The sequence below is a fragment of the Ursus maritimus genome, unplaced genomic scaffold, assembly GCF_017311325.1.
Source record: "Ursus maritimus isolate PB19 unplaced genomic scaffold, ASM1731132v1 scaffold_5, whole genome shotgun sequence".
Classification (NCBI taxonomy): domain Eukaryota; kingdom Metazoa; phylum Chordata; class Mammalia; order Carnivora; family Ursidae; genus Ursus; species Ursus maritimus.
The window spans coordinates 27,564,485-27,636,573 of record NW_024426663.1 but is presented as its reverse complement, the minus strand read 5'-3'; the positions used below and the strand labels follow the sequence as shown (position 1 = coordinate 27,636,573).

The window sequence follows — 72,089 nt, the reverse complement described above, 5'->3', positions numbered from 1 at the left end:
CACAAGGAGATTTTTCTCTAATATTTACTGTGAGAATCTGGTCAAGCACCCAGAGGTGAATCTCACAAAATTGTGGAGTTCCCCCATGACTGGGTCCCCCTGAAGTTTTTAACTCTTAGAGTTGTCCATACTGAGCTTCCAGAAACTTGTCAATAGTAGTTTAAGTTTTCCTATCCTGGCACCAGTTTCCTCAGTGGTTTCTATTTATGAGATTCTGCCGGAGTAAGATTTAACTCCCTCTTTTTGCTATCTCTACAATCTTGGGGGCAGCAGTTTGCCGTGTGCCCTCTCTTCCCTTACAGATCCTAGAAGTTATTGATTTTTCAGTCTCTTCAGCTTTTTACTGTTGTTAGGACAGAGTGGTGACTTCTGAGCTCCTAACATGCAGAAATGGAAATCGGAAGTCCTTGAATTTTTTTTAACCGTGAACACAGACTTATTTCATAATCAGAAACAATAGCTATTTTCATTTTGGAGTTTTTAAAAATGAAAAATTTTAGAGATTTCAGAGAGATAAGAGACAGTTTCCATAATTATTGTTAAAGATTCTGATATTTTAAAAAGCCACCATTTCAATCCCATTTAACATGGCGCACACACACACACACACACACACAAACCAGAAAGACAACAAAAAGGATCAGTGAATGTTACAGAATAGCAAAAGCCTAAATGAAATTAGTTCATGTTTCCTTAACCACATAGCTAAGAATTGTACCACATCTTCATAAAAACAGGTTATTGAACTTAATCTCAAAATCACACTGTACTTATAAATATTTTATTTTTTTATTTATCAGAGAGACAGCTCACAAGGAGGGGGGAGCAGCGGGCAGAGGGAGAAGCAGACTCCCTGCTAAGCAAGAAGGCTGGCACAGGACTCACTCCCAGGATCCTGGGTTCATAACCTGAGCCAAAGGCAGATTCTTAACCGACTAAGCCACCCAGGTATCCCCACACTGTACTTTTAAAACCAAATAATAAAAACACAAATAATCCAATTTAAAAATGAAATATGATTTGAATAGACATTTCTCCAAGAATATATACATACGGCCAAAAGCTCATGAGAAGATGCTCAACATCATTTGTTTTTAGGAAATTGCACATCTGAAGCCAATTAAATACTACTCGTTCACTAGGATACCTATAATTAAAAAGACAGACAATAGCAAGTGTTGACAAGAATGTGGAGAAAATGGAAGCCTCAGACATTGCTGGTGGGAATGTGAAATAGGGCAGGTACTTTGGGAAACAGTTTGGCAGTTCCTTTAGAAGTGTGACATAGAGGGGTGTTTGGGTGGCTCAGTTAAGCGTCTGCCTTCAGCTCAAGTCATGATCTCCAGGTCCTGGGATCAAGCACCCCACGTTGTGCTCCCAGCTCAGCGGGGAGTCTGCTTCTCTCTCTCTCTCTGCCCCTCCCCCCACTTGTGCATGCATGCTCTCTCTTTCAAAGAAATAAAATCTTTTTTTTTTTTTAAAGTGCAACATAGAGGTCCATATGGCCTAGCAAATTTGCTAGGTATTTACCCAAGAGAACTGAAATACGTATTTCCATATAAAAACTTGGACACAAATGTTTCTAGCAGCATTATTCATCATAGCCAAATGTAGACACAACTCAAATATCCATCAGCTGATGAATTGATAAACAAAATTTGGCATATCCATGCAATGGGATATTATTCGCTAATAAAGGGAAGTGCCAGTGCTTGCTGGTTGGATGAAAATGGATGAAATCTTGAAAATATTATGGTAAGTGAAAGAAAACAGACACAAGAAAGCATACATTCTACCATTTCATTGATAGGAAATATCCAGAATAGAAAAATATATGGAGACAAAAAGAGGATTAATAGTTTCAGGGGAGGAGTCAGGAGTGACTACAAAGGGTAAGGATTTCTTTCTGGAGATGTGTAAATGTTCTGGAATTAGACAGTGATGATACTTGTCCAACCTCATAGATATACTAAAACCTGCCAAATTTTACACCAAAAGTTTTTTTTTAAGTTTTGTAGAGTAAAAAAATACTCTCTGTCTTTTTTATTGCATAAACACCTTATATTCCCTCTCTGAAATCCAGAAGAAATATAGAAGCAAAGAAGTGAGTTACCAATGATCTTGCCACTCAGAGATAGGCACTGTTAATATTGTTATTTTATTTTATAACCTTCCACATTTTTTCTAAAAAAATTTTTTATGAAAATAAAACCGTTTAAATGTCAACTATTTCTCTTGAGGTCCTGCTCAGCTATCATCTTGAAATTCTCTCTGGGAATCCTGGGAATTCCTTTTGCTCTCATGATTCTATTCCCTGCTTCCTCAGTCTCCTGTCTTCCTGCTTACTGTGGTCCCTTGTTCGGAGAATGTGGTGGGATGGGTTGGACACAGAGTCCCACTGCTGCACTCTGGGCTCATGGTACTCGGCGTGTGACACAGAATTGTCCTCCTGGAATCTCGCTTCACCATCGTCCTGGAGATTCACTGTTTCTTTCCTGTGTTGGCTCTCTAATTTCCTTTATCTTTTTTATCTTCTTTTAGTCTTCCCCTTTCTGAGTTTAATCCCTTCTTTTTGGTATAGCATGTCCTGCAGTAGATTCTGGAAAAAAAAGATGCATGGAAGGTAAAAATACCATTATTCTGTGCCCACATTTGATGATAGCATGGCTAGATTGAAAATTCCAGGTTCAGAGTTTTAACGGTGTTGCTTATTACCTTCTGGCTTCTAGTGCTGGCACATTGGCAGGCCCTTCCCGTCTGGAAAATCTTGTGCTTTGGTCTGGGAAGTTTTCTTGAATTATTTCATTGGCAATTTCCTCCTTCTGTTTTCTCTGTTTTCTCTTTCTGGAATTTCTGTTTTTGGCGTTTGGACCTGTTATTTGAATTTTTGTTACTTGTCTTTTAGACAAATCCTCTTAATTTTCTATTTTCTTTGTACTCTTGCTTTACTGTCTAAGGCCAGAGTTCAACTGCATCTTTCCTCCCTCCTTCACTTTGCTATCACAATCTTAATTCCAGGAGGCCTTTTGTTCACTGAATATTTCTTTGTGTATAAGACAGGAAGAAGCACATAATGTTCCATTCTTTTTCATGGGCACATTTAGCTCTCCAACATAATACTTGTGAGAGGTTTCTTTTTTCATAAGTAGTCTTCTTCCTCTTTCCTCCAAGTTGCTTTTTCTCTGTTTGCGTCTCTCTCTTCCAAAGCAGAGACTTTTCTCAAATCTCTGGTATTCTTTGACTATTTATGATTAAGAGTTGGAGGCTAAAAGGCTGTTTGAACGCTCCGAATATGTAGGTTGGGCTTGACAGCACAAAGCTCTACTGTAGGGTGAAGTGAGTTGGCCATTTATTGGGAATGACCCCACCCCCCCACCGCCCTGCTTCGGACAGGGCAGATAAAGCAGGGTTTTCTTCCAATCTTCTTCCAAGAGTCCAAAGGACTGAGTGTCATCATTGTGGGACTGAGGGAGGGAAGAGCTGGAAATGTCTACATTCAGCATTCAGAAACTGTACAGTCACTCAATCCCTCTGTTTTAGGTGTTCACTGTTCCTATCAACCCATTAATAGCCCCAGTTCCAGAAGAAGCTAGTACTGCTTGTTCCTGGGACTTTAGGTTTCGTTCTTAGCTCTCTTCAGCACCAGTCTAGATTATTCTTTCCTAGGTCTAGGAAGGAAGGGTTATTATGGCAGAAGAGCTGAAAATAAGAATCAGATCTTAATTTTGACATCTTTAAAGTCTAAACCTCAAGGGACATAGTTTATGTCATCATTCAGGAAAAACTAAAACTTGGAAATAAGATTAAAAGATGCCTGTGTGACCTTTCTAAAAAGTCTGGTTATCTGACTCACTCAGAGAATATCCCTTTGGTTGTGGCCCAGACATTGTACACCCTGGTAAGTTAAAGATTAACTTGTAGGAAAATGATAAAGTGTGATGATATCCTTAAATGGGGAATCGGGTGGGTAGCTGGAAGATAGGATAAACCCAGCAGTTACCAGAGCATTAGCTTTTTAAATATCTATTTAATAATCCTATTTCAGTATTCCTTTCTCACTATGTAATCTCTGTTTCTCATATTTTCTTCAGGCCAGCTTTTGTCTTGCTGGTTGTTCCTTCATTAATGAGTTAACAAAACTTTGGCATGAATTTGCCCTCTATATGTATGGGAACTATGGTTTTTTTTGGTTTGTTGTTTATTTATTTGTTTTACACTGAGAACTGTGTTTTTACACCATGAATGAAGTATCTGGAAGACTAATGCTCAGTAATAATAAGTTGTTTTTCCTGACCTCCCCTGCCTCCCAGATTAAATGAAGGTTTGCCAGGCTGGGAGAGAGAAGAGTCAGGGGAGCCAAAGAGCTTAGGAACTGGAAGGTGTTAAGAAGAGGTCTGAGCTACAGAATGTAAGTAATTTACTTTTTATACAGTGGATCATTCTTTGCTGCTGTTGTATATTGTACTCAATAAAGTAGCATAAACATTTATAGGTCAACAAATAACTCTTCTAAAATATGATTCTTCATTACTACATAGCCTTCCACCACATGAGCTATTTTAATGGTTTAGGAAGACTCTGAACGAGACTATGGACTATGAGAAACAAACTGAGGGCTACAGAGGGGAGGGAGGTGGGGGAATGGGATAGACCGGTGATGGGTAGTAAGGAGGGCACATATTGCATGGTGCACTGGGTGTTATACACAACTAATGAATCATCGAGCCTTGCATCGAAAACCGGGGATGTACTGTATGGTGACTAACATAATATAATAAAAAATCATTATTAAAAAAAAATAAAAAAATAAAAAAAAAAAAAAAGGAAGACTCTGAACATTTCTCCTTCCAACTGGTAGGCAAACTCAGTCTCAATTATTTTAGTTATTAAGTCCTGAGTTAAAAGAACATCTCCTTATTGGAAGAAAACCTAGACTGGGTAGACTCCAAAAACTGTTGTAGTCAAGGATCTAGTGACCATAGTTGGCAAAACCACGTTAGCTTCTCCTTTAGAAACTCCTTAATGGAGCTGGTCATGTTTAATTCTGGCTGGCCATACTAGGGCAACACTCATTTGACTCCTTACAGGGAGAACGTTTGGAATGGAAGGCAGTGCATTCAGGGAGCCTTCTAATGTGTGTCTTAAGTAATGGCAAAACCTAGTCATCTGTGACCCCCTAGCTGTGTGTCCACGCACAGCCCATGACCAGGAGGCAGGGGTGTGTCTGCTGACTCCAGACTGGTGCTAGGCTTCTCTTAGCCTACAAACAGAAAGGAATAAGTAGGCCTGCTTGAAAAGGCACGGGGAAGACTGTTGTGGGTGTCCACAGTTGAAGGAAGGATTCCTAATGCAGACAGAGGTACCAGTGTCTCCAGGGCCCCTCCCAGGTGGAACCTGCAGTGTCCTCCGCAGCCCCTGAGCCGCACTTGGGAACAGAGGTCTCGGAGTTGCTGAGTTACCTTTCCCTGAGACGCTGGTTTGAATCATTGCTGATTTTGTGGGGGGAGCTTACTATTACCATAAATCAAAATTCTTCCAATTGAGATCTGTGTGGGGTTTGGGGATCTTGTTATTACCGTGTTTGTGTGTGTGCCTATAGCTTTGAAAAGCACAGTGTGTTTGGATCAGACAGCAGCATTTGGATAAATATGATTTGGTCAAAACAGATTTCTGTTTGCTCTTGGTATTTTGCACATTTTATTCTGAGAATCAGAGACACTTATAATCTATTCAACAAGGTCACAAGAAAGTTTTTTAAAGGCTGTTCCAGTGATAGAAACAAAATATAAATTCCTAGTTTAAGAGAAAAAAAAAGTGTCACTTTCCCCCCAAGTATTAAAAGAAAAAAAAAAGTATTTACAGTATAAATCCTGATACTAAATTACAGGCAGAAATGTGACCCATGGCTGTTACTTTATTGTTTTAGAGTGTTGTGTTATATTCGGGGTATATTATCTTCATTAGTTGGAAGAACAAAATTAGAATCATATGCAGACTTTCTTGGTAATTCATTTAATTTCCTGTTTTCTGGTTTTTTGGTGACTTCTGTAGAAAGACTATTTAAAAAGTTTCCCTTTGAGAATGGCCCAAGGAGCAAAGGAAACTTCTATTTTAACGCTTTGTGAGTTGGAGAGAGGAATGCATTTCATCAAGCCTAACTACCATTCCAAACAGTGACAGGACAAAGTTGAGCTGAGTGAGAGAACAAAGTGAGGGCAAGTCATGGGTTGGGCAATGGAGGCTAGTGCTCATTTGCTTCATAAAAGATAGTGATGATGTGTTTTCCACGTGTTATATGTTAGAATGAGTGATGTGAGGCTAATTGTCTTAACTGGGTCAGAAAAATAATATCGACTTCAGGACCTCATACATAATAATATATGTAACTTGTACACGTCAAAAAATAAAAATGATCGTACCATTAACGGTTCTCAAAATCAAGATCGTTCTGTCCCCTGCTTTAAAAAGAAAACCAGGGCCGGCCAAAGGAACAGACTTCAACCCTCTGACCCATGCCTTCCAGGCCTCTAACCGGACTGGGACAGTTGGCATTGGTCACAGAGGCAGTTAAAATGAATAAAACAGCTTTATTCTGGATTCCTGGATACCTGTGCAGTGCTTTCCCAGGAGACTCTGCGCTTTCCTGGCTGTAGGAACCACCCCTTTTCCTTTACTTTTCTCCAGGAGGACAGAGGAACCGGGGGGCTGCTGGGAATATCAGGTCTCCACTCGAAAAGCAGAAACCCCTGGAGAGGTGAACTTCCAAGATCATATTATTAAATGTGCTATTCTTGTGAGGGACAATAGTCTTAAGTGTGTTTGAAGTACAAAAGCTGTTCATTCCAAGCGGACCATCATCTTTGGTAAGAATAGAACAAAAAGGTATATCCACCCTCACCCTTAACCTCCCCCTGCCTTAAAAAAGAACTGGAATCCAGTGAAAGGGCACATGTCAGAAAATCTGATTTGGAGAATACGTGATGAAGTTTTATCCTTCATGAAAAGAAAGTGTTCTGTTTTTCCCATTATAAATACCTTGGTTCCTGCCAAACCTCTTTTTATCCCAAATGTCAGAATATCTTGGTATAACACAGCAGAGATAGGGTAGCACAAACACTGAGTTATAATTTAATGTATACTCATTGAGAATCATTATGGTAAGAATACCTTCCTGAAATCCCTTCCTCTGTTTCCAATAAAATAGTCTTTGATATTAAGAATCTCCTTTTTAAAAAAAATCTTCCAGTAAATAAGACAATAATGTTTCCACTTGGACCTCGCCACAGGTGCACTGGACTGTAAGTGGAAAGTGTTGTCAGTCTTTCTCACAGTGAGGAAGATTCTCAGGGCCCAGTCCTGGGAGCACCCCTTTGGGCACCTGGCTCGTATTAGGGACTGCACAGAGGGGCCAGCCTGGCCATGTGACATCCCAAGGCCAGGTGGTCATGAAAGACCTGGGGGGCAGGGACTCTCCGTGTCTACCATGAAGTGGCTGGTCAATAAATGTGGAGATCTGAAATCTCAAGATTAGAACGATCAATATGTGCTTTATTGGCTATAAAAATAGACTCCTCTCTTCTTGTACCGGCTCAGAGAAGTGTGAGTGTGTACGTAGTAGAGCAGGTTGTTTAAGGCAAGCAACGCTCTGTTCTTTTTCAAACATGCCTCTTGCAAACATACTGTTCTTTTTTTTTTTTTTTAATGTCTTCTATTTCTCCTTGCATTGCCTTAATCATTTAAACAGAAGGGCTCCTCTTTGAGGCTCTTTAAGATAGAACAGAAGGCTCCATCCAGCACGCTTGCTTTGCACAGACCCCCAGCCTTGTCACCTACCTCTAAATCTATGTCTGTGTCCCGCACTCGCTTGAGCTACCTCCACACCTCTATTTCTGGCACCCAAGAAGGGAATGACACTTGCACCTGTTGTGGGAGGGGTCATGGCTACATCAGCTCAGGTCCTTATTGCAAGAAGTTCCTTGGATCTCCTTTACATCCTGGAAAAGTATCTATTAAGTTCAGAGACCTTGTCAGAGTCATGTCTGATCTTTAAGGAATGAATGCAACAAAGTTAATGTAGCTTCAAGTATAACAGAATGAGTTTATGTGGATTCTTATGGCTCAAGTAAACCCTGTTTCTTCCTTCTCAAATTCAAAAGCTGTTGCTCTCCTCTCCCACCATCACCCATTGGGTACCATTATTTATGGGAGGGATTCTGTTTCTTAGAGTCATTAAATTTTTGTCACCAGAAGGGGAACTCGGCTGCCTTCAAGGCCAGGAAGGTAACACAGATATGTGACTCTGACCAGGTGTAAGCCACCGGGGTGGGGGAAGGGGGGGTGCAGGCTGGAGTAAAAGGAAGACCTTGAGCCCCATCTTGATGTATTCAGATTCCATTTTAAAAACTACTGAGATCCAAAAAAATAAATAAAATAAATAAAAACGACTGAGGTCCAAAACAAAGCATGTATGGACTGAATTGCCCCCAAAGTGCAGCAGCGCACCAGAGCTAATGAGTTCAGTGCTTTTCACTGTGTAAGGGGAAGTGAAATTTGGACAGAATGAGTAATTTGCTCAAGGCCATGTAACTACTTAGTCAAGGCTGACCTGGCCTTGGATTTTTCTTTTAAGTAGGCTCCAAGCCCAACTTGGGGCTTGAATTCAGGACCCTGAGACCAAGAGTCACATGCTCTACTGACTGGGCTGCCAGGCACCCCTGGCCTCAGATTTCTTTTTTGTTGTTGTTTTTTGTTTTTGTTTTTTGTTTAAAGATTTTATTTATTTATTTGACACAGAGACAGCCAGCGAGAGAGGGAACACAAGCAGGGGGAGTGGGAGAGGAAGAAGCAGGCTCCCAGCAGAGAGCAGGGAGCCCGATGTGGGGCTCGATCCCAGGACTCTGGGATCACGCCCTGAGCCGAAGGCAGATGCTTAACGACTGAGCCACCCAGGTGCCCCTGGCCTCACATTTCTAATTCCAATATCGGCGGCTCTTTCCCTGCCCCATGCTGGCTCCGGCTCTTAAAACACCCCTTTAAAAATGAAGAAGGACCCACTTACATGTTGTTCTCATTAAATTAAATGTGGCCAAATTTCGTGTCCCCGGCTGTCCTTTAACAACAAATTCTGAATAGCATCAGAGTATATAGATGCCTTGATAAGTTGGTCAAAGGCTGAGCAGACATGCAGGCCTGGGCCTGGGTTTTTTGTTGTTGTTGTTCTGTTTTGTTTTGCTTTGGTTTTTAAGATTTTATTTATTTATTTGACAGAGAGGGAGAGCACTAGTAGGGGGAGTAGCAGGCAGAGGGAAGGGAAGAAGCAGGGTCCCCACTGAGCAGGAGCCCGATGCAGGGCTCCATCCCAGGACCCTGGGATCCTGACCTGAGCTGAAGATAGTCGCTTAACCGACTGAGCCACCCAGGTGCCCTCCAGGCCTGTTTTATGAGAAGGCCATGGTACAAGTGGGCAGCTCAGGGTTTCTCCACCTCAGCAATGAACCTAAACAACCACAGAAAACTTTGTAAGTCACCGAGCAAGTCAGAATCTCTCACCTGCCTCCCTCAGAGATGGGCCCCAGAAGCCCTGACACCATCACTTCCCTGTCACAAGGTAGCTGGAGGCCAGAGTTTTGCCTACAAAGCGCCCTGACAAATTCTTTGGCCCAGCGAACAAAGACTGGCAGAAATCACTTCTGATGTATAGACCCTGGCTGGCCACTCTGTGTGGCCTCGTGCAGGGTCAAGAGTTGCTTTTGGTCTCCCCGTGGCATTACGTCTGTCTTAAATGAGTTGGATCACGCAGGAAAGGTGCAGTGTGGTGTGGCAGCGGGAATGTGCTTTTGGAACAAGATAGACCTACCTCTGAATGCCCTCTCCAGTGTTTCAGTGTTCAGTCCACAAGTGCTTTCTGAGTGCCCACTATGTGGCAGGCACTCTTCTAGGCCCCAGGGAGACAATGGTGAACAAAACAGAAAAGTCCCTGCTTTCCGGAAGTTTACATTTCAGGGTGGGGGGGGGTGGAGACTGGCAATAAATAATTAAATGACATAGTATGTAGAAGGTGATGGGTGCTGAGGATAAGATTAAGTAGGGACGGAGAGTGGACGGTGCAATTTAGTGTGTTCAGGGAAGCTTCACTGAGCAGGTGACATCTGGGCAAAGACTTGAAGGGGGTGAGGGACAGAGCTATCAAAGTGTGCAGGGAGTGGGGTTCCATGGGAAGGCCCTAAGGTCGGAGCCCGCCTGGAGTGTTCAAGGAACAGCAGGGAGGCCAGCCTGTCTGGATGGCACGGGGTGGGAGTGGAGGCAATCGTTACTGAGGCCTAAGGGGTGATCAGGCCATTGTGAGCGCTTACCTTGCATGAAGTGGGGAGGCGCTGTGGGCTAGATTTGGAAGAGTGGAGGTGCCATCAGCTGAGACAGGAAGGATGTGGGAGGAACTGACTGCAGCGAGGGGCAGAATCCGTTCCCTCCAGAAATATTCCGTGAAGATGAGGGGTACACAGTGGCATAGGAGTCCGAAGCACACAAGACAGACCTAAACTGAGGATATGAATTGGGGGCCATATAAATGGTATTTAAAATTGTGGGAATCAGTGATATCACCAAAGAGTGATGGCGGACAGGAAGGAGAAGAGGCTCTAGGATGGAGCCCTGGGACACAGTGACGTGAAAAGTGCAAGCCTGGGGCGCCTGGGTGGCAAGTCGGTTGAGCATCCGACTCTTGATTTCGGCTCAGGTCAAGATCTCAGGGCTGTGAGATGGGGCCCTGTGTCAGGCCCCCTGCTCAGTGGGAAATCTGCCCCTGCTCGTGCGTGCTCTCTCTCAAATAATAAATCTTAAGAAAATAAAAATAAATAAGAGTGCAAGCTACCATGGAGGAGCTGGGTGGCTGCAGGGGTGCCAGGGTTAGGACCAAGGCACTCATTCTCCCAGCTGCTGGCAGTTAACAGCCCCCCCCCCCACACACACATACACCTCTTCAGGAATTGCCCTCAGACGAAGGAGGCTACCATGCCCAAGGTTATGCCCTCATCCCAGGGACAGCCTGAGTTCATTGGCCAATTTAAGGGTTAAATGCCACCCCCTTATCTCAGTTCAGAAGAACTCTGAGGGGCCCATGCCAGCTCCAGAGCGTGGGTGGGATCGATCAAGGCCGTTGTGCACCTGCTTCGCTGTTCCACTTCTCCCCCTGCCTAACCCTGTTGCCTTCACGCCCTTGCAGGTGGTGTTTCCCAGAGCACCCCTGTGTGCAAATCTCCATGTCAGTCAGTTTCCCAGGGACTCTGTCCTAAAACAGCAGCCATGGGCATAGTGCTTGGTTTTACGGTTTCTACATTTGTAATATGGCAATAATTATACCTACCTGGCAAGACTGTAGTAGGGAGAAGAGACATTATACGTGAGGTGCCTAGAACAATGCTTGGTTAATAGTAGACACGCAAAATGTAAGTCTTGTCAGAATCAGATTTTCACTATTGCACCTTCTCAAACAGTCAAGAAGATTAGAAAAGGTGGTAACACAGTGCTCTGGAGGCCTGTCTGTTCTTTCCCTGAACTCCCTAGACTACATTCAGATGCTTCTTTTATGTGCTCTGACAGCACCCTGACTTCTCATATCATAATTAGAGATTCCACTACTCCATATTACAGTGGCATATTTAATTTTTTTTCCTACCCCTCTTTCCCATAAGTTCTATGTCTATCTTGTTCATGTCTCCAGGGACTAGCGCACTATAGGCATTTCATAAATATTCATTGAATTGAATTTAACTGAATTGAATTGACCTGTGCCTGAGTTTACAGACTAAGGCAAGGCTCAGTTTGCCTGAGCTCTGGGAATTAGACCCAAGTGACCTTTATGAAGTCGCCAAAAAGACTATTCGTCTGCCAGTCCATCCATCCATCCATTGACTCAACATTTAGAGAGCACCAGTCTGTGCTAGGCACTAGACACAGAATATCAGACAAAATCTTAGAGTCAAGCAGGGAGACAGGCAATGGACAAAAACAACCATAAACTCTCCTGTGAATAAATAAAGAGGGAGAGAGAAGGGCAGCGGGGCCTCGGTTAGATGGAATGATTAGAGACTTCTCTGATAAGAGGAAATTTAACATGACCTGAAAAAATGAGTGGAAGCTACATGTGAGAAAGGTAGGAATATTTCAGGCCAAGAAAGATTCTGAATGGGGGAGAGGTTGATGTGTTGAGGGAGGAGAGAAAAACAGTGAAGGGAGCGGAGGGAGGGAGGGAGGGAGAGGCTGAGATGGAGGGCGGCCGGGCAGTCCCTGCAGAGCCTTCGATGTTTCTCGCTGAGCAGGACACACTTGGAGAGAATCATTCTTGGTACCAGTGAAAGGAATGACTCGTAGGAGAGCAAGTGTGTGGGTAGGAGGGACTAGGTCGAGGTTGTTGCAAGAAATGGCAGCAGTGGAAGACGGAGAAAAGTAAATCTCTTCCTGATACACTTTGAAGGGAGCCGTGATAGGACGGACTGACCCACGTGGAGGTGAGGGAAGGGAAGAGTCAAGGATGGCCCTTAGGTTTAGGACTTGATCTACTGAGTGGACGGTTAGAGGAATGAGGGAGAACGGGGGCAGTGAGCAGGATTTTAGGAGAGGACCGAGTTCCTGTTAGGAAAGGCGCCGTTCCCTTTGGGAAACTCCAGAGCCTGCCTCGGGATGGCCAGCTGCAATCCTTGCCCAGACTCTGCTGGGATTGCCTGAAGTTCTTGGGGCCCCCAGGGAGCCTAGGGAAGAAAAGGCCCGCCATGCCGGGGGCGGGGGTGGGGGTGGGGGGTGGGGGGGGTTGAGTAACCACAGAGAGAACAAAGCATCACACAGCGCTTGTCTCCAGCAAAGATCAACACTCTGTGTTCTTGGAAACCAAAGTGCATGAGTTTGAATGTCTGTGGCCCTTGACCAGAAGGAGAGGTGTTCCCCCATCAGGAAAACAGCTCAGTGGAGCGCTTGGCGTGCTGCCCACGAATCCCTGAAGAAGGGTCCCCTCGTCCCACACGCCGCAGGAATGGAAACCAGATCTGAGAGCGAGCACAGGCCTGCCAGCTGGGTGCCGTTCAGACATCTGCAGGCAATCGGAGGCCTCTTCTCCAGTCTGGTCCTGCTCACGACTGGCTCTGTGCTAAGAAAAGCACATTTCTTCTGTGACCATCGGTCTGTCTAATCCACAGAGTGTTCTCTGGGACTCATGGGGCTTCTAGGGGTCTAGGATGGGCGAGGAGAGTGACCGGGAGACTTGTCTCCTAGCTCGAGCCCCAGGGGATGTGAAAGCCTGGAGCCCACCACCAGTTTTTTTCAAGCCAGTCCCAGGAGGAACTCAAGCCCAAATGCAATTTGGCTGTGAGCACCACAGAAATTCTGTCTCTGGTCAGCCTGGGTCACAGAGCTCCTGTTCCTCAGCCGTGAGGCCTCTCTTTTAGCTGCTGTGATTGGGCCAGTTCTTGGTACAACCCGGCAGGATGATGTCCCCATCAGGGACATAGGAAATTTTCTCTTTCCTTCCACTTTTCCATGCCAGTGAGATGGTTTTCAAATGCTACTCCATCACCACCGTTCCCCGCTGTGATAAGGCTATTCCCATTAGCCACCAGACACTGAATATACAAACGGACAGTGGTCAGACCAGACCTCAAAAGAGAACTCTGCCCCACAATACGCAGCCACCTGCCTAGGAAACCAGCCCCTTATCTATAGTAAACAGCCCAGGAAGCCAGCCTCTTCTTCGTCAGGCTCGTAGGAACCAGCTTGCCATCTCTACTGACAGTTCAGAAAGCTGACCAGTAGCTTCTCTAACAGTCAGCCCCAAGTGACCAGGACTTGATTAATAACTTCAGCTTCCCTAATTTTTGTCCCTGCTTTCAACTTAGGATCAGAGAAAGCCAAATATGCACCTTCAACCGATCACACAGGATGCCCCGCTTCACATTAGCTTACCTCCAGCTGCCCCATGCCTCCAGCGTCCAAGCAGACACACCGAAGCCTTCCCTTTTCTCCACCATAATGCTTTCCCACTCTGCCTGCCTTTGAGTCTCTGGCAAAATGTGAGTGACAGTGGCTCACTCCCCTGCTGTAGCGAGCTCTGCATAAATAGCCTTTGCTTTTTTCATTTACTTGATCTTTGTTTCTTTCTGTAGCCGTTTATGAATTTTGTCCTTTATGAATTTCTAAAAAATAATTTAACCACACGTTTGGACCACCATTTTGAGCCCTAATATAATAGTTAAGGTACAAATTAACCTGCTGTAACAGACCCCAAAATACTATGGTAATGTCAATACCGGAATATGACAGAAATTCATTTCTTTCCCACATACCTGTCTGCAGCAGAGTGTAGTTGAGGCTTGGGTGGGTAGCTCTCTTCCTTGAGACCACTCAGGGACCCAGATTCCTTTTTCCTTGCTGCTGTACTGTTTCTCAGGGTGTACAGAAAACAAACGGACTCAGTCCCACACTGTCTGTGTTCTGACCATAGAAAGGAAGAAAAGCTTCCCTTTCAAGGATGTGGTCTGGAAGTTGCACCCATCACTTTATCTTACAACTGGCCAGAACTTAGCCACATAGCCATACGTGGCTGTCAGGGAGGCTGGGAAAGGTCATCTCTAGATGACCTAACACCTGTAGAATGAGAGAAAATGGGTGTCGGAAGACAAGGGACAGTCTTGCCCACATTATGCTGGGTGAAAAGGCATACACAGTCGACATAGCTTTTGTCCTCAAAGGTTAACCAGTAATGGTTCATGTGTAGGGTAAAGACTAGATCTCCTAGCCAGGCATTTAAGACCTACTACAGTCTGACTCTTTCCTCTTTCTCCGAAAAATTCCGCTCTCCCTTCCCTCCCATGTGTTCCTGCCAATGGAGTCATGCCACACTCTGCCATAATAACTGCTTTTAAATTCAAATTAAGTCCTTTGAATATTTATTCTATCAAATTGTTCAAAAAGTTTTGAAACCCTGCCCCTGAGGGCTGGTGAGGGTGAAGGAGAGGGTGGCATAGCCCCCGACTGTTGGCAGAGTATTCCCCCCCACACACCCCCCTCCCCACACTGTGCTTACTGGACTCTGTTGTCATTAATTCTGTGTGCTCTGCTGCCCAACTGTGAATCCAGTCAGGGACCAAGTCCGTCTTCCCCATCGATACCTTCCTAGCACCTGGCCAGGCCCTGGCACACAGAGTTTGTGTTGGACAAGCAGGCTGGGTCACAGCCCTTATTTCTCAGGTCTCATTATGGAGAAAGCACCTCATGGGACGTGGACTACCCTTACCTGCCCTACCATTCACAGAGCAGCAACCCCTGTATGCAAACCAGCATATTGGAGGAATAACAGAGTTTTTTGTTTTGTTTTTTTAAAGGTGTTATTTATTTATTTGTCAGAGAGAGGGAGGGAGAGAGCACAAGCAGGGAGAACAGCAGGCAGAGGGAGAAGCAGGCCCCCCGCTGAGCAAGGAGCCCGATTCAGAACTCGATCCCAGGACCCAGGATCATGACCTGAGCCAAAGGCAGCTGCTTAATGGACTGAGCCACTCAGGCATCCCGGAATAGCAGAGTTTTAAGGTCAATATCATCATTGTGATGGTTAATTTTAGGTGGCAATTTGGGTGAAGGGAGGCCCAGATCACTGGTGCGTCTGTAAGGGTGTTTCTGGAGGAGATTAGCATCTAAATCAGTAGACAGAGTAAAGCAGATAACCTTCACCAATGCAAGTGGGCATCGTCCAATGCATTAAAGGCTTTAATAGAACAAAAAAGCAGATAAGGGCAAATTTGCTCTCTCTGCTTGAGCTGAGCCATCCATCTTCTTCTGCCCTTGGACACTGGTGCTCCTGATTCCCAGGCCTTTGGACTCAGACTGAATTATACCTCTGGCTTTCCCGGTTCTCCTGCTTGAAGACGGCAGATCATGAGACTTCTCAGACTCCATAATTGCATAAGCCAATTCCTATAATAAATCTCATCTCTATCTATCTAATCTGCTGTTGGTTCTATTTCTCTGGAGAGCCCCGACTAATACAATCAAAACCTGCTCCAGCAAACGCAAATAGCACAGTCTTGGAGAAGCTGCTGGGGTGTCCATTCACACGTTAAAGAACTTGGAAGACTTCTCCCCTGTAGAAAGAGGGCAGTTTTTGGGCCCAGGTGGTCTGGCCACTGGCATGTGACTTTGATCTACTCGTCTGTCCCCTGGACCAGCATCTTCTGTGGCTCATTTTGACCTGGCAGTCACATCCCCTCCCCACAGACCTGCCATGGATTAGCGGCCCTTGCGGGGATTCAACAGGCTCTGCTTTCACCCCACCAACACAGAGCCCAGGCCAGCCATCTTCGGCCTGTGGTGTCCGGAGCAGGGGGAAATCACCTCAGACTGGTGAAAGGTGTATTCGATATCTATTTAGAGAAGAGGCCGCATTAGCAGCTTGGTGTGGCAGAAGGGTTAGTATAGAGGTGGCAGCGTTCTGCCTCTTCTCTGTTGGTCTCAGCAATTCAGCTCTGACCCCAACTTGCATGCTCTGCTCAGGTAAACAGGAAGCCCTGTATGACTTACTTGAAGAAGCCCCATAGTCTCAACACTTATCCTTAAATAGCTCATCAAATGATTCCTTCCAGTTCTCTTCCTGTAAAGAGTTGTGGTAAATACAATTTTTTTTCTGTCCTGTGCCATTTCCAGGACTGTTTTAGCCTTCCTTATGAATTACTGCCATGCCCCTAACCCAAATGTCATCTCCAATAGCCCTCACCTGCTGTGCAACCCCTTCCGAGCAGCAGCAGCCCAGCCAGCGGCTCTTCGGTCTCTCCCACTCCCAGCTCCAAGTGAGGCTGTAGTCGGCTGCCTCTTACATGCCACACTGGGATACTGATAGGGAACAGCATCAAGTCACTGCATTTCATGCCTCCTGGCATCTGAAGAAGCACATTAAGTTTTTAAAATAAGACGAACTAGGCTTGTGTGGGAGTGGGAAGACCGCCAATTACCATCTCTTAATTCAAGGTTGTTAGCAAAAAGCCTTGAACTATTTCCACTTTAAAACAAAGTGAAACTTTGATGTTAATTCTGACCTAAAAAGGAGGGGTGTGGTGGGGGGAGAGAGAGAAAGAAAAGAGATGCTTTTCTCCTCTGATTTCAACCAAAAGTTATGTTAAATCGAGCCCTCAGAGCTGCTCTAGTGGAAGGGATTTTTCTGGTCGGTTTTGGACTCCAGGCCCCTATCCGGCTGCCAAACCCAGGTGTGTTCCATTGCTTTCCCACAATTTCCTATAGCTACCAAAGTCACAGACTTCCCGGCTCAACCTTGCAAGGACTTTCCCCAGCTTTATCCATAGGGGGCTCAGAAACTGGGGATAGAAGTTATTTAGTGGTTTCTTTACATTTAAATGATTACACTGTTCACGTTTCAACACCTGCAAATACCTGAGAGAGACCCAATCTATTCCAATTATCTGGTCATTAGCATTTTCAGCTTCCCCCAACTGCTAATAAGAACAGAGCTGTGGGTTAAGGTAGTCCCTTCAGAAAGTAAATTATTTTGTGTATGCAGTAACCATTCCAGGATTATGGCTACACTCCACTGACACAACAGATGTATCAAAATGATGAATAGAAGCTGCAGGCTTTGCCGCCACAGAAAATAATTTTGGCTTTTCCTTGTCTCCAAATAATTTTGGCTTTTCCTTGTCTCCAATGTTATACATTCTTTAATATCTGAATTTTAAAAGCAAGGACCAAGATGGTGGAGAATTTTTTAATGACTTAACGTATTTAGTGTTAGGTACGGCTCGCTGAATCACTGTGCTGGTAGGAGCAGGAAAAAAGGAGGGATGGATAAGAGAAAACTGGGGAGTAGGTGGGAGAGAAAGAGGAATGTGTGGGCTGTTCCAAACTGTTTCAGGCAAGTGCCTGGGTTGGGGTGCCTCTCAAACCACCCTGATTTTTCATCACAGTTAGTGGTGTTGACAGCTTTTCCCTCTTGCCCACACCCCTCACCACCACACCCACCGGTCCATGGAGATTTCAGACTTCCTTTGGGGCGGGGGTTACTCTGTCTTCTGACTTGCCAGGAGCTCATGAAATAATAGACCTTTCAACACCAGTCCTGCAGGGGTAGGCACCTTGCAAAGACGGAAGGCAGGAGTACTGACTCATCCTTGATCAAGTTTTCACAAGTCTAAAGTGATATGAGAAAAACAAGGATAATTATATACATATATATAATTATAATCATATGTATGTGATGGTGTAGGATTACTAACTCATTTTGGGGAAAGACTATTCATTATATTGAGATTATGCTTTTATCACTCAATTGGGGTCAAAAAGTCCTATTGTGGAAAAGGTATGTCAGAAGATGCTAGGGTTTTTATGTTTGGTTTTGGTTAATCTGTCATTTGGCCAAATTAAAAGTTGACCAGCCTGGGTAGGTCTCCCACCCTCCCACTTTCTCTTAAAATTTTACTAATTTGGGAAACGACAGTTCTGAGAATCCACTGGCCCCAAGCTCCAGGCCCAGTACTGAGTCCTGCCATGGGTACCGGCACCCAGATGCCCTCTCAGCTGGCTTGGAGGGCATGCCTCCCATTGCCTTTGAGCTCAGTCCATTGAGTTCAAAGCCAGGACTGGGATGTTGTCTAGTGCCCCTTCCTCTCTCTGCTTTGCTCGCTCCATGTGAACCTCTTCTTTTGGGTCCTCTCCAACTCTTTCAGTGTTTCCTCCCACGCTGGAGACAGCATTAAAAAGTCGGGGAGATCCCTTCTGGGCAAGGGAAATGTCCATGCTCCAGGCCTCCCTCTTCAGGGTTGACACAAGTCTAGTCTAGGTTAGAAATCCCTACCCTGGGGACCTGGCAAAGGGTGCATATTGGGAGAGCTGTTCTTCCAGCCCCTTCCCCTGTCCTCCCCCCCCACCTCCCCCTTGCTCTCCGTAGGGAGCTTCTCTCCCCAGGAAGCTGCAGTGTCCACTCTACACACAGCCAGGCCTGGCAGGATTGGCCCTCCAGAGGGTCACTGTGGGGCCACTGGGAGAGTGGCCGTGAGCGCTCTGAGGCTAAACAAGAAGGCTCTCTCAACGATCATGCCCTCAAGAGAGCCCTTTATCAACCTAAAATGTATATTCAGTTTTCAGTGCATAATTGTAAACTCATTCATCAGAAGGCCACTCAGTCTCTCCCTTTATTTTGTAGGAGAGCAGCCATTTGGCATTCCTCACGATGGAAGTTTATGCAAAGGGTAGATTGAGCTCTAGGGAAGTGAACAGCCCTCAGCCACAAAGCTACAGCTGACCATTTCTGCTGCACGTAATGCCAGAGGAAAGTGAAGGTTCAGCAATTTCCCTTTCTTGAGCAATGATGGTGAATAAGGGTCTAAGGTGTATCAGGGAACTGCCTTTTTTTTTTTTTTTAATCTGATCTCCTTGGTGGGCCACCTAAACTGTTCTACAAGTCAACCAGATACTTGCCAGAAGAATGCCTCCCACTGGCCTCTGCAGATACAGCGAAGCATCAGTCATCTGTTGCCATAGCAATAGTGCTCAACAGCCAATCGTGCAGCCCCAGGGGCCACAACAGCAAGTGTTTGTTTAGCTCAGAGTCTACAGCTAGTTGCTTTGCGCTGCCCCGCGACAGGCAGTTCTGGTCTCTGCTGAGCTTATGCATATGTCTGCGGCTCAGCCGGCTGTTGGCTGATCCAGGATCGCTGTGACTGAGGTTACGCAGTTCTGCTGGCCCTAGCTCATCCCAGGTTTCTGCTGGCATGTCCTCAGAGCCCCTGCAGAGGAGCCAGAGGGCAAGCGGAAAGGCAAAAACCCTTGTTCAAACCTCAGCTCACCTCACATTTGTCAACATCTCATTAGGGAAAGCAAGCCACCTCACGTGGCCCAGAGTCAGAGAGAGGGACTGCAAAGTGAGCTGCCGAAGGATGTGGATAGAGGAGGGGTGGCGAGTGGGGAAAGCAGTTGGTCTACCACACTGTAGTTGTCAAGTTTCTATTAACAGTGACCCTGAAGTTGGAGAAAGAAGGGAGGGGAGGGTGGATGTGTTTTTAAAACACCACTTCTCTTGGGGCACCTGGGTGGCGCCGTGGGTTAAGCATCCAACTCTTGTTTCCGCTCAGGTCGTGATCTCAGGGTGGTGAGATTGCGCCCCTTGTTGGGCTCACACTCAGCACAGTCTGCTTGAGACTCTCTCCCTCTCCCCCTGCTCCTCCCTCTCATGCCCTCCCTCTCTCTCTCAAATAAACGCATCTTAAAAACAAAAACAAAAACAACACTGCTTTTCTTTCTTTCACTCCCACACACCTGTGTCCCTCCAACGGGCAGACCCATGCAGCTTGCCTAAGGTGATGGGTGTGCTTGCGGGTGATTATTAGTAAGGAACAGCAGGCCCTCTAGGAAGCCCTCAGGATGGGGCGAGGTGGCGCAGCCTCGTGTTGCTGTTTGTAGGAATGAGGGTGCACTACCCACACCAAAACCCAGGAGGTGTTGACAAATAAATCCACCTCCAGCAGCCCTGTGCCGTCGGAGCCTTCCACAACTCTGCCGGCGCAGCAGTGCGGTCCTCTCCTGCCTCCACGCCACCCCCAGGAGAAGCTGAGGGCCCTGAGGCTGGGCAACAGCATTTGGGAATGGGGGTGTCACCACGGTGGTGGAGGGAATGGCTCAGAGGGCACAGGGCCTAATGGAGAGCGAGTGACTTAGGCGATGGGGATTCGGGTTTGGTCTCTGGTCCTGTCGCTTCCTGGCTCAGGATCTAAGGACTCCCTGATTTCAAGTCAGTGAAGCCAAGCTCAAGCAAGATGAAGGTACAGGGGTGTCTCATGGAATCCAGGTGTGGGACAGCAGCCGAGCCTCGGGAAGGAACTGCATCAGAAGCTGACAAGAAAGTGCAGCTTCACTGTTCGCTTTTCCTCACTGCCTCTCTCTGGGCCTGCATCACCAGCTCCTGCCCGTGAGGCCACGGGAGGCCGCAGCCTCACAGCCCCTGGGTTTACAGGGGGGAGGTCCGGCCACGTGTGCACGGTAACTATCAGTCCCAAATTCAGTTTCCTGGGAAATGACCCCGGATGGGCTTAGCCTGGGCCGGGTTTCCACTCCTGCTTGGGAAGGCAGCAACATGGGGCAAACAAGGCTGCTGTGGCCCAAACGAGCATCCAAGGAGGGCTGAGTCACTGTTAGCAGGGCAGAGATCCCAAGCGTCCTCTAACACTGGCCAGGAATTAGCCTCAGGAGGGCCTGTGTCCCGATCTGTAGCATAGAGTTGTGAAAATTGCCTATTTCCATACATTACTAAAAAAGAAACACCTTTCCATGAACTAAAAAACACTACAGAATATTAACTTAATGTCTCTCAGAATAAGTTCTTTTACTCAAATACTTTGAAACTATGGAAAGTGCAAGAATAGATGAATCTGAGATCAGGCAGGACTATGCCAAGGAGCAAGTTACTGTTTCTAGACCCTAAGCATTGTCAAAAACAGTGACAGTCCAAAGCTACAGAAAGTATTTTTAAATAATCTTTATTTTTTCTCATTATAGAAAAGCTTGTTCTTATTATTAAGCATCCAAATTGTATAGAAATGTACTCAACAATAAGTAAAACATCTCCCATGATCCACTCCTCTCCACACCCTGAAAATCCCAGTAACAACATCGCTACAGTTTGGTACTTACCCTCATAGGTGGTTTTTAGGCATGTTGGCTTGGGCGTGTGGATGTGCCCCCCCCCACACACACACACACACTGACTCAGGGTCGTTGCTTTTTCCTGCAAAATGGGGTCCTACAATACATGTTCTTTTGAATGTGTTTTTTTATTCGCCTTTCTTGCATCAGTTTGTATAGATCTAGTATCTATGACCGCTCTTAAGTATCCCTTTATATGGCCAGACCACAAAATACCTATTGTTAGGTACTAACAGCATCTATGTAGAGCCTGCCAGAGAACACTGAAGCTAAAAGAAAGTTGACTTTTTTTAAAAAACCTTTTTATCTCTTTTCTCAGAACATTCTGAAAGCCTTTGGAAAGAGAGAAGGGGTAGGCAGCCCAAATAGAGGCAAAGGTAAAAATAAATGCAGTCCCCCATCTGGCAGGTAGCTGAACCACGACGAGATGTCTGGCCGTGTTGGTGACCCCACTGGAACCCCAAGGCTCAATGAATTCATGTTGAAAACATTAATGGCTTTAACTTTATCTTCAGATGTAAGAGCTCAAAATAGTATTGAGACATGTTTAAAGACATGGTTCAGATGACTGGCTGGAGGTTTCCACACAGATATCTTTATTCTGATAACCACAAATCCATCCCAAACTCATACTCTGAGTCATACAGGCTTTAGAGAAACACAATTTTGCACTTAAGGCAGGATGGGGTTTCTCTCCACCTGCCGTCTCATCCTGGAAATGGAGCACTTACTCCTTTTCCTTCTGCGGCCTTATCCTCATCAAACCAAGATAACAGAAGAGGTCATTGGAAAGGCCCATTAAAATGTCCAGTTTGTATTGCCAGTCAGCAAAAGGTCACCTGGAAAGTCCCCTGTCGGCATCATTAACCAGGAGAAGAGCCCAGGCCGGACCTTCTGCATTTATTCACAAAGGTCTCTCCAAGGTCCTTGGCCATTAGAACAAGGGCACCTGAGTTTGAAATAATTGGAGGGGAGAGTGCTTTTCTTTATTCCTACTGATAACAACTAAGCCTTTTTTCCTTTTGTTTTCTTTCCTTTCTTCCTTTTCCTTTCTTTCTTTTCTTTTTTCTTTTCTTCCTCCCTCCCTTCCTTTCTTTCTTCTTTCCTTCTTCCCTCCCTTCCTTCCTTCCTTTCTTTCTTTCTCTCTCTCTCTCTTCTTTCTTTCTTTCTTTCTTTCCAGATGCTTGTCAACAAGAGATAAATGTGGTAGCTTAGAAGGAGGATGGGCAGTTATTGGGGCAGAATTGAGACAGACAGGCAGAATTGGAACTGCCTGTCTAGCCTATGGTTAAGGCAGGTGCCTCTCCTTCCTCCTCAAAAGGATAGACACCCACTCAGATGGTCATGGAACCAAGTCATTGTGTATCTAAATACAGCCACATTTCTGATGACCTGTATGATGGGGGGTCAGGTAAGGAATTGGCAATAGTTAACCTCATGTGGTCATTGTGGCTTCCTTGGGATCTAAATCAGTGCTGGTGGACAGCACAGTGTCTTTTTTAAGTAGCCCCCATGTGCATGCTGCTTTCCATCAAATTGCCATGATGACTGAGGGCTGGTGATTTGTGAAGGATTGTGCCACTTCTCGGATACCAAAATGAAGGAGACACCATCCCTGACTTCAAGGAGCTTACAGTCTAGTGGCCCAGACACTATACAGATGGAATGACGTCAATAAATTATAACTAAATACTAGGAGAAGAAAGAAAGAAGAGAGGCTTATAGCAAGCCTGCCACTTCGTAACATGCTTTCACATCAATATACTTACTTAGTAGCGTTAACGTAGGAGTACCATTAGCGGTATGGGACTCTTGCTGTCAGCCAGCCAAGCTATTACACATTCAGGGTATTCACTGTTCCACACCATTAACCTAACCTCTGGTTTCCTTCCACTTCCGTCCTCTGAATCAAGTTTCAAGTTCCACCTGTTTTATTCTTTCTCTTCATCCTAGGACCATACTTGAGCGTTAGGTCAAATTGAAGTGTCGGTAGACCAAGTCAGATAAAGGGATGGTTAAGGATTATCAGTTGAGGGTAGAGAAGACCTCCCTCTTACCTGGTGAAAAAAACTTGCAAATGGAGTCTTTTCCCCACGCTAATCTCACATGGCAGCTCTACATGTTGCTGCTGGTGAGTAGGGGTGGTCAAGGGCAGAGGCACTAAAACTCTTCAGTGCCATCCTGCACCCTCCTTCCTAGCTAGCTTGGTCACCACCCCCTGGATGCCTCTCCTCCCATATTTCCCAGTTCATGCCTTTGCTTGAGTCTGCTTTTAGTTTTAAGCAGCCCTGGACTGTCTACGTCCTTCAGAGCCCCCTCAGGAACAGAGTTCGGTGGGACGCAGGTACAGTACTGCCCTGCCTCATGGCGCTGGAACCATAGCCCTAGGTCACGTGACATGCGGTGATTAAAGTGACCCTGTCCATGTTCCCAGCTGTGCCTGGCACCACAACCGGCATTCCAGTCCTGGACTTGAAGCTCCTCTGGAAGCCTTTTACAAAGGCTCTCTTCCTTTCACAATGAAGAACTCCTGATTTCACGGTTGTCCTCACAAGAACTCAGCTTCCATTTCTTCATGTGTCATAGACTCCAATTTTCATTATTTTTTTAAACACTGTTTTCCAGATTTTGAAAAAAAAATTCTGGGGGAATCTTTCCCAGAGCCCTCTGAAAATATGAGCTCCTTGGCCCCCTTTCCCCATAAAGCCTTAGTCTAGGCTGTCAGATGCATGGACTTCCTGGAAACTTTTTGGAATTACCTCTAATCCTCTGATCTCTGAAGAAGAGGGATCCAGCAAGCAATTTCACAGTGCCGCCAGAGAGGCTACAGCCTTGATTAAAGAAAGGTGCCTTTGGGAGAGGCAGAGAAGAGCTCCTAGAACCTCCCACACTATGGCCATTCCTCTTGTAGCCCCTCTACCCACTCCTACCCACCCTTACCATTCACCACCCCTCTTCCCATCGGAGAGGGGAAGGGACTATGGCTCCACGTTTCTGAGGTTCCATTCATGAGCCATGCCCTACTGCCTGCTACAGGTTATTCAATTTTAGATCTCCTTGGAAACCTTAAACTTGAAAATCACTTTTGGCCAATTGGCATCCATCTTACCTTCTTGGGGTTACAACACCTCAATTTTCTTTATGGAACTATGTTTCGCCTCCAGTGTGTGGTTTGGAAAAAATGTCAGTCAGTATGCCCTTATCTGCCTTCCCCAGGGGGTGGGGAATGAAGTGAGTGGAGCCACTCAGACTGAATATTAACAAGTGAAATAAGGATGGGGGAGGCGGTCAGAACTCAGGCACCTGCGAGGCACCCCACCACCACTGCCTGATGAGGCCGCTGATTAAATCCTGCCAGTTAGTCCTCGAAGCTGTCCTGGTTCCTTTCATTTTTCAAACCTGGTTCTCTAGTCTTTCCTTCAATTCCATAAGCTATTAGCTATCCCCATAATAGATTTTCTTTTCTTTTCTTTTTTTTTTTTTTTGGCTTAAGTTTGCTAAAATCAATTTTTGTTGTTTGCCAGCAAAGTGTCTTGACATAGGATTTATGTGATTCTGCCCCTTTATTTCATGAAGAAAGGGAGGACCAGAGTGAGTCTTGCCTAAAGTCACACAGCAGAAGGGAACAGAGCTTGACAGAGAGCTCCCTTAGTCCCTCTCTGGGCTCTTCCGACTCCACAGGCTGACTGTGTGTCTTTAGTAACTCAGTATGCAGGACGCGGAGCTCTGCCCCTCTGTGACTGGGGGAGGCTGACCCCACAGCTCTGGAACCTCTCTCAGGTGCTGAAAGCTAAGAAGACTCTTTAGTGTCTCTGATGTGATCCATTGTCTTCTTGTTGTTCTATGGGCCTGAGTTGCTACATACCTACTAAGAAAATAGCTCTACACCAGACTTGGGGGGTGGGAGGATGAGAGGGTTATAGTGCAGGGGAAAATGCTATCTCAATACCCAGAGGCATAGGACCAACTCTTGGCCCTCCACCTCTGCCCAAGTGTCCCCTGTTGTGGGAGTCCAGCTGCCATGATGGCTGGCACCTCCGAAAGTGATACTTTCAGAGTGATTGTGACATCCCTTCTCCCCTCACCTCCACAGGGTCCTCACTTGTCCCCACTTCTCCACTCCCAAAGCCACTCTCTGAGTCAGGCTTCTGTCATTTCTCACCTGGACATGTGTCAACAGCCTTCTACCAGGCCTCCCTGCCTCTCTCTATCCCATTTTGGGAGATAACAGTAAGGGTATATCAGGTCACACTGCCCTCACCAGCCTTTGTAGCTTCCCACCCCTATGGAAGGACAGAAAGTTTAGAATAGCAGCCAGAACCTTCCCAACCCCTTATACAGACTTAACTTTTAGTCAGTCCAAACACACACACACACACACACACACACACACTCACACACTCTCCCTCCCTCCAGCTGTGCTCCCCAGCCTCCCCTCAGCTGGTCCTTTAGAAATTCTTTGATGTTCACACTTCTTGCTTAAGGAACTCCCTGCCCCCGCTCCTCTCCCCAGACTGATGTCGCTCAGAGCGCTCCCCACAGCAGTCTGCGGCTGCTTCCACTGTGCTTTTCCAGTTGGCTTTGCAAGAGTGTCAGTCATCGGCATAAACTCACTCACTGCATTGGAAGTGCCTCCAAGGCAGGAACGAAGTATCCCACCCACAGTGCCTAGCACATACCGCTCAATAAGAATGTGTTGGATTTGTTCATTCAAAAAATATTCATTGAATATAGAACAGGAGGCATATCAGCCTTGATTGGATGCCAGTTCTGACCAGCCTCTTCTCCCTCAAAATAGATTTTTCTCATTTTCTACCAAGAAGCTCTGGTTCTCCTCTATCCCCCAACTTCCTTCCACCCTATAGATTTACACATTGCCCTCTCCCAGCCGGATCAAATGATAACATTTTGTCACACTTGTTTTCTATGCCAGAAAGAAAAAACACTATAGACACTTTACATCTACTAGGATGTCTTCTTTTTTCCCCCAGTTTTATTGGGAAATAATAGTATACATCACTGCACACCACCACTGCAAACCAGCATGCTTTGGCTTGCATATATTTTGACATGATGACCACACTAAGTTTAGTTAGCATTGAATGTCTTCTGGACCCCCTTCTCTTGTCCCCCCTCCCTCCCCCAAAGGTGACCACTTTCCTGAAGTTGGTATTTATGTGCTTTACCTGGATTTATCCTGCACATGGTCTGGCCATTGAACTGGAACCTTGAAGAGACCTGATGATTCAGCAAATAAATAAAATGTGGGCATTTGTAAGTGTGGTGGGGCAAGACATTTCCATATGACCATACGCTGACCCCCAGATTAAAAAGGTTTTAAAGGCAATGGGCTCAGAGGTTTCTTCACTCTGTGAGGGCTGTGGAGACCATGTCCTCGAGGGCCTGGGGAGAGGAGTCCCTCTCACCTCCACACAACCTTGAGAGTAAACCACCATGGGGGTCATCCCAGCCGAGCTCTCCACCCGCCAGCCCCCAATGAGCCTTTGTAAACAGGTCTACTTCCTTATCCTTCATCCATGATCGCAGATTAAGTGTGCATAGTTTCAGATTCTATGTAAATAATGCTTTTGTCATTTGTATCATTCTGCAAATTGCCTTTTGTTTTTGTTTTTTTGCTCAGCCTTATGTTTTGCAGGTTTATAACCACATTAAATCTCAAAAAAGTATGCAGATAGCAAAATTTGTATCTTCTTTTTCCTGGTGAAAAATTACCCGAATTTAAAATTCTGACAAACAGTACTGCAGTGAACATACTCGCATGTGTGTCTTTGTTACAATGTGTGTTTCTTCTTTTCTCCCTTTATCCTTTATGACAGTCTGATGGGAGTGCGAGGCCCTAGCTCCTTGTGGTTACAATTTGTATTGTTTTGTGACTAGATGGAGTCCAACTACTGAGTCAGGCATCTATAAACTTTCTCTGTAAAGGGCAGGATAGTAAATATTTTAGGCCATTCATCCTTTATTGCAATACTTAACCCTGCCCTAGTGGCATAGAAAGCAGCCACAGATGTTCACTCATAAGCTAATGGTCCCTTTCCAATTAAACATTATTTACAAAACGAGGCAGCCAGCCAGTGGGCTGTAGTTTTCTGACCCTTGTTCAAGAGACACTGTCTGAAACACACAAAGCAGTGGAAAGATAGGCAAGGTCTGAACAGGGGATATACAGAAGATAGTGTGCGCATGGCCAATAAATATACAGAGAGTTCCATCTCAAGTCACCAGAAAGTTTGTGATTACATTCTGTCCCTGACACAGCCCCAGAAAGCCTTCAGGTCCTTCTCCCAGGACAGCGGGAGGCAGCTATGTAAATGAATCCGGTGATGAGAACATCCTGAGACAGCTGTCCCCACCCAGAATGAGGGGGGAGGCCCTGTCCTTTATATGCAGTCACAGTATCCAGAACCCTCCTTGGCACCCTCAGATGCATGTGAAATATGTACTTCCTGCTGTTCAGCAAGGGGGGAGGGGGGCAAGAACTGCCTCCGGTGAAATCACTGATGAGACACAGACAATTTCCAGACCATCCTTCCTGAAGGGTAAATTCTTTTCTTTGTGAAAGGAGAATTGGACAATGGGGTAACAGCAGTGGCAAAGAGCTTTCCAGAGGCTGTTCTGCTTGGTCAGCTGTAATATGTTTCCTTTGAACATTGCTGATATCATACATTTTAAGTGACTCAAGCTTAACAAGAGTTTACCGTTAGAAAAACGTCCCACGACCCTGAAGTGTGATCCGCAGGGAAACTAATAGGTGCCGAGTTTGCAAAACTCTCTATCTTCCTTGGATTCAGTTTGCAACCTGGGAAAACACTGGGAACAGATGGTTCAAGATCAGGGTTTAACAAGCAGAGCTGTGAGGAACTGAACTTCTGCCTGTGACACACTCTACATGCTACCCCCACCCCCGGCCCAGCACAGTGGGGAGGACCCTTGTAGGACGGTACCAAAGTCAGGAAAGGACCCCAGGGAGCAGGCTTCCAAACGCAGGCCTATCTCATCAGTTGGCGCAGTGGTAGCCCTGCTCTAACCTATCCGGATGCTTTGAAGCCTTCATTATGTCAAATGTCAAACAGCTCTTAGCTGGGTGATGCGGCAGAAGCTCTGGGCCACAGCAGACTTAGGCACAGAAGATACAAACACAGGCCAACCCTGTTTCCCCAAAGACCCCCAAACCATATTCCATTCCAGAAGTCACCAGGGAGGGATGGGCCTCTCGTCTGCACCCCATCCCCTGCCTGCAAACTGAGTGAGAGGCAAAGAGCATGAAAAGCATAATAAATCTGCTGATACCACAGCAGAGGCTTTGGGAGGCTCGTGACTGGCCCAGGACTCCGGTTCTCTGTGTTAGGTCAGATTCCATAATTAGCTACTCCAGTCAAAATGGCTCCACTGCAGAACATCTTCAGGATGATATCAATGCAGGTCTCTGAGAAAGGGCGAGAGAAGGGTATGTTTCGGCCCTGACACCTATTTCTCAACAACTGTCTTTCTCAGACACTGTTTTCTTAAAGCCTGTGTGACTCAGGGTGGGCCTCCAATCACATGAGAATGTAGGAATAAAGGGTCTGAAAGTACCGCTGGTGACTTGGCGTATACAGGCTCTTGTCCATCCACATGGCTATCCCGCACACAGTCCTGGCATCCCCCAGAGGCCACCCACTCCTACCCCCAAACAAGACATCTCCCACCGCTGGTGCAGTTGCCGGGGCTGCCAGGAATGGCCCCCACTCTGCTGTGGGTCTACGCACTCCTACCCATTCTGCCGGGACCCCTGGGCAGCAGTGGCCCCTGCTGAATCTGGCCAGGGTGGGGGAGGGTGCACATGCCCCTATCCATCTGCCTGGATCCCGCCTAGTCCCGAGCAGCCCCTGTTCTTCTCAGGAGGGAGGCCCATTCTCTGACTCTGTGTCTCCCTTTGCTACTTGCACTGAAGCACTTCCACTTGCACCCCCATATCTCACTGAGCCCTTCATAAAATCAATGCTTGCAGTTTCTGTCTTGAGCCTTTTCCCCAGAAAAGCTCACCTGCCCCGGATGCCTTAGGATCAAGGCATCACACCGTCCCTTCCATCCCCTCCCTCCTCTCCTCCTCCATCGGCTCTCCACCCTACCCTGCGGCCAATAGCAGAAGCCCTCCTGGCAAACCACCTTGCTTGAAATGACACCACCCATGTTGTCTTCAAGCTCAAAGATAGACCCAGATATGCTAGAACATCAATTTGAGTTCAAGGCTGAAGACCCTCTTCACTTAAGGAAATGAAACACAGCAAAAGCTCACTGGGGGCGCCTGGGTGGCTCAGTCGGTTGAGGGTCCCACTCTTGGTTTCAGCTCAGGTCATGATCTCAAGGTCATGAGTAGAGACCCCCGTCAGGCTCCACACTCAGTGGGGAGCCTGCTTGAGATTCTCCCTCTCCCTCTGCACCCCCTCTCCATGCACTCTCTCTCAAATAAAGTTTTTTTAAAAAAACAACTTACTGGACTGAAGGGAAAGTTTGTTTGAACTATGAAAAAGCCTACATTTCATAATTCTAAAGAAATCTATCACTCATCTATTCAGCAGCAAACATTTTTTGTGCATTTACTGGCAGGAGGCCAGATATATAGCAAGCATGCCTTCACGCCCCGCACCCTAGCCCCTGGCAGACATCGCTGGTCAGTTCCGTACTTTGCCGCAGAATCTAGATGAAGCAGTATCTTTGTCAAAACTGCACTCCGGGAAATCATTACCCATCAGTTGGAACTGGCCTGTGAAATAAAACCCATTTGCTATTTCTAATCAACTGCACGTCAGTAACATTAGATCCTGCAGATACCAAGATGAGTAAAAATAAGATGCTTGCTTTTGTGCAACAGCTGGGTCGCCAGATACGTGGCATCGATCAATACAGACTTTGAGGGAGGAGGGCCGTGGTCATTAGGGGTATTCACATAACAAACAGTAAACCATCCCAGTGGGACAGGGGACGGAGGGCAGTCCAGGCAGACGGAGCGGCACCATCAAAGGCAAGTGGGCACGAATGTCCACAGTGTGTCGGGGCATGCCTCAGGGGATGGATTGTAGCACAGGGAAGAGAAGGAGGGAAAAGTAGGTTGAAGCCCAAATTTGAGGGGCCTAAGGAGATGGAATGTCAGTCAGAGGACAATGAGGAGACAACTGAAAGTTTCTGAAAAGCGTAGTGATAAGATCAGATTTGAGTTTTAGAAAATCAGTTCTGCTTCCAGGACGAGCAGTAGATGATGGAGACGTGTTGACAGACCAGGCCAGTGGCTTTCAGTTAATATTTATTGAACAAATCAATGAATGAATGATGGAGGCACAGGGTGAGGAGCAGAGATTCAGCCCCACCCCTGCTCCCCATCTCTTTTGTTTATAAATTGGATTTCCATATAGATTTTGCTTGAGGACATTTTCCTCTGTTTTGTTTTTTTTTTTTAAAGCCTGAAAACCATGCTGAGGGCAGGAGGTAGTGAGGGCCTGAATTAAGGCAGCGTCCGTGAGAGAAGAGGAATAAAAGGCAGTTGAAGAGAGTTCCAAGAGCACAGGAAGGAGTTGGTGACCAACAGGATATGAATATGGTTTTTGTTTTGTTTTGCTTTCCAGAAGAGAATAACACAACCAACAGAATGGAAGACAAGGTCTACCCAAATATGTCTCCAAAATACTTGTTTTTAATAAAAAATAATATTTTAACATTTTTCAAAGATCTTATTCCTAGGTAGATCAATGTTTCCCTGTAAATTTGCTTGATTTGCTTAGTTACCTCCCCTTCCCCCCCGCCCCATCTCATGAGGTAGTGCTCCTAACGGAATGATTAGTCTCTACCTGAAATAGCATGCATTGCTAATTCATCATAATAAAGTTTGAGTTACCCTTGGCTCACCCAGAATTTTTCTTATAAACCATTAAAGAAATATTCCTTTGGAATATTTAATTGATGAGTGAGCCATGTGCTCCTAGGCACCAATGGTAACAAACAAAAACTAGGGACCCTAATTCCCATCTGGTCTTATACTTCACCTTCGGTTCACGTCTTGCAAAGCCCTGAGGAATGAACACTACAGCGAAAAGTCTTCCCCCACCCACCAGAGAAATGGGGAGTTGTTGAGCAGCGGTTCTCAGAATTGGAGTTCCCAAAACTGTAGAATGCAGTTCTGAGGTCTGACAACGTAGGACTGCCAATGTTACTTTTCCAAAAAATATTAAGAAAACATGTACCATTGACTACAATCACTTCCAAAAAGATAATTTAGCACCAAAAGGTAAGAAAAGTCACCTCAGCAATGAAGGGGGGTTCTTTATTTTATTTATTTATTTATTTATTTATTTATTTATTTATTTATTTATGAAGGGGGGTTCTTTAAATTGAATACACTTTGTTTTGTGGGAAACTTTCTGCACTGGGTGTGCAAGTTGTAGTTCACCTTAGACCAGCGAGACCTTTGCCAGTGACCAGCACCTTCCAAGGGCCAGTTGTGAGAGCCAGCACTTAGCAACTTCCCAGAGTTTGGGGGATAGTTCCTGCCTTTTCCCCTGACCCCAAGACCCTGGAGTCCCAGGCAACTGCACGGGAAACCACTACCATGGGGAAAAGAGCAAGATGTGTTGCTGCCTCTTGAGCTGGAGCCTGGAATTTTTGTAACAGTTGGAATATCAGGAATTGTCAGGTACTTCAGGTAAAGTTATGTGTTAAATAAGCTTCTCTAGATGGACCTGGGAATTTAACCAGTTGTTCCATTGTTTCTACCTGGGAGTATATATAGTTTCCAAACTAAGGACTTGGAAGTGAACCTGAAGCACAGTCTGATCAAAGCTAGAGGCAGCCTATATTCATGTTGGCCTCCTGGTCCCTTTGGATTCAACATACAGTCATTCTTGTCCCTGGTCCCCAGATGCCAGTCTTGATCGGTGTTCTGATAGCACCTCTTTGTTAATGTGCTAAGAGGACTTTCTGGAAATGTGTGCTCCTGGCACCTCTGGGGCATCTGCCTGGATGGTGGAGAGGACTCCAGCTGGGAGCAAGGAGCCTGGGTTCTAGTGCAGAAGAGGTCTTATATTAGCTTGAAGCCTTTGGGCAAGGATGAGGGACTGTGCCGTGTACCTTTAAGGTCCTTCCATTGCCAACATTCTATGATTTATGATTTTATGGCAAGTAGATCATAGATGGTGACAGAATCTTTCCATAGCTCCCTTTTCTGGTCAGAATGCAGTGAGAATAGTCCAACCGCTTTATTAGGATGTCTTTATTTTTATGACTTTTCCACCAAATACATTGCTTTCTTTCATTGGCCTGGGTTTTGGGGACATAGACTTGGCTATGATGTCCACAAATGCTCTTGACAACAGGCAACAGAGGATGTGGGAGCCAGGAGCTTTGGAAGTTCTGTAACTGATGGTTCCTGCTGGGGTTTTGATTTGATGAACCAGCTTCACCTTAGTAAGTTGCTGAGGTTTCTCCTTCCCCGGAATTGTTACTTGTGTCTTTGTTCCAAAACAGGCCAAAGAATGTGCTCGAGACATTGGCCACTTACCTGTTTTGAAGGCGAAAGATTGCCGGGTGTCCTCCAGAAAAAGAGAGCTTTTCTCTTAGATGTTTCTGTGGTTCCAAGCCCACGGAGGGATGTGCCTTTGACTTGGCAAAGACAGTCATCGTTTGAAAAGCTATTTCTAACCCAGCACAGCTGTTCACGGCTTGGGTTCAGCAAATGGCATCGTTTTTGCAGACTCAGTCCCAATACCCCCAGAGAAATGATGACAACCCAAGTGTGTGACTTTGATGAGTGAACAAAGAGTGACCACGTGTCCAGGGTCTCACAGAAGTCACCCATTGGACATTTGATCATGTTCTGTCTTCTCTTTGCTGGCCTAATGCAGGCTCTGAAATGCAAAAACCCAAAGAGAGTCTAAAACCTTCTGGTTCCTGCCCTGGTTTTTCCACTAGTGAAAGGAAGGAATTAGGTGATAATAGAGCTAGGAATCGTAATAATAATACAAACAGCCACAGTTACAACTCCCATTGATTTGGTCCTTATTGCCTAGCAGGTGATATGCCAGGTACTTTCAAAAACTGTTCCGCCCAATTACAGATGAGGGGAAAGAGATGTAGCTTGCAAAGAACTCGCTAGCTCAGAAATAGCCTGGAATTTAAACCCAGGTCCGCCTAGGAGGAAGGTTCCTTTTATTCTTCCGTGGGGCATGCATTAACATGGTGATCTGGAGACACGGGCGGGGCGTGGATATATGTAACTGCCTCAGCTCCTTCTAGCTTCCAGATCCTCGTTAAGGTTCTTTTAACGTCTTGTCCTTAATTCTGCTAAAACAGCAGCCACCTCCCCAGCCGGTTCCCGCCTGCGTAATGACAGCACTTCCTCCTCGAGCCTTTCCTCTGGGTCCTGCAGCGGGGGAGTGCAGCCCACATGACCCGGCCCCTGCTGGCTCCTGCCTTGTTCCTCTCTGCAGGCCTCTTCATCGGCTGTGTGATGCTGACCCGAACTTCCCATGACCAGCCAAAGCTCCTCTGACCTCTCCTAGATTTGGGCCACCTACCCTCCTTTCTCCAGGTGGTCCTGGGGCCCTTGGTGTCTCTGTGATCCCTGGGGCCTCTCTCTAGCAGAGGGGAAAGGACGCTACCTTCGGTGTCTTGCTCTTCTGTGCATTTCATTTTGCGTGTTTATGGAAGGGGTGGGAAGATGCAGACCACTAGCAGCCTCACGTGGGCCCACGCTGGGGTTACAGTTCCATTTCTCCATGGTCTTCCCACTGGGGCTGCTTCAGAATGGTTCACCGAGGACATGTTGTGCTCAGCTGATGGGCCAGGGCGCCTTCCTCAGTTAAAGGAAAATTTTCCTCCCAGGGCCCCAGTCCTTCCCTGTAATTGGTGTGCATGTCTGTATGTGAAGCCGTAGGCTTGTAGGTCCCTAAAAATCAGTAAATGTGGCTGGAGGGAGTGCGGTAGTATTTCCTAACACTGGGTGTCCAAGTCTCAGGAGAGCAAATCAGGAGAGGTGTGTGTTCAGGCTGGGTGAGATTTTGAGCTATCTATCTATCTATCTATCATCTATCTATCTATCAGGATTTTATTCCTTTTTCCTCTTTTCTTTCAATTCAAGCAGATAATAGCTGACTCTGCTCCTGCCTCACTGAGGCATTGCATAAGCTCCGGAAACACTGGCATACACAGCCATAGGGGGGGATCCCAGGAAGGACTGGGGTATGCATTTTTTTTTTTGTTTCTTTGTTGTGTTTTCTGTTAGCAGGAGAAGAGAGACCCTGGCATTGAGAAATAAGTTATTATAGACAGAGAAGGCAGTTATTCCTAAACCTTGAGCTTGCAGACTGGACCCGTGCCAACTTGCCCCTCACTGCCCTGTTCTGTTCCCCCAGGAGGGGAAAGGCTGGGCTGGTGCTCTGGCTGGGCATTTGGCAAGACTCAGACCTTTTATCCTGAACCCCAGAATAGGTAGCCTCGATCACAACTGACTTCATAGTGCTTTCTTTTCCATTCCAATAATCATTCAGTTGAACAGTTTTACATGGAAAGCATTCAGTAAACGGTGCTGAGTTTTTCCAGGACCTGAAACTTTAGAGGGACGTCACAAAATCGTCTGCAGAGAAGTTGAGTGCTTGTAAGGTCAAAAACAAGAGTCCTTCAAGAAAAGTTCTAATTATACAGAGCAGAGCACTATATTTCCTGCCTTGTAATTGTGACGAATGGTATGCCTTTGTTTTTAAACAACACCTAATCTTTAAAATGACTCTGCTGAGAAGCCTAGCATTTTTTCCCCCAGAATATGTCCACTGTGTATATTAAATTGACTAAACATTCAGAAGAAGGAGCACAAATCAGACCCGGGAGAGTGTATCACTTTAGTGAAAGTAGGAGGGAGGGAGATGTTACCAACACTGAAAATACACTAAACTTCTGATTAAAATACCAGATCCAGCCCCATGAAGTCTCTTAGGAACACTCAAACTGTTTAAAATGGAAAAAAGCGATTACCCGCTGGCATCAGCATCTAATTGTTTAATGAACATTACATGGCCGGGATCCTATTACTAATGTTTGTCTTCTTCAGTGTACGTCCACTGATGAAGGAAAGTTCTTTTTTGGTTGCAAAGTGGCCTTCAGAAGTTGGACGCTCTGAGAGATGACAAACAGGCAACATCTTTTTCTTCTTGCTCACAAGTCAATTTCTGGCAGTTTTTGACAGGTCATAAACACACATGAAATGCTAAACTTAGTGAGTTGTTAGATGCTTTTCTTAAAGTTGAAAAACATTTTTAAAATAAATTTTCCTTATGTCTCCTTTTTTCCACATTCTCAACTCTGACATTCAAGTGCACTTCACGAACTGATGTGTAATAACATTTGAAAACCAAATTCAGAAATCCCTCATGAATCCAGACTCCACTCTTGGAGAATTTCTAAGGTTTTAGGCTAGGGGACTAGAAGGAAGATTATCTTAGCATTCCTAAGGACAGATGGATGAATACTGTAAATAAGATAATTAAGAATAATGTTTACCTAATTAAGAGAAATTTTCCTGTCTTAGATACCACGGGCAATGAGTTACTTTGAAGTTGTCCTTGTTTGGGTCCTTTTGTTAGAGCACTGACAGTCATTAGACTCCTCTGTAAAGGGTCTCATCCATTGGTGTCCCTGACATCACTCTTCCTTGGGTTTCCAAACGGCTGGCAGGACACAACTTCTCAAATCCTTTTTGTTGGCTCCTCTTCCTCACCCACCTACTTAAATGGTGGAGTTACTTAGGGTCCCATCCCTCTTTTTTCTCACTGTCTGTAAACTGACCGGCACTAACCCCAACTCTCCTTAATTCTAGGGCGCTGATGCTTACATTTGTGTCTTCAGCCCCTACTTCTTCCATGGGCTCCCTCATAAGCCTCAGAGCCTAAGCCTTAAACCCGCACACGTCCTTCATTCCTCTCCCTCACCCATCCCGATCCTAAATATCACTTGCACCATCTACTCTGTCTCTTCCCACAGTTGCCATCTTATCCCTGCTGTCATCATTTCTTGCCTGGATTTCTAGAACAATCTATTAACTAGGACTTCTGCTTCCAGTATGTAGAACAATCTATTAACTAGGACTTCTGCTTCCAGTATGTTCCCCCGACTGAGGCCACTGGGGCCTTTCTAGAGTGCAAATCTGAACACGTCATCCTCTGCTAAAATCCCTCGATCCAAACTCTGTCGGCTGATAAGGGCCTTCATGATGGAGACCACATTCACCTCTCAGTATACTCTCCCCTACCCACGCGCACAGATGGAATGTACTACACTTGCACTTTCTGTTCCCTGTGCTCAGAATACTCTTGCCCCTGACCCCGACTGTCTCCTCAATCTGTTCAGCTCTCTTTTGGCCAAGACATCACTTCTGCTAGAAAGCTTTCTCTGCCTTCCCAGAACTGCATAAGTTACCTGTCCTATGAGCTGCTATGTACTTCCTGGTAATTTCCATGTCACAGCACTTAACACACTGAATTGTGGTAGTAGGTTGACTCATCAGTTTTCTCCAATGAACTATCAATGCCTTCAAGGAGAGATATGTCCTGTTCATTATATCCCCAATGATCAGTTCACTCCAGACACTCAATGAATATTTGAAGGATGAATGAATGCAGCCCTACCTTAAAGATCTGTTTCTTAGTTTCTTGATTCTAAATTCTGAACAGGGAGAATCTCGGGCCAGTTTCTTCGACTGGTTCAATGAGCTGAGTTAGGGGTATGAGGGTAGGGATGGAATCTCTTAGAAAGGAGTGTAGGGGTGGAAGCAATGGGTAGCATGTTTACTAGATTGATACAATGTCCTTCACTGAAACAATACAACTGCATTTTATTTTTAAAAATCATATATTTTCACTTATTCATAAGGCCTCCTCCTATTAGCCCATTATAAAGAAGTGAAACTATACTTTCATTATAACACATAAAATAAAAATACTCACTTCTTACTCAAGGTTAGTCACTCACTTATCCATCCATCCATCCACAAATATTACTGTCTACTAAGGGCTAGGCTCTGTACCAGGTACTGAGTAGAGAGTGGAAAAGAAAACAAATCCTCGTTTTCATGGTGCTTTACTTTAAAAAAATATAGACACAAATGTGTAATTATTAGTTATGAAATGTACTATAATAGAAAAGAATAGGGCGATTTGAGAAGGAGTTATGGGGGGGGTGTGATTCTGGTATGGAGGTCAAGGAAGGCTTCTCAGAAAAAGAGAACATTTAATTTAAGACCTGGCTTCTTGGGGAAGAATGATGGGGTGGCCAGCTGAGGCAGAGGAGACAAGAGGACAAGAGTAGAATTGGAGAATCTCCAAGGAATTATCATGGCGGTCTTGGCCAAAGGCTAGGGCACCTGTGATGGAAAGAGGTAGATGGATTCAGGATATTTTTGGAGGTGGAACTAATGTACTCCTGATAAGCTGGAGGTAGGGGTGAATCAGAGGAAGGTGCCAAGAATAATAGTTGGTGTAGAGGTTAAGCACATGGACTCTGAAGGCAGATGTCTGAGTTTAAATCCCAATTTCACCATTACATCATTGTGTGACCTTGGGCAAATTATTTCACCTTTCTGTGCCTTGGTTTCCTCATCTATAACGTGGATAACAGTAACAGCAGCTACCTACCAGATTTGTTAAAAGGATTAAATAGGTTACTAAATGTAAACATTTCAGCCAATGCCTGGCATGTTAGTAGGTTTTCTTACTAACGAAAATGAGGTAAAGTTCTAGGTCTCTCATTTCAGCAGTGAGTAACTGAGGTGGCATCGAAGTGGGGAAATACAGCAGAGGAGGCGATCTTGGCAGAGCAAAGACCAGAGTTCAGCTTTAGATAAAATTCTGGGATTGCTGCAGAGCCTTTGGGCATCTTTGGATAGAACTCTGATCTCAGAAGAGATGCCTGGGCTGGAGAAGGCAGTCTGTGATACTTCAAAATATATGCAGTATTTACAGGGTGGGGAATGGAAAAGACAAACAAGGAAAAGTGTATAAAGTAGGTGAGCAAAGTAAGTAAGTAAAGGGTAAAAACAGGGCCAAGGATTGAGCCATGAGAGTTCACCAAGCCAAGCAGAAAAGAAACCAACAAATGATTTTTGTTCAGGCTGTTATACATGCGCGTTAGACTAGCAGAAATAGAAACATCTAGTATAATTTGAATATAATGAATACTGAAACAAAGGACTTGCCTTCCATTTCTATTTTAATGGAGCCTGAAGATTTAATTCTGTTTAGTCTTGTTCAGTTGATTTTGTGTCTTCTTCTATTACTCATTGGAGCCTCCTCATCCAAAGACTTAAAAGAAAGTATGGGGATGGGATAAATTTGGAGATTTCTCTGGTTTTGGTTGCTGGATCTTCAATGGTGAGGAAGGAAAGTGGGGCATAGTTGAACATGAACCAGCTAATTCAATGTCTTATAAGTTAAGAAGCTTGGGCTTGGTAACAAGGAACCACTTAAGCAAAAATGATGCATTATCATTTTGCATTTTAGAAAGATCACTCTTGAACAACATGGAGATGGTTGGGAAGGGAGCAAACCCAGAAGCTCAGAGACCAGTGGTGTATCTGCAGCAGCAACCCAGGACAGAAAAGGCCATGGGGGAGCAGAACCACTCAGAGTGGAGCGATGATCACAACGGGGAATGGAGGGGAGTAGGTGCTTGACTAGAAAGAGCGGGCGAGAAAAAAAATGACACCCAGACTTCTGGGGTGTTTTCAGGCACTTCTGTGCCTTTAAAACATTACATTTTTCCTGATACATACTTATGCTTCGCACAGCATTCTCAGTGCTTTCTACAGCGATAACCCTTTAATTTTCAACTATGTTCTCATCCCTGTCCCCTGATGAATGCACATTAAATAGCTCACATGGAAAATAAAGATGCAGATTTACTTCATTTGGGCTCAGTTCTCCAGGCCCCAGGCCTAGGTAGAAGAAACAAATTCTATTACCTAAACCACAGAAGCTGAAATCCTCCAAACAAAGAAAATACTCCAGTGGCTGACTTGGTCTCTGTATCATCTGGCTTAACTAATACTTGATGTATTAATATGCTAGACCTTATTTACGAAAGAAAATAATTTAGCTCATCATTGTGAGAAAGAGCCCGTGTTTCAAATAGCAATATTTTGTAATAAATAAGAAATAAGAACTAAATGGATCTCTGTTAATGCAGAAGATTTATAAATAAGAAATAAACAAATGGATCTCTGTTAATGGGGAAGATTAATAAATACGAAATAAATGGATCTCTGTTAATGGGGGAAGATTTCCTAATGACCTAGCTCAACTCTGCCGGCTGCATGCTGGCTTGATTTGCAGCTATACATAAATACACATAAATAAAGAGGTAGCTGCATCCTTGATGGGACCCAGGAGAAGGCAATTTTACCTCTAGATATCTTTCCCAGCCTTGTCATGTCATGCTTTTTACAATGATCATATTCATCATTTGCTTCTTCTCACTCTTCCTGGTACCTTTCCTTCTAGTCTCTCTTGAACCTACTTCCGTCCACCACTCCACCCAAACTACTCCTCAAGATCACCAATGACTTTGCTAAATTTGATGGTCAAGTCTCAGTTCCCATCGTTTATGACCCATCAGCCACATTCACAGCAATGACTCCCTCTTCCTTAATACATACACATTTTTCATTTGGCTTCAAGGATGCCACATTCTTTGGATTTTCCTCCTGATGCTTCCTTGCTGTTTCTCTCCATGATCTTGTAGTGTTCAGAATGTCCTTGGGTTCTGTTCTTAGTCCTTTTCTCTGTAACTTAAACCCTATGATGATTTCATTCAGTCATTTGGTTTTAAATAACATCTCTATCCTCTTTATGACTCTTCAGTTTGTAGCTCCTGAACTCCAACTCAGCGTCTCGACTTGGGTGTTTAATAGACATCACAAACTCAACATGTTAAAAAAGGAACTCCTAAATTCCCCTCAAAAGCTGTTCTACTGATAGCCTTCCCCCCTCAGTTGCTGGCAACTCAATCCATCCAGCGCTCATGCCAAAAATCTCAAAGTTGTCCTTGACTTCTCTCTTTCTCTTACAACCCACATCTAATTAGCCAAGAAATCTTGTTGGTAGAACCCACAGATTGTATCCAGAATCCAATCTCTTCTTACTACTTCCACTTTTACCATCCTAATCCATCTGAGCCACCACCACCTCTTGGCTAGGTTACTAGAACATACTCCCAACTTGTCTTCCTTCTTACACACTTGTCCATCCTCAGTACCATAGCTCAAATAATCCTTTTGAAAAGGATCAGTTACATCACTTCTTTACTCAAAATCTTGAAATGACTCAGAGTAAAAGCCAAAGGCTTGCAAATGTCTATAAGCTCTTACCTGGTCTGCTCCCACCCCTTAGTTCACTGACCTCATCTCTTTTACTTTCCCCCTCGCTCACTCTGCTCCACAGACCCTGGCCTCTTTGCTGTTTCTCAGACATGCTAGACAAGCCCTACCTTAGGACTGTTGCTCCATCTGTATCCCAAAGCGCTCTTTGTCAGGTATCTGGAGGGCCAACCCAGCACTCTTTCAAGTCTTTATTCAGATGTCATCTTCACCATGAAGCCTACCCTGACATATTTAATACTGTCATGTGCCCCCAACCCCCGCACTCCCAGCCCCTTTGTCTTCCTTTCCTTTTTTCTTTTTCCGTAGCCCTTGTCACTCTCTACTATATTATGTAATCTGCTTATTCATTAAGTTCATTGTTGATTGTCTCCCCTGCTGGAATGTAAGTAACACAAGGGCAGTGTTTCACTCACTGATATATCATCAGTACCAGGAACAGTGCCTGGAAGAAAGGAAGCACTCAGTAAGTACTTGGTGAATAAACAAATGAGTAAGTCCTGGACACCTTTCCTTTCCAGCTCACACCTCCAGCGTATACTTTGCACAGTGTTCTGGTCTTGTCCTCAGGATGGGGAATGAATGCACTGAACATTGCCTGCTTAGGGTTTATCCTCTGTAGAGTATGTTGATTCTCTTCCTTCTCATCTCCATGGGATCCTCACTGTGACCCAATTCTTCAGGCCCTTGTAACTGAAAAAAAAAGAGAAGTTGTGGCTCCATTAAAAAAAAAAATTGGAGATTCTTAAATTAAGCCAATACCACCAATAAATGTAGAGGAAATATAAATGGTTGCTAGACTTTTACAGCAAGAGAGAAGGATAAGGAATAGTAGGAAACCCAAGCAAAGGGCTTGGATGTGAGCTATATGTTATTAGAGCTTAACATAAGGGCACTGGAAGACGAGAGGGGCACGGCTGGTAGCAGCAGACTACCTCACGGGGTATCCACTGTAAGACACACATCTTATTTTTGCCTAAGCTGGACTCCCGTGCTAACTCACCAAAGGCTCTGAGGTGCTCCCATCACGCTGCTGGCAACCAGGAGAGCCTGGAGAAAACTGTGCCAAGAATTCTCAGAAACGCCCACTGAATAAGAAATGCCTGGAGTAGGAATGTAGAGACTGACCTTTCCTACTAGAGTTTTTTTGAAGATTCCAGGCCGTTTCCACATTGCTCTCCAATATTGGTAACACTAACAATAGGATCAACAGAGTTAGGCTGAGCTTTTAAGTACTGAGCTTTTGTGCATAATTAATCTTCAAAAACTCTTTTTCTCACACAGCACTGAATTTGCTTAACCTTGGTCAAAAAGAAATCAACACATTCATGTTTTCATTTTCTTTGGGTAAATACCCAGTAGTGAAATTACTGTATCATATGGTAATTCTATTTTTAATTTTTTGAGGAACCTCCATAGGACTGTTTTCTACAGTGGCTACACCAATTAGCATTTTCAAAGAAAACAAAAACACGAATTTGAAAAGATATATGCTCCCCTATGATTATTGTAGCATTATTTACAATAGCCAAATTATGGAAGCAACTCAAGTGTCCATCCATAGATGAGTGGATAAAAAAGATATATATATATATACAACAAAATATTATTCAGCCATTAAAAAAATGAGATCTTGCCATTTGCAACATGGATAGACCTAGAGGGTATACTGCTAAGTGGAATCAGTCAGAGAAAGACAAATACCATATGATTTCATTCATGTGGAATTTAAGAAACAAAACAAATGAACAAACAAAGAAAAAGAGAGACAAACCAAAAAACAGACTCATAAATTCAGAGAACAGCTGGTGGTTGCCAGAGGGGTGGGTGGGGGATGGGTGAAATAGATAAAGGGGATTAAGAGTACACTTACACTTATGGTGATGAGCCCTGAGTAACATGAGCACGGAGTAACATATACAATAGGAAGGGAGGGGGCGTGGAAGGAAGGAATCAACACAGAAAATACCAAATCATAGTGTAGGGCACACAGTAGGCATTCAACAACCACTGGTTCCTGCTTCCCCCCTCTCTTGTTCTCCTCTAGCACCAACCCCCAACCTCCTTTGAGATGACTATTTTCCATGTTTGCCTCTCTCATGGCGTATCTGTATTTCTTCTTATTTGGCCCCACATGTCAGATTGGCTTGCATTACTACAGCCTGAATCATTTGATTTCCTGTCCATGTTCCTAACCTTTCCAGCTCCTTTTGTATCATTTCTCTGTCATTCCTGCTGTTTACAATACCTCTCAATTTAAAGCCATCTGCAAATCTCATTAACAAACCACTGACTCCCCCACAGTCACAGGACATGCTGAATAAAACGAGACCTAACACCGCTCTTCTTCCATCTGAGGCACCACCACTCTGGGTTACTTTAAACTGTAACCATTTTAAAATATGATTATGTTATTACACGTTACTCCCAGTCTAGGCAAATCTAATATGTGAAAATCAGGATTAATCATTTTTAATTTACTATTCACTATATTAAAAATTTAATTATTAATTCCCTTAGTCACCTTTCCTAGCCTACTTAAAATATCCTTTTGCTTACAAAAAGAAAAAAAAATCAGTCAACTTTTCAAGGCTACTCACAACCTTGAATATAGGTATTTAGTGTCCTTTAGCCATTTCAGTATGTCAGAAATTGTTTCTTAGTAGAGTTTTAAGAATAAAATTTAAGTTCTTCCATTTTAATAGTAGGCTTCTGAGGAACCCACCAGTTTTCTCACTGCTGATTCACTGGATCTTGGTTTCAACTCTTCTCCCTCATTTTCCTGATATACTCAAAATGTTTTCAAAATTCTATCTGTTCTTCTTTCCTCAAAACCTTTTTGAGCTCCTTCTATGTCCCCAGCACTGTGCTAAGTACAATAAGGAAAAGAGCCTCCACCCTCCAGGAGCTCTTAGTCCAGGAAAGAGCACGAAAGGAAATAACACTGTTGAGCAGCTGCCATGGTCTGGATGTGCACCGGGTTACCCCATTTAGACCACAGGGAAACCCCATCTTACAGCTAAGAAAACAGGGTTTCAGAGAAGTTCAGTGATTTGCCCTCTATGCAGAGGATGAACAGACAACTCACAGGAGAAGTACAAATAGACTATAGACATAGGGGGAAATACTCAACCTTACTAGATATCAAACAAATACATGTTAAATAAACAAACAGGCTATTTGTTACCTCTCACGTGGTGAAGGCAGAGAGAACCATGGAAACTGGCGAGGTTGCAGTCATGCAGGCTCCCCTACGGAGGGGAGCACAGAAGAAGTGGTGTGAGCTTCCTGAGAAACAATTTGATAATAGGTACAAGGACCGTTAACAGAGGAATTTAGCTTTATGTCCATCACAAAGGAGTGAAATAAAGAGTGCTACATCCATACAGTGAAATTGCACACAGCTTTTAAAAATCATGTCGAATATGGAATGACCTACAAGATCTTCTGAACATTAAATGAGAAAGCATATTGCAGAATGGTACATGCTACGGGATTACAATATACACAGGTTTGTGTATGTGTGTGTGTATAGAAAATAGAAGACTGAAAAAACAATATGGTAACAGCAGTTATTCACAAGAGGTGGGGTTTTTTGAGTAGCTTTTAAATTTTAATAATTAAAAAAACAAACTCGGGACGCCTGGATGGCTCAGTGGGTTAAGCGTCTGCCTTCAGCTCAGCTTCTGATCCCAGAGTCCTCTGGGATTGAGCCCCGCAGGGCATCAGGCTTCCTGCTCAGTAGGGAGTCTGCTTCTCCCTCTGCCTGCTCCGTCTGCTGCTCCCCGTGCTTGTCCTCTCTCTCTCTGACAATAAATAAATTCTTAAAAAAACAAACAAACACATAAACTGTTCATACACTCAGATCTGGTTATTCCACTACGTTGCCATAAATGGCAATGCAGACTAAGAATCAAATAACTTGCTCAAAATCACCAGCTGGTATATTGTGTTAAGCTGGGCTTTCTAACTCTCACATCCACTGTCTTTCAACGTCCCTCCAGCTTCATCCCCAAAGCCCCGATGACATCATATCTAGAGTTCCTTTCTCTTGGGTTCTTTTTCCTCCTCCTCATTTCTGCATCTGCTATATCCCTTCACACCTTTTTCTAAAGCTATTGACTAAACCTATTGACCTGTTTTAGCAGTAGTCACCCTGTGAACTGGCTGTTATATGCAATACAAACTAAATCAGTTCACGAAATGAAAAAGGCAATTTCCGCCCCCCTGGAGGAAACTGGGACACCCAGAAAACTGGGTCAGAATAGGCATAAGCCGAGAGTCTTCAGATAAGTCGGTTAGCTTCGTGCATTTCACATAAAACTGATGTCTATTTGGTCATAACTGTGATAGTTGGACAATGTCATACTTTCTTCTATACCAAAAGATTTCCTTTTTCAAAATGTAGATTCTTAAAAGCACCACCTTCCCCAAAGTAGGACCTGAGGAACCAATCCTTCATTGTATTTATAAATGTTCAATTTTTCCTATTGTTTTCACTTGCTTACTCAAAAAAGTAGGATAAATAGAATAGCCTCTGTCTCCCTTGGAAAAGAACAACTTTTGGAGCCTCAAGTTGGCTGCGTTAAAAATTCGAAATGTCTTTGATGTTGCACAGCTGTCTTCATATCTTCATCACAGATGTCTCACACATTCCAGGAGGCTGACTAACGTACCTGGTTTCTCAGTCTTCCTCCTGAAGCTCTTGTCTGACCAAGAAGGGACTCGTTTCTCCAGGCTCAACACCTAGGAACTTAATTACAAGATGCTGCTGAGTAAGACAAATCCTTATATTCTCCCCAGCACTTTCCTTCTTGTTTCCATCTTCTTGTCTCAAACATATTTGCCACACTCAGTGATCTTACTGGTTCCCCTTGGTCTCAGTGTTTCTCCTACGGAGATTCACCTAGGACAAGATCCCAATATGGTGAAAATTAAAAGTTTTCCTACAGATAGCTGCTATTAGTGGCAAAGGAAAAAGAGAACACAGTTTATGTCATAGTCTGTCATCCACTGAAGGCCATCATATTAATAGTCCCCAAACAACCCTAGACCAAAGTCAAACCTCCGAGCTAAGCAATTAAGGAGCAAAATTCCTGGAGATCTTTGTTGCGTGGTTCTCAGCTTGAGAACTCCAAATAGTTCTCTTTCCTCAAAAAAATTCCATTATTCCACAGTAGCAACTCTTCTTTCCTGCTCTCTGGCAGAAAGCAGGGGATCATTATTAACCACCTCAATTTACCCAGGAACCTTTCACCTAGAACCTAAAGTTCATATGCAGTTAAGATTTGTTTTCTTTGGGCATAGAAGTATCAACAATGATGTAGCCAGTTTTTCGCGTGAGAGAAATACTTACATAGCTGACACCTCTATTTGGAAGATCGACACATTTTACTATATGTAAGTTATACTCAATTAAAAAAAAAATTCTAACAAAGACACTCACCTCCTCATGGAAGCTGCCTTTACTTGACTGAAGTTCGAACAGGGTTCTCTATACCCATATATCTTACCCCATTTATAAAGAGGGGCAGCAAAGAAACATGAATATCTTGCTCCTCACACGCACCCCAACCCCTCACCAAAACTGCATTCTTCTCAGTGTATGTCTTCCATTCAGTTACATGGAACATTGCTGGACTGTCTAGGTGGACAAAATGGAAAATTGAAGAGAAACTTAAAGGGCCAAAGGGATGAGCTAACTGTAGCCCTGAAAAGTTGTGTGAGCTGTCTGAGTCATTCGCATACCAGTGGCTGAGCGAACAGGCCTCTAACCTGCCTCAGCATGGGGTAAAAAGAGCACAAGTGATCTCAACTCATCATAGAAGAATAAACATTTTATAAAGAACAGCCTTCTCGAGTTCACTCCCAGCACTGAATAACCACTTTCAACCACTCAAAAATTCTTCCCAATGAAAATATTTACCTCAAGGAATAAATAACATTAAATGAGAAATTAATAAACATTCAGGCAATTTGAGATTTTATTGTGAAAATAGCTATTTTGACATTATATCCAGTTTCTCACTTATCAGAATAAATTCTTTACAACATTGATCATCATTACCACTTCTGGGTATTTATACATAATCTCTGAGTAAAATATATTCACACTGGGCATGACTAAAATATTTAAATAATGACCAACATTGCTTATTTTAAGATGCTTACTTTACAACAAAACTATAGTATTTGTACACCAGTACAGATGTGTAAAATATTTACCAAAGATAGGCTTGGTGGAACAAAACCGATATGTGTACACAGATATTCTTAATCTTCTTTGTGGTCAATCTTCTAGAAAGCCAGAGTTACATTACAAACACCTCAAATTTCCATTTCAAGATGAATAGGAAAATGGAAACATGTTATTTCCTATTATACAAACTAAAACACTGAGTCAGAGGAATAAAGCTCATCTTTATGCAATTAACATAAAAGCCTGGGTATAGTCTTCCTTTCTCCAGAATAGACCATATACTGGGTCACAAAACAGGTCTCAACCAATACCAAAAGACAGATTATTCCCTGCATATTCTCAGACCACAATGCTTTGAAACTGGAACTCAATCACAAGGAAAAATTTGGAAGAGACTCAAACATTTGGAAACTAAGAACCATCCTGCTCAAGAATGACTAGGTAAACCAGGGAATTAAAAAGGAGATTAAGCAATTTTGGAGACCAATGAGAATGAAAACACATCGGTCCAAAACCTATGGGACACTGCAAAGGCAGTCCTAAGGGGAAAATACATAGCCATCCAAGCCTCACTCAAAAGAATAGAAAAATCTAAAATGCAATTTTTATATTCTCACCTCAAGAAGCTGGAAGAGCAACAGAAGAACAGGCCTAATCCACGCACGAGAAAGCAATTGATTAAGATTAGAGCAGAGATCAATGAATCTTTGGCACTTTTAAAGCACAGCGAAAAGTGATCTGGAAATTTGTCCTGGAATTCCAAGTTGGCTCCTTCCATCTTGGAGACGCCTAAGAACTGCTTAGTTCTCTGGAGCCATCAGGTCATGTCCCTGCACCACTGTTCCAAGCCAGCTGGGATTCTAGGGAAAGGGGCTGACTGACCAGGGGCCTCACATGTGCCTAAATAACCAAACTGTTTAAACCCATCCTCCCCCCAACTGCATGGTCCAAGGGAGTCCTAACCTATCCCATTTTTATCACCACTCACTAGAGGGGCACCTGACAACAGGAAACCTTTGCAGTTAGCACCAACAAGCAAAAACACTCCAGGGCTGCATTTCCCTAAGTATATTTCTCAGAATACAAATCCCAGAAGATACCCACTTAAAAAACAAAAAACAAAAAAAAACATATACAATAAATCAGGGAAATAGCATATACAATATAGGCCCTTCTCGGAGACTGAAACCACACAAAGGTTCAGAAAAGCCTATAGTAACTTAACCGAGCATTTCCCAAATTTATTTGGCCATAGAACCCTCTATTCACATAATAACATTATAATCTGCCAAAACACACCTTCTTCTCCAAGGAACTAGAAGACGGTTTTTAAAAAATCTTACAGTATAATTTCAAATTAATAAGAATCAGGGAATATTCTTCTATCACAGCATTCCCCTCTCTACAAAGGTCCAGCTCAACGTTACCCTTTCTTATATCATTATTCAAGAATGTTAATTCTCATCAGTAATCACTGGCCTCCTCATCTGGAACAAATAATTTCGGTATGCTTTTTGATTCTGAGACTACCTCTCCACCCCAATCACAGTGATTACTAAGGCTGGTAACCTGGGTTCCTAGCAAACACAACATCCCAACAAGATTTTGGGCTTCCTAGCAAACCCTAACTACATCCAAACAGGGGCTAAAATATTTTGAAAACCCTTAAAAAAACCAAAACTTCATCTTTATTCTCTGTGAAAATCAGCCCTTTGAAGATCTAATGACACTTCAGTTAAACCTCTTAGGGTAAGGGTGCCTGGGTGGCTCAGCTGGTTAAGCGTCTGCCTTTGGCTTGGGTCATGATCCCAAGGTGCTGGGACTGAGCCCCACATCGGGCTCTCTGCTCAGCAGGGAGCCTGCTTCTCCCTCTCCCTCTGCCGCTCCCCCTACTTGTGTGCACGCTCGCTCGCTCGCTCTCTCTCAAATAAATAGAATATTTTTTTAAAAAACCAACAAACCTTTGAGGGTAACGGGATTACAAACCTTTAGTTCATGTAATTAACAATAAATTTCTTAATAATCTATTTAAGAAATACGAAAATACTGAAGAGCAAATGTAAATTCCACAGAGCTGAACAAGAAAAAAAGGCAAAAGATAATTCTTCATGCCAACAACATATACAAAAGACCATAATTAAAACCCAAATTATACTCAGTGGCTCTGCTCAGGATTTCAATTATATAAATAACCAAACCAAGGCAAAGTCAACTACGAAATCCCTATGAGCTTAGAACAAAAACCACACATGCTGCACTTTCTTCATCAAAGCACAGTCCTAGTGTCCGTCTCGTCACACCGTGTAATTAGAGAGAACACAGCAAAGTACTACCACCACATGAAGACACAGAAGAACTTTTTTAAAATGTATTTTATCCTAAAAAGTAAACCCAAGTACCACAGGAAGACGATACTCCTACAAATATAAAATCATAGGGTATTTTACAGGGAAATGGAGTTCTTGGTTTTAGGTTGTTGTTTTTTCTTTTCTGGTAAGGCAAAACAGATCTCTAGATAATCATTCGTTACAAACCTGAGGTGTTTCTTTCTTTAAACTTAAGGAGGTAAATTATATTTAATGTATATTATGTATTTGTCTGTATCTGAATACTAAATACTATGTTTGAATCATTAGATTTAAATCATAGTTTATGTAGCTAATGATAAATTTATTTACTTTTTAAAACCCTTTTATTTTGAAATACAGACTCACAAGAAGTTCCAAAAATAGTACAGAGACTGTGTAACCATCACTCAGCTTCTTGTCTTTAAGTACTTATATTTTGGTTTTAAAGGGTTATTAACACTTTTGACCGTTTATGGAAAACTGCCAAAAAATCTAATAGGCCTGGTGAATATATATTCTTGGAAGAGGCTCTATGAAAACATACTGCTGACTTCAAATACCACTTTTATCACATGAAGGCACCTTAAAAAATTGGTTTTCTGAGATTCTATCACTTTTACCAATTTCTGCCTCTTTTGATGTCTAGTTTCTTTCCATTTTTGTAGACTTCTGAAAATTATAACTTATCTGTGATTGAAATAAGCTCCCTTATTTCTTCATGTTAATAAATCTAGCAATATAAACGACTAGAAATTACAAGTGCAAATCAAAATGCTTTGGATTTATTGTAAAAATCTTGAATTGACTAGTGCCCCCAAAATAATACAAACATATCTATGTTGAAATTTGTCAGTGCCAATCCTTGTAGGGTAAAAAAAAACATTGTGAAGGAAATGACTCTCCTCAGTGCTCTTTACAGTGTCTTTAGTGTTCAAAGAAATGGCCAGTCTTATGGATGACCGGTGGCAGTTTGCTGATGGAGGATCTTTATCTTACGGGAATTACCTGACTGATTTTCTAATCCTACACTACCAACAAATATAAACACAAACACAGTCCCTTTGGTCATATGCCACCATCACATCCTAAAGAAAGTAGCTCACAGTATTGTGTTAAACACCGTGGACCATTTATCTCAGCAACTCCAACTTTGTCCAGAGCATATCCTGACAAGCTGATCACAAGCTCTCTGCCCAATCTGGAAAGTTGTTCCTTTCTAAGAGCTTCCTAGATGTGTGGCTCATCCCTGGAGGGCTTATGCTCAGTTACAGCTTCCTGGAATCTTGCTGGCTTATCCCAAAAATGCTCAACTAAGTAGCCCAATGTATAAACTCTCACTTAATCTGGGGCGCCTGGGTGGCACAGCGGTTGGGCATCTGCCTTCGGCTCAGGGCGTGATCCCGGCGTTATGGGGTCGAGCCCCACATCGGGCTCCTCCACTATGAGCCTGCTTCTTCCTCTCCCACTCCCCCTGCTTGTGTTCCCTCTCTCGTTGGCTGTGTCTATCTCTGTCAAATAAATAAATAAAAATATTTTTTAAAAAATTAAAAAAAAATAAACTCTCACTTAATCTAAATCACATTTTGCATCTTAGGAAAGGTAGTCTGGAAACATCCTAGCCTGTGTAGTGCAAGGCTAAAGGCAATTCAAAGCAGGAATGACCAAAAGGAAGTAAATCATATTTACAGCTGTCTTTTCTACTAAAAATGACAAATACATGTTCCTCTAAAATGCTATCTTTTGATTAAACTTTCAACACGTGAAACGTTACAGTCTGCTTATTAGCTGAATTCTGTGTCATAAGAACACGATCTCTACATTCTCATAAAAATATAAACACATTTTCCTTAGCACGGGTATTAGTTTTATTGACAGAAAACTTTACATAAGCCAGTATTATCTTTGTGCCCACGGAGAAACTTGAAGTTAAATTTACTGTTTGATTTTAGACTCTGTTAGGGTTGACATAGCTCTTTCTCCCCCATTTTTAATTTTTCCCAAAACTAAATTTTAATTGTCCTGTTTTATGTATGTTTGACAATTTTAAGCCACTTCAAATGCTTCTTGGAAGGCTCAATATGAGTCATAATTGAAGATGACCAACCCTGACTAGAGCGTAAACAGATGTCTGATTAATGTGTTAACCGCCTTTCTCCAATTTATATCAATCCGGAGGACGATAAAGTCCTATGGTCATGATTTTCAACACAGAAAATTCACACGGAGTTTGGATTGCTGGAATCTAGTAGAAAATTAATACAAAACACACAAACCCGTTGCTGAAGTAATGGTGAAACTCATTAGTTACTTTCCCTAAATACATCCAAACAGATGAACAAGACTTTGAAGACTACCTTGTTTCTCATTTAATTAAAACTTTCAAGAAAAAGTATTTACAATGACTTAGAGACTCCTGCCTCAACAGCTACCTAAATACAGAACAAATCGGGAGGATTTAGGTCAAACACAGCTGAGCTCCATTCAGCTCCAATTAGGGGAGTCTCTTGACTACAAAGCTGTTTTCTTGACGTGGGGGTTTCTGCACGACGTGGTAAGATTTGCTGAGCACCATAGTAATCTTTTGAGACACTAATCAAAAACATGATCCTATATTTTAAAAACCCCAGAAGTGGTTTTAGGACAACAGAAGCACCTCAGCCACTAAAATTAGAGAGATTCTGTTCTAAGTAAAATCACCTGCACAGCAAATCCTTTAACAGTTCAGCAACCAATAGAAAATATTCTTTAAAAACTACAGCTATTTCCGAATAGTCCATTAGATCCTTTGACCGTAGTTAAACTATATGGAAAATAATAAGTTGTCATAAAGCTTTTGACTATGTGACAGTCTTCTTATGAAAGAACACTGGTCTAAGCATGGTGAGCTTGGACCAGGCACACAGTAGGTATTTCTATTACTCTAGCCGAGTAGTGTCTGACAAATGGGCAAATCTCAGTAAGACTTTACAGCCTGGCATGATAAATGATGACCAACACACTCAGTTCTCCTGAAATTACTCCAAGAAAGAGAGGACTCGAGTTAAAAATGTACTACAAATACATAGATCTAAAGCTGCCATTGGTCCAATAAACTGAAAGAGTCCTTGCTAACCTTATATTGAACACACCAGCAAATACCAATGTTCTGTTGAAGTGCATACAGTCGGATGAATATTATATGTAACCACCTCTGATACATAAATATATCTCAGATCCCCCAAAAGATTACACTTCTGAGAGCATAATTAAAAAGCACATTCCTCATTGCTTTTTAAATACAGGCTTTTCTACTGAAGTAAATAGAATATCAGAATATTACATTTTTCCTAATGTCTAAAATTGGCATCAAATTTCTAAACAGAAGAAAAAAGCCTCAAAGAGCCACATATTAGATATTCAAACTGTTCCAAGAAAACTAACTAAATTAATAAATTAATTTGAATAAATAAGAGTGCACATTCAGAACAGAATTGTAGCTTTTGGTCAGCAACATGTGAACTAAAGGCAAAAATCTGCCAAGATTAAGGCAGTGTTTTTTTTTTCTAATATACAGTACAGTGTGTTTTCTTTTTTCCCCAAGTTCATTTAGCATTCACTCTGATGTTATCTAAAGTGCACTGCCAAGCTAAAATACAAGCTTCTTAATTAAGAAAAACTAGATGTCATAGAAAGGTTCTTTTTAGAGCCTTCCTTATACCTACTAATGGCATTTTCTTCTTGCCTTCACACATGTAGTCTAAGAGATGACTGCAACAACCATATGACTTTGGACACAAAGCAGGACGACTGTCAGGGCGATAGGCGTTGTAAGGAATTACTTTCTTCTTCTGCTGGAGTCAATTTAAGTGTTGGCAGTTTCCGAGGAGGAAGCTGAGGGCTTTGGCGAAGATTGTCATCCATCTGTGGAACATACAAAAGGTACAGCTGACTAACGGCTGTGGCACCACGTATGTGGACTGTGGTCTCCCCGTCCAAGCTATAGCCTAGAAGAGTACAGAACTGTATGGTTCCGGGACTGCTTGAGAAACCTTTTTCTTACAAATCATCTCTCAGGAACTCGAAATGTTGTACCTCCAATACCAGCGAACTCAGTATATGTATAAAAGCCAAACTGCCCATCTTTGATGCCTTCGCAAATTATAGTAATTCCATAAAATGAATATTCTGAACTCAATCAGGTCACAACTTAAGAGATCTTCCAATAGGAAGTGTAAAAGCAATACTTCTGACACACTGAGCTCCCCAGTTTACAAATTATGTTCACGCACAATACCTCTTTTTATCTTCCCAACACAACTGTGAAGGCAAAATGGAAGATGATCATTCCCTATTTTGCATATTAGCAAAACAGAGCTCAGAAAGATTAAGAAATTTGCATTAGGTTGCAAAGCTAGTATCACCAGTTGAAATTAGAGCCCCGGTCTTCTTGTTCCAATACTTTTGTTCTTTCAACCAGACCTCAGTGCCTCAGTGAAAATGACCTGTACTCCCCTCAGGAAGACATTAGCATCCCTGGAAACACTAGGAGAGGGATTATTTAGAACTGAGTCAGACCTGAGGAAGCTACCCTTAAGCAGGGGCCCCACGGAGTGCAAGGTTCAGAGCCTGGTGTTGAGTTCTCGGTCAGCTCAACTTCAGGAGACTTGAAAGCAGCTGCCACCAAGGACCCCAAACCGACAGCATACAGCACCTGAGTACCCACTTGATAAGTAGGCTTTTCTAGAGTTTTGAGCATGTGCAGAGCAAAACTGTCTTATCTTCTCCAGATGCTCTTATAAAGCACCGAGGAGATGTCTCAGCAGAGGCACATGCAACTTACAGGAAAGCAAAGAGGATAAAAGATTAACTTTTAATTTTCCAGTGGAAAAAAGTATTCCCAGTGAACGACTTGAATCAACTGTGTTGCCATACTTTTTTCTTACAAGAATTAAGTTCCTCAAATATTACTTTCTTTTTTTAAGCTCTAGATTGTCCAAATGGTGAACTGTAGTAGCCAATAGATTTGTTGCTCTAATGCCTTGTAGCCAACAGTGAACCACACTGGAGAGCAGCTATGAAACAGGGGTGGAAAGGACAGTGCCCGATTTAGAGTTAGGACACTTTCATATATTGATGATGACCCAAGATGGAAGTGTACAAAATAGTCACAGCGCCTCTTGGGTTCCCTTTCTGCACAGGTAGGTATCTTGTGGTTCCCTCTACATGTCTGTCATGAATTTGCCACACCGAGAAAATGAAAACTCTCCTGGATGGCCCTTACCTAGCAATTAAGTGTCAAAAACAACCCGAATCATCTTTTCACTACCCACACTTAACACTCAATATTTTTCCTCTCAGGGGATTGACTGAGTTGGGCTAAGAAGACAAACTTGGTGTGCAGTCAGCCCACCGAAACTTTAGTACTGGTCTTTTACAGTTTTACTGTTCAGTCCTATTCACGTCTCATGTTCTAAGCACACATGAAATACTGTAAGAAGAAACAGAATGGTCATCCCAGAGAGTGGCGGTTTCTGGCTACTAGTACTACGAGTACTGGACTCAGAATTTCATGTATTTCCTTCATTTGCGGCTGGCTAACTGCAGAGCCTGTGCTGGAATCCAATCTCCAGGGTTCAAATTCCCTCTCTGCCTCTAGCCAGCTGAACGACCTTGGGCAGGGAACATACGCTACTCTCGAAGCTTCAGTATCCTCATCTGTACTGTAATAGGGCTGACAGAGCAGCTGCGCGCACAGAGCTGCTGTGAGGAGTCAACGGGACAACTGGTAACGCTCACAGAGCACGGTGCCGGCTCCTGAGAGCTCAGAAGCTGCGAGCCGGTGTTATGAGGCCACAGTGCCTCATCAGTTAGGGAAAGAATGAAGTATCATTCACTGGTATGAGAAAAAAAAGCAAGTTTATCAGACACGTGGGGGAAAAATGCATAACTCTCTTGTGTTTTTCCAATTAGAATCACCTTTGAAATTTCCATTACTGGCTGTCTCCCCTACCTACTTCCTCAATCTCTCTCTCACCAAATGAGCAACCCCAAAGTGGCAAAATATCCCCACTGATGAAAAACCATAGGCGGCATTTAGAACAGAGAAGGAAAGAAAGGAAGGAGAAAAAAATAACACAGTTTAAGTAGAAGAAAGAAAAAGACATCATAGTGCTATTAAGAAAGGACAAGCACAGGTGCTTATGATCTCAAGACATGTTAACCTTCAGAGACTGAAACAGATAAACAAGGAGTGTTTTGGTTTTGTTTTGTTTTGTTTTTAAAGCCTTTAAGGCTTCTGGGTCTCCTAAGTTGAAAAATTACTAATTATGTGGTAAAAGTAAACCCAATACGACTATCAAAGTAATCAGGCCACTATTGGCTTTGAAACACTACGTTACGTACAACTTTAATAAACGTATATTTGAGCAGCTTTATGAAAAAATAAACTTAAAAAAAACTAAGAGGGTAAAGTTAATGCATATTAACTTTACAATTAAAGTTACAATATTAATTTCAGAAAGGAAAATACTAAACTACTATAAAATAATGATTGAAGTAAACTTGACCTTTTCAATCAAGTTGGATTCCTTATTTACAAGTTGTGTGAGTTTCTGCAGATTTGCGTCTACCGTTTCTTGTCCAGCAGGAGAGATGCCTAAGAAGCCAGGACAGAAATCAGAAAGACAGAAAAATTTGAAAGTCTTTAAAGCTGTTTAGACTGAAAGAATTTTGAGTCTATCCACCCTCCCAAGTATGCTGCCCTCCAAAAATAAATCAATAAAACCAGGCAAAGTGAAAAACCGTTATGGGTTCAAAGGCCAAGTTAAGAGGGATAGTAATGCTCCAAAACCAAACCCTAAACAAAAAGACTAAATTTGTCTATTAAGTAGACAGCCAAGTGTTATGCAGTTAGCCAAAGTCATTAGTAAAAGAGCACAGCAGTCCTCATTTCCTTCTCCAATTTGAGTTGTACCTTTTCCCCACGCATACCAACTAGGCCTTTAGTCAAAATGACTGGGATAGCTTTCTTAGGCAGTGACTCCCAAACGGCTATCAACCAGACATCCACTGTATTTGGAGGGACTTAAAAAATACAGGTTCCTGGGCTCTATCCCTGTGAGATTCTAATTCGGTAAAATCTGTCATAGGAGCCAAGATTCTGTATTTGTCCTGTAGCCAGGTTTGCTAATCACTGTTTCAGAGTAACAAGGCTGAAAGTTACTTAGTTTCATGACTCTCAAACTGCTAATCCCTCTCTCTCTCTCTCTCTCACATAACCCACGCTGAAAAATAAACTGTCCCTAAACCAGTTATCCTTGTAACTTCTGTTTCTTAAAAGGACAATTTCTACCAACTCCCCAATACAAATTTCGTATTCCGATCACTTAAGCACAAGGCCCCACACTCCCAAGAAATCATATCCTAAGTGACGGGGACCCTCTATTTACAATACCTCCAGTCTGATGCAATCAGTTTTCAAGTAGTGGAATCATGGGAGTGTACCTCACCCAAATCAATCTGCTGCTGATTTCTGTTCATGCAGGAAAATGCTAGAAGCAACATTTAAAATAATTGCCCATTTGCATTAGGATAAATGGTATCTTTCAGCAGGGACTTAACAAATACCTGGGGTTAACTTTTGGAAGAAAATGATCCACTTCAAAAGGGCAATATTTAAAGAACGAGAGGCAAGAAATGTATAAAGTCTAGAAGAATAGACAAAAGGCATTTCTCTGTTTAAAGTAGAACAAATATATGGGAATAAATTTGGAAAAGTGCATCTTTTTCAAGTGCTATAATTCAACATTTAAAGACAACACACAAATTTCTTCAGTAAGTCATGAGTTTTGCTTATACGTCCATAGAAGAATATGCAGATAGTTTATGCAAACACAGATTAGCTAAAGAGAAGCCAGCTTACCTCCAAGACTAAGCCTAAAATAACTGTTTAGGATGTCGTCACAGAAGCGGCACAGGTTGGAGAGCTGTTTCAAGTGTTCTTGTAAGTGAACTTTAGGAAAGCGTACTTTATAAAGTGGTGCGAGGAAACCAAACACATAGGCATCCAAGGTAGATGGCCTAAAAATCAATTAAGGATTTTTTTAAAAACACATAGGAAAATATTGACTTGGGATTATGTTAAAAATACTTATTCTCAAATACATTTGCCAATTCTGGAGTATATAATATAGCCTTTTAAAAGATTTACTACACATTTGAGCTTATAAAAATGATATAATGGGGGTTTTATTCAGTAGTTTTTTAAATACTCTTACCATTTATTTTATTTAGAAGAAAAGTTATAAATTAAAGATGCATTTTTTACTCACAAGTGTTACATACAGATAGCAGACAGGGTGGGAATAGCCTTAGATATTTTAAATTCACAGAGATAGCAGACTGAGTCAATGTTTGATTACCATGGACAGAAAAAGTTTACTAGAGTAGCCCATTCAATCTTTTTTTTAAAGTAAAAAACTCATAAATGGGGGGGCAAGAGGACTTGCTTTAAGTAACTGTTCGTTGACTATATGCACACAAAACATCAAAATGATTTTTAAGGGAATGCACTCACGTCTCTCCAAAGAAAAACTGAGATGTTCCCAATCTGTTTGACAGAAGATTTAGGCACTCCTTGGCATCTCTGTATATCTAATAAGGATGAAATCACAACTCAAAAGTAGGAAGGATGCTCTAGAGCTCCTTTCAGGCAGGCATTTAGGTATGTTCATCTCTGCTGTCTCTCTTGTCCCTCCTCTGGAGGGCCCTCGCTTTGAAAGTAATTCCAACCATACCTGAGCTTCCACTTCTCGGAGGTGGTAGAGGGGAGGCTCTCCTCTGGTCAGGAGAATTCTATTTAGTGCTCCCTTAGACATTCTTCCAGGCAGGATCAAACTCAAGGGAAAAGGAATTCGTGAAGCAAACCATGGCTTTGTCACAGTCAAGTAATTGTCACTCTCAACCCAGAATGTGTGAAGCTGCAAACCAAACAAAAACAACTAAAATCAAACAAACAAACAAAAACCCACACAAAACAAAACCAAAAACAAACGCACTACAAGCATGTTCTTTTGTTAAATGAAAGGTCATCCAATCAATGTGAAAGTTTTTAATAAATATCTTTGTATAAAGTAGCTCCATACAACTTTCCCAGTTAGAATGACTCAAGGATACAACAAGATTTTAAACACATGGATTTGTTGATTGCTATATCCCAGGCACCCAGAACAAGGCCTGGCACGTATGTGCTCAATAAATATTTGTTGAATGAATGAATTATAGTTAGCTAAATTCTATACATGGGAGCAACAAACTCCACCTTCCACAAATAACTTTTACTTCCAAAATGACATTATCTTTCACTTCATTGTTTCATGTCTTAGTTGAATGTCTAACAATCCAGTTTCACAGTAACATAAAAGAATCAAGATTAATACGTAAATGAAATTTCCTCTCTGAAGCCTTTCTCATTATGTTCCTTCTAAATAGACTGAAGTATATTTTTAGTAGGTCACTACAATACCAATGCTCACCACTGCAGGAAGAAGCTTCTCTTCGATGAGAGCAATGTAAGCCAGTGTATCTGCCCCCTGTTTTGCTGAGAGTTCATAATCAGCATTGTATTTCTATGAAAAAATATAAAACCAAAACACTTGAGAAGTCAAGGGCATCCCAAAACAGTGAAGCTAAATGAATTAAGATTCCTATATTCTTCCTCAAAAATGGCAAATATGATATTAAAAGGATAAATACAAATTCAGTGACAAATGCTGCTTAATGCAAATACAGTTCTTAGCACATCACACACAGTAAGGTCAATAAATATTGTGTTTTTGTTGTTGTTGTTGTTAACTGCTATTATTCAGTGATTGTTTATGACCTAGTTTAGTGCATGGCATATAGTACAAACTTAAACAGAAGCTATTATTTTTAACAATAAGGAAGAAATTATAATTTGTTGCATTTTTCCCCATGAGAAAAGAAAGAAAACCTCCCAATTTAGAACAGTTCTAAATTTTGTTGACACAGGGCTTATTTTCTTAAGAAAAGTATTGGCAAAACCAATTATACCTTTGGTATTTATAAAAGTCTTTGCATGTTTCAATATTTTGGATACATTATACAAACCTTTACATGCTCACACATTTTGGATACATTACTTCATGAAACATTTAATTGCAACTCTCCAGTCAAGTATTATTTAAAAATAAAATAGTTGCTAGTTGGTAGGAACTCAGATGTCATATATAGCAGAAAGTGTATAGCAGCTTTGTGACTAAATTGACAATCCTATCAGTAAGAGTGAAGATGGCCTCAATGAATCTGCTTATGTCTAAACATCAATCAAATCCAAAAATGTACATGAAAATATAAATTGAGTATATACCTCACTATATGACTTTCAAATCACAATACAACTCAGGATTCAGAGCAGTAATTCTCAAGTCTATTTTTATATCAAACCTGAGGTATCTCCAATTATCTACTGATTTGGTAAAAAAACGAAATTAAAAAAAAAAAAAACAACCCAAACTTAAAAATGTTTTTTGAGAGTTTTTTTTTTTTAACTAATATTCAAGGAACATGTGAGAAAGGAACCACCCACCTGTTTTCTTAAAAAGTTTAGTATTTTTGCAGGCTGAGAAACAATGTTGTCTTCAGTTGTCAAAATTGGTACATCTCCTATAATCAAAAACAGTTCACATACAAGGAAACGTTTCTATTTCCTCTTAAGAAATTCTGATCCCCTAAAAACTATACCGTTGCACATTTGGAGGGGGAAAATGAGTAAGTTCACCTTAGTTTTTTGCAATTTAACAAAGCAGTTCTAGAGAACACTGTCATTTTTCGTAATTTCCATTGATCTGGCTTGTACTTTAAAGTATTACTCTGAATGATCACACCATAAGCAACATACAGCCAAGGTCATGGTAAGAAGAAATTGAAACCCCAAGGTACTACTCCATGGCTATATGCCTCACAGGTTTAAATTCGGGGAGGAAGGGGGAGTCACTTTAAAAAGAGCAGGAAGGTGTATTAAACGTTTACACTGTACCTCTTGAACCTCTCCAGGTGTTATCTATGACATTGACTTTCAAGGGTGCACCAGAAAATTTGGCGTAAGCCTGAAAGAAAGTTTGCAATAAAACATTTAGACAGTACATAGTGCAAATCTGCAGAGCAGCTTTACTTTACAGCCTGGTCCCCCTAAGGCAGAAACGCCTGACACGCGCGGGCTGTGTCCCTCTCCAGACAGCCGAGGACCCGCGCGCCAGCTACCCATCTTTCTGAGAATTTGTTTGGGGGATGCAGAGAGGGGCGCGCGCGCACCCAGCCTTGGCTTTTCATTCCACCGCCCAGAAAGCTCCGCAAGGCTGATTAGACTCGGTGCCAAGCGGGAAAGCCAGGACTCTCCCGCCAGGCCTCGGCGGGGTCACAGGCCAGGCTGTGACTCCAAGGGAAGGATCCCAGCGAGGTGCAGCGAGAAGCTACCCGGCCACTCTCGGCCCTGCAGCGCCGCAGGGAACCGCGNNCGAGCGGCGGAGACCAGGCCCAGCCAGCCTCGCGCCTCTGGCCCCGCCCATTTTTCCTGCGCCCTGGCCCGCAAGGCGGCCTCACCATCACCACCAGGGACTCGCAGTGCACCGATGGGAGCCCCCAGCCACCTCCCCAGCAACTGAGCTCCAAGGGGGCCGCCATCTTGCCGGGGCCGACCTTTGCTACACCGGAAGTACTTATCTGCCCAATTTCCGGCACGTTGAAACACGGGGCGGGGCGACGGGAGGGAAGAGTACCTTTGGATTTTGAAGAGATGTGGCAAGGAGCAGTGAGGAGTTAAGTGCCCACTTACCTTGGCTAATTGAATTTAAATTTAAAAAAATAATAAATAAAAAATAAAAGCCCACTTAGAATCAGCCTGGCCTAATGGTTAAGAGTCCTGGCCCTTAAGATGATACATCCACCTGGCAGTCCTCAAATATTTATTGGGTGCCTGGTGTGCTCCAAACCCTTTGAACATTATTACCTTGGGCCTAAATTAACCCATGTGTAAAACAGAAGGATTGTTGTGTTTAAAATTATGACACAGGGAGAAATAACTTGACATACAATAGGCACTCAGTAATTGTTCAACCCCTTACCCATACATTTGACTTTTGCTTCTTCCCACTCTCAATCTTAATTATGTCACCCTCATGTTCACTTGCTCCACTCTTCTTAAAGATAACCCCATTACTAAAATTTGTCAAGTGAATTCTGCCTTTTTTCAGTCTGGAATATCTCCTTTCCCTGCCACTGCTCCCTCAAAAGTGAGCTTAACTATCACCTTCTCTGGGATGATTTTACAAAGTTAGGAACTTTGGGATTCCCACAGACCCTTGTACACACTTAAACTGTAGCTTCTAGTCTATACAGATTTTTTTGCCTTTCGCTGCACTGAAAACTCTCTGAAGACAGAACAGGGTGGCTTCATAGATGTGAGACCTGTGTAGTCACACAGGGCCCTATGCATAGAAGGGCCCAGAATTGCCTTAATGTTCTGCTGCTATTGTCTTGAAATTCTGAACTTTTGAACAAGGCGGCTTCCATTTTTATTTTCTACTGGGCCCTACAGATGATATAGCCAGCCAACCTGTGGGCATGAACTAAATGTTCTTTTGAACATCACCCTGACAGTTGTCAGAGAAGCTGTTAAGGAGGAAAAATAGGCCTTCAGAATGCCATGATCCTGTCATGCTTACAGGGTCCTGGAGTTAGGACTTGGGTGCTGGGTCCTTCTTCTAGAAGGTGCAACAGTCTTTCTGGGATACCCTTCCAGTCATTTCTCTGAGTTCTTTCCTTAACTCTGCCACACTGAGGTACTTGGCTCCCCTTAAACAACTGTAAGTGCAAAAGAAACCTCTGCAAATTTTCATAAAATTACAATTCAACAAAGAATTGATAGGCATTCCCTAGGGTTAGATGGTTTATATAGCCATCTAAATTGCAGCGTCAATCTGCTAAAAATTTTTTCCCCATGTTTCAAAGGCAAGAGTTCTCAGAAATGGGAAGGATAAAGTATATCAAAGGTGGGAATCCATTGATAATACTTTATAAATGTGAAATGCTTAATATATGCACCATTGAAGCCAAATATCAAAACATTTATTGAGCACTACTGTATCCAAGACACTGTGAGGTTCTGGAAGAATACAGAGATAAATAAGACCTGAACTCTAGTCTCAGTTTATAGTCCACAATGGAAACATACAACTAAGCGTAACAAGTCAGATTATCATGAGTGAAGTTCGAGACATAAATAAAATACTATGGAAGCACAAACCAGGAATGATGCATCCTCTCTGGGATCAGCAGAGGCTGTCTGTTCAGTCTTCAGGGTAAAGAAAGTAATTCAACTTTCAGATTAAAGAAATAGGACCTCCCTGTTTTGAGCATTAAAATCCTAAACCATAAAGCTCAGAGTCCATATACTGCAGTCAGGCATTTAAAGTAATCATATACAGATTGGGGCGCCTGGGTGGCTCAGTCAGTTAAGCATCCAACTCTTGATTTTGGCTCAGGTCACGATCTCAGGGTCATGATCTCAGGGTCATGAGATTGAGTCCCACATCAAGCCCCACATGGGGCTCTGCGCTCAGCGCAGTCTGCTTGTCCCTCTCCCTCTGCTTCTCCTCCTGCTTGCTCACTCTCTCTCTCTCTCAATAAATAAAATCTTTAAAATAATCATACACAGAAAATGTGGATTACCTTAGTCTTGTTTGCAGGGTGGGGGTGGGGTAGGTAACGGATGCACATTTTTTATGGACACATAATTAGTTCAGCTTTCTCCCTTACTGCTGCTGTTACATATGACAATTTCATTTGCATTAAAGAGAAATTAAATCTCTCCTCTTAGCATTGAATTGAGACAGAAAATAGCAGGCTATTGCATCTGATGAGAGAATCCTTACACACAGGTTTATTTGTGTCTATTTAATAGCCATCTTTCATTGTTGCAATTCCTCCTGAGAGTCTGTATTTGCTAGATTGAATTTTAAAATCCTAGCACAGCTGATTGCACAACTAGGCTGAATGTTGTTCCAGAGAACCATGCAGAAAGTTGAAACCTTCAGAAATTATGCCTGGTATGGATAGTTGGCCCCTGTGCCTTTTTCTGGATGCTAAAGTGTGTTGTTCAGAGTTCATCAAAATCATAATTTCAGATTCCTACTAGGAAACATATTATCTGCAAAACATTCACATATGTGTGGGATGACTTGAATCACAGCTTTATAATGAGTATTCCAGGCAATGTTTTCTCTTAAAAAGAAATATTATTTTTCAAAAGATGGACATTAAAAATGGCCTCATCTAGTGATAGTCATGTGAACTCAGGGGACCTGACCTTGGCATCAATTTCTATCCCTCCTGTGTTTCCTAACTTGAAAGCCGTGGTGCAAGTTCTATTAGGATCTTTTTGTCTGAGTGATTAAGAATCTGTGAAATGGTACTGTCACCGAAGATGAAAGGTTTGTGACAAGTGATTGTGCAGTATGGTCATTTGTGAGAAAGTTGAACTAAAGATGCTTGAATGTCCCTTTCAACTCTAAACTTCTATAATTTAGTTCGTGTTCAGATATAAGATCTTTGGGGAGGAAAAGCAAACACTGAATAGAAGTCAGAAGAGTTGGTTTCTGAGTTTCCCCCTAACTAACCGTAAGACCTTGAGCCAATCATTTTACCTTTCTTCCTCAACTTATTCACATATGAAGTGAGCATTCTTTTAGCTCTGAGATACTATCATGCTATGTATAATAAGCATTTAATAATTGCTAACATTCATGCAGCAATTTCTACATGCCAGAAATTGTCTCATGTATCTGACATAACTCATTTGATCTTCATAGTGATTCCAGTAGGTAGGTACTGTTACATTCCCCTGCTTTCAAGGAGCGAAATTAAGGCACAAAGATGTTAATTAACCTTCCCAAGCTCACCCAGCCAATAGATGATAGAATCAGGATTTGAACCCAGGCTCTCTAGGCTTGTACTCTTAATCACTATGTCATACTGCTGGTAGCCTTCTAAGTAGTCTGTTAAAAATCCTAGTTTCACTCAAAGTGAAGTTCTCAATGCCAAGATAGTACTATCATGACCTATTTCAAAAATATTTATTTAGTATTAAGGCATTAAATAAGTTCCTTAAGCAACTTCTGTATGCCCAGCACACACTGCTGGGCTATCAGAGAATAAAAACTTACATTCATTGTTCATGATTTCGGACAGATAGTTGACAAGGCCTACATATTTGAGGTAACCAGAGGTAATTAGGGGTACCATTTTATCAAGAGACCCCAAGTCTAATGCGGTTTTAGACAAAGGACTTCAATGTACTGCTCTGCTTAGTGAAGGCCTAATGGAAGAGGTAGGACTTTAGCTGACCTTGCAGGAAGGCTGGGTACATTGGATTTAGATTAGCACAGGGAAGGGATTCCACATGGGCTATGCTACATTAAGTTGTAGAGATGGGAATGAATGTGACAAAGAATCTTAAATAAATGGATGCTGAATTTGATAATAAGCTGGAGACTGATCAGGAAGACTGTTGATTGACTAACTTGAGAACCAGAATTGGTGATATTGGAAGGCATGGAAATATGTAGTTTTGAGAAGGTAAAAAAGAAGAGTTAAAGTTTAAATACAGTATCAACAGGTGCGCATTGTCAGGAATGGAAGGTGCGTGGACACCATAGGAGGAAGGGTTTTAGGAACCCATCAGTTGTGTTAAATGAAGCAAAATGTTGTGAAAATAGTGTGAGAAGACGCTGCTGAATATTTTTAGAAGGAAATCACCTGGCATCCTTGTACTGAGCGTTTTTCATTGCATAGGTTGTTTGAAATCAAATTGCAAGGGATTGCTGAAGAACATGGTATTAGGAATAGGGGCAAGTATAAGATCATGAGGCATATGGCAGATAAAGAAAGGAAAGGAATGGGACAGGAGCAGAAGACTCAAGATAAATGTTTTGAAGGAGATGACAAGATGAATCTACAGACATATGAAGACAAAAGTGGCTGCTAGTGAGCCAAGTCTGAAGATGCCAGAGAGAGAAACGCCCAGTATCCTATTCTTAGGGTTCTCAGAATTACCCGAAGAGTTGAAAGGCTGAGATCAAGAGCATGAGTAGTGGAGCTGGCACTGAAAATGCGAGAGGCTTTCTCTCCAACACTAAAGGAAGGTTCAAGGAGAGCATGGGATGCTGAGTTAGCCCAAACCAGTTACCTTCAAACAAATCAGTTACCTAGAAAACAAATCAAAAGAGTCAGAGAGAGAGATTGGGGCTTTGAACAGAAAGAGGATAATTTAGAGAATGTACTGGGGAGTTAGTGAAGAGTGAATGGAGGGGCACCTGGGTGGCTCAGTCAGTTAAGTGACCAACTCATGATTTCAGCTCAGATCATGGTCTCAGTCTTGAGATACAGTCCGGCCTCTGCCTCCATACTCAGCTCAGAGTTTGCTTGGGATTCTTTCTGTCTTCCTCTCCCTCCCTTTCTGTCCCTCCTCTCCTGCCCCCTCCCCCACTCATGCACAAGCCCTGGGCACGTGCTCCAGCGCACACGCTATCTCTCTAAAATAGATAGATAGATAGATAGATAGATAGATAGATAGATAGGTAGATAGATAGATGATAGATAATCTTTTTTAGAAAATGATTGGAAGTATTACTGACAGTGACAGAGGTCAAATTTAAATTAGTATGAAGGAGACAAATCAAGTGAGAGCCATGGACAGGCTAATAATTCAGTGCCCTTTCAGTTATTCTTTTTTTTTTTTTAATTTTTCAGTGCTTAAATTTATTTTTTTTATTTTTTTTTATAATAATATTTTTTTAATTATATTATGTTAGTCACCATACAGTACATCCCTGGTTTTTGATGTAAAGTTTGATGATTCATTAGTTGCGTATAACACCTGGTGCACCATCTCTGCTTGACTTATTTCACTTAGCATTATCTCCTCCAGTGCCGTCCATATTGCAGCAAATGTTGAGAAATTGTTCTTTTTGATAGCTGAGTAATATTCCATTGTATATATGGACCACATCTTCTTAATCCAGTCATCAGTTGAAGGGCATCTCGGCTCCTTCCACGATTTAGCTATTGTGGACAATGTTGCTATGAACATTGGGGTGCATATGGCCCTTCTCTTCACTATTATTCTTTAAATATTTATTCAACCTCTTTTTAAATTGAAATGAAGTTAGCTAGAGAACATTAACAGGATCAACTTAAATTTTACCAGTTCCATCTGTTGGAAGTCCTATGTGGAGACCTGGGTTCTAGTACCACTTAAAGTTTGGTCCTGAGGATAACAAGGAAGAGGGAGTAGATCCTATGAATGGAAAGAAGATAGAACCTATAGCTTCAGCAATGGGGCTCAGCCATCTTTAAATCTAACTAGGTTAGCACCGTTGTTCTGTGGCTTCCTCCAATGCTACTTCATTGCCCAGAAGTGTAAATAGGGGGCCAGCTTCATTCATTCATTTGGTATCCAGGCTATCAGGCAAGTGGTATATATTGAAAGGGATTCATTCTGTTCTTCCAGCATAGTGAACCTGATGTCTGTGTTTTGTATGAAAAAGAATTAAATGAAAAAAAAAACAGTAATGTTATCTGACATAACAATCAAACAGGAAAATTCTATTTTTTTTAAATTTTTTTTGAGATTTAAAAAATTTATCTGAGAGACAGAGAGAAATCACAAGAAAGAGGAAGGGCAGAGGGAGAGGAAGAAGCAGACTCTCCATTGAGCAGGGAGCCCAACGTGGGGCTCAATCCCAGGACCCTGAGATCATGACCTGAGCTGAAGGCAGACTTAACCAACTGAGCCACCCAGGCACCCCTGGAAAATTCTGTTTTAAAAGTGAAGATGGTAAAGGGTCCTAAAAGGAAATAAGGTTTTTATATTTCACTCAAAGTGATAAAGCATCATATACCGGGAGACTGTAATGAGTTATATATGTATATTGTAATACCGAGCAACCACTAAGAAGAGTATACAAAGAGATATACTCAAAAACACTAAATAAAACTAAATAGAAATCTAAGAAATGTTAAGACAAAAAACCGTGCACAAATGTTCATAGGAGCTTTACTCATGATTGCCAAAAACAGGAAAAAACCCAAATGTCCTTCAATAGGTAGATAAACAAACTGGCTTATCCTTACTCAGCAATAAAAAGGAATGAATTATTGATACGTACAGCTTGGATGAATCCACAAGCAATTATGCTGAGTGGAAAAAAAAACTTCAAAAAGTTAAATAGGGTATGAGTCCATTTATATAATATTCTTGAAATAACAAGAGATGAAAAACAGATTAGTGGTTACCAGAGATTAGGGCTAGGGGTAATGAGGTGGGTGTGGCCACAAAGGGATAGCTCAAGAGCCTTGTAGTGATGAAGTGATTTTGTATGTTGATTGTGGTGGTGGTTATTCAAATCTGTGTGTGATAAAATTACATAGAACTATATACACACAGACACGTGCAAATAAGCGCACGTACAACCAGTGAAATCTGAAAGGCTTCACGTATTGTACCAATGTTAACCTCCTGGGTTTTATATTGTATTGTAGTTATGCAAGATATTGTAATTGGGGAAAACAGTATGAAGAGTATACAGAAGCTTCCTGTACACTTGTTTTGCAACTTCCTATGGGTCTTTACTTATCTGAAAATAAAAAGGTTCTTATGATGTAATGGTGTGTGATGCAAAAAATTAGTACATAAAATATCCAGAACCCTCAAACAAATGACAACTAAAAATGTGGACCATCTGCCTTTATAGACTTTTATATTTAGGACATCTTTTCATCGGCACGGCCATGACATTTAAATGTTTTCCCAGAAGTGGTGTTGAGCTATGTTCAGCTGACCACATGGTTCTCCATAATCAATAATGATGAATAAGGATGGACAGCTGGGATTAAGAAGCTTTAAAGGACACAATCTCAGCACCAGATGAACTCCCCTATAGAACTGGGATTGAGTCAACCTTGGAAATCATTGGAACTTCTATATGACCTACAAATAATCCAGCAACCTCTATTTTGACTAAAGATATATTTTAGATTTTTTTAAACAGTGTATAAAATTGCATATATTCAATCTAATGGAGGAAATATAAAGTAATTTATATATGTATATAAAGTTATATATGTACATATAAGTATATATACATGATATGTTACATGTAACTATATTAAATATAACTGTTATAAAAATAAAATATAGTTAATATAATTATATATTTAATGTAATATTACATATAATCATATATATACTTTTAATATGTATATAAATTCCTTTATGTTTCCTCCATTGAATTAGCCCAATTTAGTAGGGGAAAAAAACATTAAATTCAAATGCCTCATTTTTTATGGTAGTAATTAAAAAGTTATAAAGTACCATCTTCATAAATGTTTTAAAATGAGTATATAAAATAATCTTAGTTATTTCCAGAACTTAAGTCATTCCTGATATTGTTAGGTTTTTAGGAAGCTGTATTAACTTTTCCAGATTAATAGGCTACCTTAAATAGTGAAGGACAAACAAACCTACTTTATGAAATCTTGCCATGTGAATACATAGAGGTTCATTTGAGGGATTCTTTGCTCTATACATAAGTTGTTCTAAACAGCAAATCCCACTAGCATTTAAAAATAGTCCATATGTATAAATTCTATTTATACACAATCATATCAGTTGTGTAAAATAACACATATCTGGTCTGATACCCTATTTCATGAAATCTCCTCTTGAAATAACCATTACTTACATCAATGTTTTAAATGTTATCTTTGCAGGCTAGAAGGAGTTAGTGTGTATTCTGAGTGATGGAAGTGAATTAGAAAGAGGAAAGGACAGAGTACAATGAATTTGAAATGGCGTCACAGGACAGTTTTACATGTGTATATTGTCCACAGCTCTTGAAATATTTTTGTTCCCCATATTCATCAAGGGGCTGAGGCAACAACATTACAACCAAGCCAAAAGATACATTGAATAAGTATATGAAAGAATGGAATTTATGTTGACTACTTGACAAAATGTCTTTATGTAAATAATTGTGAATTCTTATTAATTTTGTATTATTGTATCTACTCACGATATGGTTGCCCAAACATAAAGGTGCACTGGTTTTCTACTTCAAATGCAGGGTCTAAGTCTTATATCTGCCACAGCCAACAAGCGCATCATAGGTGCTTATAGTTGATGGCGTTCCCCAAAAGGCGAGAGAAGGACACAAAACATGTTTAACTATTAAAATAATAAATCTTTTTAAGAGCAGAAATTGCTTCTTCAGTTTCCAGTGTCTCAAACTCACTCATTTCATCTCATCACAATGTCCGCCCCTTCTTTGTTTTTTTTTTTAAGATTGATTGATTGATTGATTGATTGATTGATTTAGGGGTGGGGAGGGGAGCAGAAGAGGGAGATAGAGTCCTAAGCAGACTTCATGCTGAGTGTGGAGGCTGGTGTGGGGCTAAATGCAGAGCTGAATCTCGTGACCCTGAAATCATGACCTGAACTGAAACCAGGAGTCACCAAGAGTCCAGGCACCCCAATGTCCTCCTCTTCTTGTAGTGGTTTCCTCTGTTCTATCTTTCCATTGCATCTTCTCCCCACTTCCAGAACTTTTTTCCTTTTACTGGCCCCAGTCTTTACAAGGCATATCCTTCTGTTAGCTTCCCAACACTTCAGGCCTTCTATTAATGCCATCACAGTCTTCCACTCTGCACCTCTGATTCTGTAATGAAAATGAGGCAATAAGACTATTATGTAAATAAATACAATTCTGTGCCTTCCCCCTTCTTTCTTAGAGTAGATAATTAAGGGACCTTGAACTCTCATGCAAGACTAACTAAATACTGAAGACCAACAGGATAAAGGAAAGTGAACAAGGCAAGTCCAGAGAAGATTCTCTTGGGTGTGTTTTCCAGTGCGGGACAGTGACTCAGTATGAACAAACAGGGTGGTGCTTCCAAGAACATGTATGTGTGTGCAGTAGTGGGTGAAGGAAGGGTTACAAGGCAGGAATTGTAGTAGAAGCTTCCTCAGGCAAAAGAAATATTCCCAGGGGCTCTCCACTTTGAAGACAAAATTCTCCTTTCTCTGATCTTTTTATGTGTAGATATATTCATTATATATGTGGACTTGTTTTTAAAATAGTGTATTTTAAAATTCATTCTTCTTTAAAATAATCTGTACTTGCAGATATGGCCAACAGTTTATAAAAATTAAAAGAGACCGGTTGACTCTCAATTAAACTGCTCATCTGATCCATAAGTATCTTTCCTCTATTTGGATTTCATAAGCCAAATGGTGTCTTCAAATTGGCAAATACGGTTGCAATTCTGTTGAACATATTTTTTCATGGAAAATGTTATGAGTACAAAACAACATCTTAGAGGTGCCTGTCCAATACATATTTTCCTTGCAAGTACTATATATTTGTTTCTGTATTTTAGAAATACCTTAGGAGAAGGTTGGGTACCAGAATTAGCAATAGCATTCTTCAATTTCTCCTCACAATAACCTTAGGCATAGTATTATACTCATTTTATAGATATATCCCTTTCAATCCAACAAACATTTATTGAGTCCACTAAATGCTGGCACAGGTAATACCAAGATAAATAAGATGTGGTTCTTATTACTGAGTGGCTTACATCAGAGAAGATAAGCATATAACATACATTCTGTGCAGTTTGTGCTCATTGGGATAAATTCAGGATATTATGAGATACAGGGGAAGGATAATTCACCCATCTGCAGAGGGCTTGGAGATGAAGCAGTGTCAGTCAAGCACCGTTGGAAGCAGTTGGCCGGGAAGGAATTCCCAGCAGAGATAACAGCTCCAGTAAAGACATGGAGTAGAACCTACTGAATGGGAGAGGATATTTGCAAATGACATATCTGATAAAGGGTTAGTATCAAAAATATATAAAGAACTTATACAACTCAACACCCAAAAAACAAATAATCCAATTAAAAGTGGGCAGAAGACATGAACAGACGTTTCTCCAAAGAAGACATCCAGACGGCCAACAGACACATGAAAAGATGCTCAACATCGCTCATCATCAGGAAAATGCAAATCAAAACTGCAATGAGATATCACCTCACACCTGTCAGAATGGCCGAAATAAAAAACACAAGAAACAAGTGTTGGTGAGGATGTGGAGAAATAAGAACCCTCATGTACTGTTGGTGGGAATGCAAACTGGTGCAGCCATTGTGGAAAACAGTATGGAGTTCCTCAAAAAACTAAAAATCAAGCTATCCTATGATCCAATAATTACACTACTGGGTATTTACCCAAAGAATATGAAAACACTAATTCAAAGGGATATATGCACCCCTGTGTTCATTGCAACGTTATTTACAATAACCAAATTATGGTAGCAACCTAAGTATACATTCATAGAT

General features: G+C 42.4%; 1 protein-coding gene and 1 long non-coding RNA gene across 3 annotated transcripts; both read right to left on the bottom strand.

Moving 5' to 3' along the window:
- Nucleotides 1-35,709: 35,709 nt before the first annotated feature.
- LOC103681464 lies at nucleotides 35,710-46,565 on the bottom strand. The gene is made up of 3 exons (XR_573282.2): nucleotides 45,769-46,565; nucleotides 44,280-44,343; nucleotides 35,710-41,785 (listed from the first exon to the last, which is right to left on the bottom strand). It is a non-coding gene; the product is annotated as an uncharacterized LOC103681464 (long non-coding RNA).
- Nucleotides 46,566-51,252: 4,687 nt separating this feature from the next.
- On the bottom strand, nucleotides 51,253-61,348 carry MTX3 (metaxin 3). 2 transcript variants are annotated; one of them, XM_008711028.2, is made up of 9 exons: nucleotides 61,238-61,348; nucleotides 60,675-60,744; nucleotides 60,225-60,301; nucleotides 59,152-59,244; nucleotides 58,414-58,596; nucleotides 58,194-58,270; nucleotides 57,540-57,697; nucleotides 56,185-56,273; nucleotides 51,253-53,539 (listed from the first exon to the last, which is right to left on the bottom strand). In XM_008711028.2, the coding sequence occupies exons 1-9, from the start codon at nucleotides 61,316-61,318 to the stop codon at nucleotides 53,429-53,431; spliced, it is 939 nt and encodes a 312-aa protein (XP_008709250.1). In that variant the 5' UTR covers nucleotides 61,319-61,348; the 3' UTR covers nucleotides 51,253-53,428. The 2 variants fall into 2 exon arrangements, with proteins under 2 accessions (XP_008709250.1, XP_008709249.1); XM_008711027.2 differs by lacking the exon at nucleotides 56,185-56,273.
- Nucleotides 61,349-72,089: the final 10,741 nt, after the last annotated feature.

Bases quoted from the DNA above. Each gene is read 5' to 3' on its own strand.
- MTX3 (XM_008711028.2), bottom strand. From the start codon at position 61,318: ATGGCGGCCCCCTTGGAGCTCAGTTGCTGGGGAGGTGGCTGGGGGCTC. The intron at 60,745-61,237 runs GTGAGGCCGCCT...ACTTTCTTTCAG, and splicing joins GCGAGTCCCTGGTGGTGATG to GCTTACGCCAAATTTTCTGG. The intron at 58,597-59,151 runs GTGAGCATTGGT...TTTGGTTTGCAG, and splicing joins AGAAGCTTCTTCCTGCAGTG to CTTCACACATTCTGGGTTGA.